Source organism: Rhinoraja longicauda, chromosome 10, assembly GCF_053455715.1.
Source record: "Rhinoraja longicauda isolate Sanriku21f chromosome 10, sRhiLon1.1, whole genome shotgun sequence".
NCBI classification, from domain to species: Eukaryota; Metazoa; Chordata; class Chondrichthyes; order Rajiformes; family Arhynchobatidae; genus Rhinoraja; species Rhinoraja longicauda.
The window spans coordinates 45,462,795-45,513,798 of NC_135962.1; the positions used below are offsets into that span (position 1 = coordinate 45,462,795).

Below are 51,004 nucleotides of genomic sequence, written 5' to 3' on the forward strand. Positions count from 1 at the left end.
TTCAGTTAGACTTTTCACTTGCCTGGGTGAGTACAGAACTTCAAACACTCATTAAGGTTGACACCATCCATGATAAAGCAGCCTTGCCAAGCCATCGTTCATTTTACGCATTCCTTCCCTCCACCATCAGCAGAACGTTTGTGCAATTTACAAAATGCATTAGTGACTTGACAAGTCAACTCTGTTCGTACCTTTTGGACTCACAACCTCTATAAGCAAGACAAATAAGGGTACCAGGTGGATGGAAACGGCGGCATCTGCTGATTCTCAGCGAAGTTGCACAGCATCTTGTCACAGAAATAAATTGCCAAAACATCATTATCACTGGCTGTAAATCCAGGAACGTGATACCCAAGATAGGCACAGAAAGCTGGAGTAACAGCGGGTCAGGCAGCATCTCTGGAGAGAAGGAATGGGTGACGTTTCGGGTCGAGACCCTTCTTCAGTCTTCAGTCACAGTGTGGGAATATCTTCACTAGAAGGTCTTGTGGTTCAATTAAGTGGTTCACCACCACCTTCTCAAGCTCATTTAGGTTTGAGCCCTAAATGCTGGTCTTGCAAAAGATGCCCAGATCCCGAGAAATGAAGAAGTTAAATGAAGTTTAAAATATTCATCCAGCTCCTTGGAGCTAATGAGATTACTTCTCCAAAACTCAACTTCAGTAACTCCGCAAATGAGTTTCTTTAAAAAAAAATCTCTTTTCATTCCTGGGAACTTAAGCTTAACATATTCCTCAACACCGAAAGGAAAATGGATGGTTACTTGAAAAAAATAGGAATTATTAACTTGCAGTAAACAAGAACGATGATGAGATTACACTACGTGTAGACCAGCGAAGAAACTAACGGCCTGGTTTTGACCTGTAACAATCTCTATTTTTGAAGATATCCCTTATAAAGAGATTAAATTTGGTTTCTTTGAAAACAAAAAGGATGTGAAGTAACACGTTTTTTTAAAAAAAGAACCCTACAACGGCAAACAGTTCTACATCAGTCACACATACTTTGTGATCGATAATTACGACCATGACATAAACTTAGTTCAAATACATATTCTTTATTATAATCACTGTCAGAAAATTATAATATTCCTGTTAAATTTGGAGTAAAAAACAGGTCCACAAAAACATTCCAGTGCATAAAACTACAACATAGTACCTTAACTCTGCAATATGCTTGCAGTTCCAAACACTGTTTTTAAAGTAATATCAATTGTCACTGGATCCCAGTGCTCAAAACAATTAAACAGAATGGATGAAAAAGGGTTTCCTTCTAATAGATGCCCTACTCTAATCAGCCTAATGTTGCTCCAAATATGTTTGACGAGTCCAGAACTGTCTAAAATACAGCCAATAGCCTGCAGATGGTGTACAGAAAATGACTCACAGCAAACCATGTCAATTTACTGAGAAAATAAGACCTATCCTACAAGCATCGAAGTCAGAAACCACAGCAACTTCTCCCAATAAAAGCAGGGCAATATTTCCAGTAAAATACAAAGAAGAAGGTTGTTATATGAAGGTTAGGTGGCATTCACAATTGGAATTGCTTTATTATCGTCACGTGTACTGCGAAACAGTGAGAAACATTGTTCACATGTCAACCAGACACATCATACCATTCATAATTACATCAAGGTAGTGCAAAAGAGGGGAAAAAAGAACCAAATACAGAATCAGTGTTTATAGCTATGGAGAAAGTGTTGGTAAAAAGTGTGAGGGCTGCAACCAGGGTTGTTTGGGAGATGGATTCATCCTTACTATATGAGAGGTCTGTTCAAGAGTCTGATAACAACTTGAAACAAGTTGTTCTTGAATATGGTGCATTCAGAGTTTTGTAACTTCTGTCTGACGAAGAGTGGGGAGAAGAGAAGGATGGGAGTAGTCCTTGATTATGTTGATTGCTTTTCTGAAGCATCGGGAAATGTAGATGAAGTAAATCAATGGCTGGGCTGGTTTGTGCGTTCACAACTCTGCAACTTATTTTGGTCTTGGGAAGAGAAGTGGCCAAACCAATACTTGATGCATTGGGACATGATTCTTTCTGTGGTGTATCTATAGAAATTGGTAAGATTAATCGGAAGCATGCCAAATCTCCTCAGTCTTCTGTGGAAATAAAGGTGTTGTTATGGTTTCTTGGCTGTGGTGTCAATGTGGCTGGGGGAAGTCAAATTGTTGGTGATATTCAACCTAAGAACTTGAAATTCTTGACCATCTCCACCCCCATCAACATTGATGCACTCAATGGGGTTGTACTTCACCCCACTTCCTGAAGTCAGCAGAGGGAATGGACAATTGATATTTCAGGTTGCGACCTTTCATCTGGACTGGAACAGTAAACGAACTGATAGAGGAACTCTGATCCAGGTGAGAGGCCTTGACCCAAAACAATGACTAGCCATTTCCATTCACAGATGCTGCCTGACCCACTGAATTCTTCAAACAGTTTGTTTTTTTGCTCTTGATTCCAGCGTATGCATTCTCTTGAGTCTCTAATTACTTAAAGCAATCCGGTTGCAAAGTTTGAATGAATGATCCAAACACACATATCAGCTCTGTTGGCTGTAGGACTGACATTCTATTTAGTCTTTAGTTTTCCTTTTTGTCCTTGTGTTGAAGAGTCATTAATCTTACAGTCCTCAGGTTTATGAATATTCCTTAAATAATCGAATTAGTTCAAAAGCCGAATGGAACTCTTGAAATTGCCATTAAAATACTAAATGTGTACAATACAGATTAAATTTCAAAGGACATTTTTCCAATCTGCTCATTTTTACCAAATGTTCTCCTATTATCTGTTTAGCAACATCTTTATGTAAATATCTCTCCAGAACTTCACCCATAAAATCCTTCTTCATCTATTGCTCTTTATAATTGACTTCTGTGTTGACATTTGACTATTAGGCATGATCATAACCTGATATAATGCCGATGTGCAATTATTGGCAAGTAGATTCAGAGAAACAATTTTCGCCAGTGGAGTCACCCAATGAAAAAGAAGCACAGTGATGTAATTAGAACTAGGAGTGTGATTGGGGAAACACTTTTCACCAGAAGGTTGGCTAAATCTAAAATTGCCTACTTCGACGGCTTAGGTTGGGTCAAAGGAAAATTTCACAACATTAATCATAATATTTCAGACAAGGGTATTAAGAGATGTGGAGCAAAGACTAGCAAATCAACTATAATTTAATTGGTTCTCCACATCCCCCATGATCAAATTCAGTGACACCACAGGCTCCAGGCTTCCTGTTTCAGAATTCCAACTGTAGGCTAGAGTAAGATTCAGTAACTTAGCAAAAGCATGACAGGAAATTAGGGCTTGTCATTTCTGGCTTGGTTGATCTTGCAATGTGCATTTAACAGTGAGAGAGTTCAGAAGCAAAAGGTTGCAAAGATTTTTCAAGAACTATTTACTATCAGTGAATAAAAATAAAAATAAATAAATTGCTCTTCAGTTGCTGTGATATTCCATTTAACACAGAGCACTTATCAAATATCAAAAGTAAATAGTAATGTTTTTCTGTAGAACAACATCTTACAGATTTGTGTTTATAATTTCAATATATAAAGCATAAAAATTAAGTGTTGTATTGAACTTCCAATAATAGTCTGACTTTAAGTAGCTTTGAATTTTTCATGCAAAAAAAATACAAAGTGCTGGAGTAACTCAGCGGGTCAGGCTGCATCTCTGGAGAACATGAATAGGTGACTTCCGAGTTGGGAGAAGGATCCTGGCCAAAAATGTCACCTTTCCGTGTTCTCCAGAGTTGTTGCCTTGACCACTGAGTTACTCCAGTATCTTTTGTCATTTTCTGTAAACCTGCACCTGCGGTTCCTGTGTCTCCCTCCATTGAACTTTTCATCGATTGATTTCAGGACGAGGTCCAAACTGAAACTAAGTTCCATATGTAAAATGTGTCTGAGTTGCACGATGCCAATTAATCAATTATTCTTTGCTATTCCTTCACAAACAAAAAAATGCTTGCCAAATCTTTATCTTACACATTGATGCAGCAGGCTACTTCTCCATGGATCTTGGTACATTTTCTATATTGCGTATATACAGATTAAAATGCTGCAATCTGTTAGAAAGCTGGTTTGAAAATACAAAATGTTGGACATGCACAGTATTTCCAGCAACACTGGAAAAAGAGAGGCGGGTTCTTCTGGGGAACCTTCCATTAGAACGTGTGAAAGGGATGTTGCCAAATTGAACTCTACCTTGTCTCATTCACACATTGATTGGCAATGATATGCATTATTAGAATGCTTCCATTTCAGGTTTCGTTTCCTTTGCTAAGAACCTTTTAAATCCAAAGATCTTGAATTATTTCCAGTTTCCTGGTGCTCACTCAATCAATCATAGACCACTTAGTTAGTTGGTGGATCATATCTTATGTGTTATTATCCCACAAAACATTATTTCCTTTTGCTCCATTACACAGTCACATATCCAAAAATCATTTGTCGCTGTTGCTAATCTGATTATGGACTGACTTCTTTCTCTGCACCCTCTAATGCACAAGTCCGTTTATTATCCATTATCCTTCCGTTCCTTGCCAAAGCCTCTGCTATGCCAACTCGTTTGTAAGGTCGTAGTTCAAGTATTTTCTCAGCCTGCCAGGGAGAGGCAGCATTTCGATAAGTCTTAGTCTCTCACAGCCCAAAATCTTTCGAATTTTAATTCTACAAAGATGAAGAAGAGGTCTTGGAAGTTCTAAACAAAGAATAAAATCATCATATGATAGGCAATGTACAAAAAAATCTACCAATAAATAGAAAATGACATATGTCATTAAACAAATATATGTTCAGCAGTTTGATTCTCGATAGTTTGCACCGTGAATATGGTGTGATTGATGTTACGCCAAGTTCTTCATTAATCCATTTGGGGCAGCACAGTGGCACAGCGGTATTATTGCTGCCTTACAGTGCGTGAGACCCATGTTCGATCTTGACTTTGGATGCTGTCTGTACAGAATTTGTACATTCTCCAGGTGCTCCGGTTTCCTCCCACACTCCAAAGACATACAGGTATGTAGGTTTGTAGGCTTTGGTAAAATTGTAAATTGTCCCTAGTAAGTGGGGTAGTGCTGGTGTACGGGATGATCGCCGGTCGGCGCGGACTAGTTGGACCAAAGGGACTGTTTCCATGCTGCATCTCTAAAAGCCCATTCACATTATTATGACAATATTTTGTTTGGAGCCATCTCATTAATTAATTAAATAACTAACACTAACAAATTTAAAGAGCTGTCAATCCCTGAAAGCCCACCAACAATACATTAACGCTCACCAAATCCACCCAAAACTTCATCCTCAATATTGATGGTCTCCCAGTATCCACCTCCCCTCACATCCGGAATCTTGGAATCATCTTTGATCAAACCCTCTCCTTCGACAAACACATCAAACACATCACAAAGACAGCCTTCTTCCACCTCAAAAACATTGCCCGTCTCCGTCCATCCCTCTCCTTCACAGCTGCAGAAACCCTCATCCACGCCTTCATCACCTCCCGTCTGGACTACTGCAACAGCCTCCTCTATGGCTCACCCTCAAAAATCATCAGTAAACTTCAATACATTCAAAACTCCGCTGCCCGTCTACTCACCCACTCCCCGATCCATGACCATATCACCCCCGTCCTTTACAAACTCCACTGGCTCCCCATCCCCCAGAGAATCCAATACAAAATCCTCCTCATGACCTACAAAGCCCTCCATAACCTGGCCCCATCCTACCTGACTGACCTCCTCCACAGGCACACTCCCACCTGCACCCTCCGCTCTGCTGCTGCCAATCTCCTGTCCCCTCCCCATCCGGACCAAACTCAGATCCTGGGGGGACAGGGCTTTCTCCATCGCTGCTCCCACCCTATGGAACTCACTACCCCAAACCGTCAGAGACTCCTCCTCACTCACCACATTCAAAACATCACTGAAGTCTCACCTCTTCAGCACTGCCTTCAACCACTGAAGGTCACCTCACCTTCTGTCTCCTTTCTCTGTTTGTTTACTTATTTATCTATTTATTCACTTCTCTATGTTCTAGAAATCCCTGTAAAGCGTCTTTGAGTGTTTGAAAAGCGCTATATAAATATAATGCATTATTATTATTATTATTATTATTATTATCAGATTAATATTTACAGAAACTACATGGATCTTTCTAATTAACGTTTGCCCCTGTAAGTGTGTTCTTTTTTATAATTGATTTGTTCCATATGTTTCAAATAACCTACTGATTAGAAGTTCAGCACAATATCTTTGGATTCCTTAGGAATCCGATTCAAAAACTGCATGTTATGTACTTTGTAATCTTATCATGTCCTGGAAACTGTGATGATAATGTTGCTAACAGTATCAGCATTCACTGGAACAAGGTGGTAAATACGACAAGAACTTGTTGTCAGCATGTGCTGTTAAATGCACACATCAAGAGGTCCTAGGCATTGATTCCCTTATCCACCACACCAAGTGCTGTTATGCAGCCTTCTCTAGCACCATCATTTGAATTCTCCAGCTATTTGCACACTAATCCTACGTGAAGGACAATTAAGGGTTAACTCTGGTTTGGGGTTGGGGAGAGGGATCAGTCCTTAAGCAAGCTTCCAGTAACCAGAAGCTTAATATCTCGTCCCACTTGCACTCTGACCTCTCTGGCACTAGGCCCACAAACAATTCTCAGCCCAAGCCTAACAAGTTATTTTTATTCATTAAACTTTGGGATGCCAGTGGTAAAATCAGTATTTCTTGTGGCTGTTAACCGCTGTGCTCGTTCTGTTAAATTCCACTCTAATAGTACTGTTGGGAATAGTTTTACTGTCATCGTCATTGAACATTCAGAATCAAAACTGAGCTCTGAAATAAAACCAGTAAATGCTGGAAACAACAGATCAGGCAGCATCTGTGGAAAGAAGCAGTTAATGTTTCAGCTCGAAGACAAAATCAGAGCTCAAAGGTGACTTTAATGGATTCTGGCAATGATTCTGTGCTTCAAATTTCCATTCTCTCTCAACCCATTTGCACTTTCTTTACTTGTGTCCTTGCACCCACTTTGACTTTACTCCATCACCTCTTCTATCATATAATTTATTTGCTTTCCACCTTATCATCGATATTTCCTATTGCTCTCCCCGCCTCTCCATTCGGGACCTACATTTTAAGACAATTTTAATGTTGCAGTTTTGCAGTCCCCATGAAAGGTCATTGACCCGATCTGCTTCTGCATGGATGCTGTCTGACAAACTAGGTATTTCCGATATTCACTATTTTTATTTCAGTCACCTCAAAGGCTGTGTGGCTCTAGTGTGTTCTTCAGCTGGTCCACGCTGATATATTTGAGATCTCCTACTGATTAAACCATACGGCAAAAGGGTGTAGCTTTATCTGACTTGGGTCTAGCCATAAGATAGTAAATTAAGCCACTGATTGCTGAGGCTGCTGTTCTTTTTAAGACTGCTCTCACTTTTATTTGGACCATGGTTCAGGGAATAGGTTTCATATCACAGATATATCGATCAGCCAAAATATCATGACCACTAGCAGGTGAAGTGAATAACATTGATTACCTTGTTACAGTGGCACCTGTCAAGGGGTGGGATATATTAGGCAGCAAGTGAACAGTCAGTTCTTGAGGTTGATGTGTTGGATGCACGAGAAATGGGCAGGAGTAAAGACCTGAGCGACTTTGACAAGGGCCAAATTATTATGGCCAGACGACTGGGTCAGAGCATCTCTGAAACGGCAAGGATCGTGGGGTGCTCCCAGTCAGCAGTGGTTAGTACCTACCGACAGTGGTCCGAGGAGGGACAAACCACAAACTGGCGACAAGGTGTTGGGTGCCCAAGGCTCATCGATGCGCAAGGGCAATGAAGGCTATCCCGTCTGGTCTGAACCGACAGAAGGTCTACTGTGGCACAAGTCACAGAAATTTTTAATGGTGGTCACAGGAGGAATTGTCACAATACACAGTGCATTGCTCCCAGCTGCGTACGGGGCTGCACACGGAGGACCAACAGCATATTAGGCAGGTGGTCATAATGTTTTGGCTCATCAGGTCATAATGTTTTGGCTGATCGGTGTAAATCATTGCATTGCATGTGCTGTTGCATTTTTGAGAAAAACCTGTACATCTTTTGGAATTATTTATACATGGCCTCTATTCTTTTCTTGTTTTCCTGGCCTGAGCCATCTTGTATTCCTTGACAGTGAGTAAGGAAGTACTTTGTGATATTGCTCAGGACGTTCGCAACAGGTAGGACATGAAGAACGACTTTGAGCTGAAATGCTACCTTGTTTGCTCTTTCCCACTGGAAAACCATTTATAGTACCAGAGAATGTTTCCACTGGTGAGAGTGTCTAGGTCAGAGGTCATAGCCATAAAAGGACGTACCTTTTGAAAGGAGATGAGGAGGAATTTCTTTAGTCAGAGGGTGGTGCAACTGTGGAATTAATTGCCATAGAAGGCTGTGGAGTATGGGTATTTTTAAGGTGGAGATTGATAGGTCCTTGATTGGTAGGAATGTCGAGGGTAATGGGGAGAAGGCAGGAGAATGGATTGAGAGAGAAAGATAGATCAGCCATGATTAAATGGCAGAGCAGACTTGATGAGCTGAATGGCTTAATTCTGCTCCTACAACAAATGAACATGAACCATAGGACAATTTATGACAAAGACTTCGGTCCTAAAGATTACCTCTTTGATAGAAACAATCTGTATCAATGCTAAAAGTTAAGTAAATGCCAAATGTTACCATTTAGACTGTTTCCATGTTAGGATATAACAGGCCAATAAAGCAATTTACTGTGGTTTTGTGTGCAAATGGATATACTTGCCTGATTTGGCTTTGATAGGTGCCCAGTCTTCATAACTATCCAGATGTTCCTTCAATTTACTGCAGAGATTTACATTACCAACATAGTCAAGTAGCACATCAATAATTGGCCCAGCCCATCTGCAGATTCTAGCTGTAGACACAATCTCGCAAAACTGAAAAGCAGATTAGAAGATAAATGGCACATCGATAAATAATTTGAGAAATATTAACATTACAATTTCAAGGTTTCAAGGTCAGTTTATTGTCACATGTACCAATTACGATACGGCATGGTGGCACAGTGGTAGACTTGCTGCCTTACAGCGCGGGAGACCCTGGTTCGATCCTGACTATGGGTGCTGTCTGTACAAGAGTTTGTATGTACTCCTCGTGACCTGCGTGGGTTTTCTCCATGATCTCCGGTTTCCTCCCACACTCCAAAGATGTGGAGATTTGTAGGCTAATTGGCTTGGTGTAATTGCAAATTGTCCCGAGTGTGTGTAGGATAGTGTTAGTGTGCGGGGATTGTTGGTCGGCGTGGACTCGGTGGACCGAAGGGCCTGTTTCCGCACTATATCTCTAAGCTAAAACTAAACTCCAACAAATTGATTTATATTGTGAAGATGCATTCCCTAAAATAACATAAAACTAGTGTGAGATCGATGATCGATGTGGACGGTGGGCTGAAGGGCCCGTTTCCATGCTGTATCTGTAATAAAAAATAAACTAGTGGATTTCACTACCAACAATTAACCTTTTTCAACATGTTTCTAACAGGAACTTAGAAACATAGAAACGTAGAAAAATAGGTGCAGTAGGCCATTCGGCCCTTCAAGCAAGCAATTCAATATGATCATGGCTAATCATCTAAAATCAGTGTCGATTCCTGCTTTTTCCCCATATCCCTTGATTCCTTTAGCCCTAAGAGCTAAATCTAACTCTCTCTTGAAAACATCCAGTGAATTGGCTTCCACTGCCTTCTGTGGCAGAGAATTCCACAGATTCACGACTCTCCGGGTGAAAAAGTTTTTCCTCATCTCAGTCCTACATGGCTTGCCCCTTATTCTTAAACTGTGACCCCTGGTTCTGGACTTGCTAATATTCCAATGAATCAAACTGGATACTCAACTGTCCTCAGTAAACCCTAGGCAGCAGGGCAAATTGTGGTAATAAAGGAAGAAATATCTGTTTAACGAAGCATACCTAATGGTACCAAAAGCCTTTGTAATCACTTAATTTTAAGGAACTGTACAAATTGAACCTCAATAGCAGTTTGTAATGTAAATGTCTGACAGTTAAATCTGGGTTGGATTTGCAAAAATTACCATGAGGCTATTTGATTTCCTCTGTGTATGGGAAAATATGCTCCATTTGTTTTACCCCCCAAGTGGATGAATGATGTTTATTGAGGACAGGGCAAATTAAGGGACTCTGGAGAGTTCTTAGTTGAACCAAACGGTTATGGGTCATTTCTTTACCCAATAATCAGTTTATAATGGTCGACGTGTAAATGTTGATTTAAAGAAAATTGCAGATGTTGTTTTATTTGAGTTAACTGTAGTGCCTCAGCCCAGCCAGCAGTGCTGAATGCTGGGACACTCAATCCCTCTCACACTGACTCATGACGTGAACACAGAATCCAGAAAGGACGAGGAGGGAGGAATGTGGCACAGAGACTATGATGATGATGGTTACGTGAGGGGGGAAGGAACGTGTGGGCGGATTCGTTTAGGGCAGAGGTCAGCGACCTTCAAAAAGCAGGAAAGTAGTGGCCCTGGTGAACTGCCGGCCGAGGTTTTATCGGCCTGGCCAACCGTGGGAAGGAATCGGAGGCGAGACCCTTCCTGTGGCTGGATTGAGCTGAGTATTGGGCAACCTCTCCCAAGACTGGGTCTGAGATGTAATGAAGTAGCTCCACACTCTGGGCCTGCATTGCCTAGTGATGTCGTGAACACACCCAGTTCTCATGGAAGAGTGATAAGAGTCATAGTCTTACAGTGTGGAAACAGGCCTCTCGGCCCAACTTCCCAAAGCCAACATCTACACCAGTCCCACCTGCCTGCATTTGGCCCATATCCTTCTAAACCAATCCTACCCATGTACCTATCCAAATGTTTCTTAAACGTTGTATGTGCCTGCCTCAACGATCTCCTCCAGCAACTCGTTCCATATACCCATATCTACCACCCTTTGTGTGAAAATGTTACCTCTCAGGTATCTATCAAATCTATCCCACCTCATGTTAAACCTTTGGTTCTTGATTCTAGTCTTGACACCTGGTTACCAACAGGAATCACAAACAATAAGGTATAACATGTCTAAAGAGTGCTTCTGTAGTTTAATTGAAACTGAAAATGCTGGAGAGATTCAGCAGACCAGGAAACACATATGGAGAAAGAAAGACTTAACGGTTCAGGTTAATAACCTTTCAATTGAATTCTAATGAAGAAGGACACAAAGTGCTGCAGTAACTCAGCGGTTCAAGCTGCATCTCTGGATAGCATGGATAAGTGACGTTTTGGATCAGGACCCTTCTTCTCACTGATTGCAATGAAGTGGGGATGGGTAGAAAGTGAAGAGGCAGGACAAACGTTGCAAGTAATAGGTGGACACAGGTGAGGGAGGTTTTTGATAGGCAGATGGTTGGAACAAATGCCAGAGATAAGAACAGAAGGTGTGAAACGAACGGATTGAAGACTTGAGCATTGTGAAGCCTGGAATGGAGGGGGAGAGGGTTATCATATCATATCATATCATATATATACAGCCGGAAACAGGCCTTTTCGGCCCTCCAAGTCCGTGCCGCCCAGTGATCCCCGTACATTAACACTATCCTACACCCACTAGGGACAATTTAATTATTTTTTTTTTTAAACATTTACCCAGCCAATTAACCTACATACCTGTACGTCTTTGGAGTGTGGGAGATCTCGGAGAAAACCCACGCAGGTCACGGGGAGAACGTACAAACTCCTTACAGTGCAGCACCCGTAGTCAGGATCGAACCTGAGTCTCGGGCGCTGCATTCGCTGTAAAGCAGCAACTCTACCGCTGCGCTACTGTTAGAAATAGGTGCAAGTCCAGGTGGGGTACAGGAGAGGGGGGGAGAAGGAGGGAGAGATAGGAGTGGCCTGGGGGAGAAAGGGGTCGGGAAGGGGTGTTAAAGATGTTCCGACAATGGGTCACACTGACCTGAAACATTAACCCTGTTCCTCCGCAGATGGTGTCTGAATTGCTGAGTTCCTCCATTGTACCTGTATCTCACCACACTTGTGCATAGGAGAAAATAAACTCAATTTTCTGATTTAGTTTCAGATTTCCAGCATCCAAAGTTTTTTGCTTCATCGGTTTCAAATTATTTCACTCCTCCAAAAAAACAAATATTCTGACTGGCACTTTGCAAACGACCCACTATTGACGAAGAGTCGATTTTGTTCATCTTGTGTGCAACTGAGCAATTCATTTTTGAAGTTTGTCCTGCAATCTATATAGGGTCAGGTCCATCTGGAGCTTAAAACAATATTTGCTGCAATTCTATGTGCATATCCAGAAATTAAGCTTGCTCCCAGAGACGCCAGATACATTTTTGACTGCTGATGTAATGCAGTTTGAATGTGTGTGCTGAGCAAAGAAACTGTGAACAATGTTATTAGTAATCATTTGGAATATCACTTTAAAGATAAATTTCAGTTATAAACATACTTGGCTGTCATTTGGGAAGCAGTTCAGAGCAGCAACTGAGTTGGGGAATCATGAGTTGAATGAATTAGTTGGAATTTGCCTGAGAAAACTTTTGTTTCCATTGGTTCATGCGAGACTAGACATTCCTTTTAGAGAAGGTTTACATATTTAAAACCAATGGGCATTCTACAACTGAGGTATTCATGCATAGTCCCAGGCAACTGTTCCAAAGAAGAACAAACCTGAAAAAGAAAATGTGCACTCAGTGGACTCAACTGGTCAGGCAGTGTCTCTGGGAAACATGGATAGATGACGTTTCAGGTCAGGACCCTTCTTTGGACTGAAGAAGTATCCCAACCCGAAACACCACTTATCCATGTTCTCCAGAGATGCCATCTGACCCGCTGAGTTTGTCTCTAGCACTTTGTGTCTTTTTTTTTTAATAACAGCTTCTGCGGTTCCTTGTTTCTACAGACCGAATCTGAATGCTGCCCAACCAGAGTAACATTCCTACAAAAGTCTAGACTAAACTTCACAGAGTTCTCATGGACTTCCTCTGAGCGAGACCAGTGGGTTCGTCTGAAAGCAACCAAATTCAGGACTTTCCTTCATGTGTCTTTTAAGAGAAGAAATACTACTCGCATGTTACAAAGTTGACCCTATCAGACTTGGGTTCAGAGATTCCCTACACTGGGAGCTATGATTCAGTGGGACCTAGTGTAGGGAGATGCATGCAAAGATGAAAGGGTTGCGTATGGGCTAGCAGTGAGCCTAATTATGGACTAGTGGTGAAGGAGTTGTAGTACCCCATAATTTGGTGACCTGACTCACTAAAAGAATGTCCAGAGTCATAGAGTGATGCAGTGTGGAACAGGCCCTTCGGCCCAACTTGCTCACACTGGCCAACATGTCCCAGCTACACTAGTCCCATCTGCCCACATTTGGCCCATATCCCTCCATATAAATAATATTTTAAAAGAAATATAGATTGGCTTTCTAGCACAGGTGTCTTAGCTTGCCCAGTCAAAATACAGTAGAGAAGAATTTCAATTGTCAAGGTATTTGGTCAATTCTCCACAATGTTTCACGATGTAATACTACGGTTTTCTGGCAATGGATTTCAAACAATCAAATGCACAATTCTCGAGTATAAGACCAATTTAGGATTAGTACAGATTGTACATGATTGCTGATACTTAGAGAAATAGTGTAGAATCAGGCCATCGGCCCACCGACTCCATGCCCAACATCGATCACGGGTTCACACGAGTTTTAGGTTATCCCACTTTTGTATCCACTCCCTGCACACTGGGGGCAATTTACAGAGGCCAATAAATCTATAAACCTGCACATGTTTGTGATGTGGGAGGAAACTGGAGCACCAGAAGGAAATCCACATGGTCACAGGGAGAACGTGCAAACTCCACACAAACAGTACCCGAGGTCAGGATTGAACTGGGGCATCTGGCGGTGTGAGGCAGCAGCTCTATCTGCTGCACCACAGTGCCGCCCAAGAATTTGGTTTTGAATTTGAGAGCCTGAAGGATCCTGGTAACTCATAAAAGGATAGAAAAAGTATGTGAAACAGATCGATTGGACCTCATTTCTAGGAAAGGCCGTTGGAGGCTTTGAGAGGCAGTGACTTAAAAGAATCTTCTTTAAAGAATTTGTGAGCAGTGGGGCAGTTCCGATGAGTAACATTAAAGGAATTCTCTGTTTTGGCCAAACTTTAAAGGGCTTCAAGAGAAGAAACATATGACTATCTTGAAATACTGTGTATATTTAAACTCTGCATGAAATTAGATTAAATTCACTCTCATAGTTACGGCCCTGAAATTATTGAACCAAAGGGAGTGAAGGGAGGCAGAGTCACCACAGCTGGGAAAGAAAGGAATGGGTAGAATTTGAGATGAACTTGGAACTTTTAGTACATTTCTGTCACATTTAAAAGTTCAAATTTCATTTGAGTAGTGCAGAGGCATGGTCTCTCCACAGCATGGATGTGTATTAGGCGGGTTACCAAGCCTCAAGAGGAATTCCATCATGATCACCCAACTGACCACCACTGTTATTGAGGGCCTTAAAAAAGGCTTCAAAACTGCACCGCGCAAAGGTAATCAAGACTGATTGCTTAAGACAATGGAAATTTGGTTCAGTTCATTTTAAAACTGTTTTATCTCCCATTCTTTCAGTATTTATGGGCCTTCACATCACCTAGGAATTGTAACCGGTCCTTTGAACTTGGAACCACTCAAGTAACCTTAAGACATTGAGAAGATACAAAGTGGTGGAGGAACTCAACGGGTCAGGCAGCATCTGTGGAGAGAATGGACAGGTGACATTTCGGATCAGGACCCTTCTTCCTGTATCGTTTTGTAGCTTTGTCGGCGCCAGAAATGTGGCAACATTTGTGTGCTGCCTAGGTGAGGTCTCCTGTATTATTTTAAAGCATTGTATGCTAAACAAAGCATTTCACTGCACCTAGGTACATGTGACAATAAAGTGTCATTGAATTGAAACATTGAATTGAATCATTGAATTGAATCATTGAATTGAATCATTGAATTGAAACATTGAATTGAAACATTGAATTGAAACATTGAATTGAAACATTGAATTGAAACATTGAATTCAGACAGCAGAAGTTTGAAGACTGAAGAAGTCTGAAGTTAGGTCCTGACCTGAAACGTCACCTGTCCATTCCCTCCTCTCATATCATATCATATCATATATATACAGCCGGAAACAGGCCTTTTCGGCCCACCAAGTCCGTGCCGCCCAGTGATCCCCGTACACCAACACTATCCTACACCCACTAGGGACAATTTTTTATTTTTTTTTTACATTTACCCAGCCAATTAACCTACATACCTGTACGTCTTTGGAGCCTATTGCTGCCTGACCCACTCGGATCCTCCAGCACTTTGTGTTTTTCTCAAGATTCCAGTATCTGCAGTCTCTTGTGCCTCCCTTCAAGGCATTATGTTGTGCAGTTTAGTAATGGGTGGTTTTCCCCAGTATTATTAGTTATCAAAAAGATAGATACAAGAAGCTGAAATAACTCAGTGGGACAGGCAGCACCTCTGGAGAGAAGGAATGGCTGACGTTTTGGGTCGAGACCCTTCCTCACACTGGAATTAGTCCGGAATTATTCGTCCAGAATTATCAATCTGCACTAAGCTATACAGAATAATTAGCTTTTTAATTTTTCATTAATTTTGCAATTATGCTCAATTCACCTCGTAAATGATAGAATCTCTCATTATTGCATGAATAACATTTTTAAAACGTGAAGGTGTTAGAACAACTTACTTGGACAACACTCGGATATTTATGCTCTGGCTCTCTTTCAGGGTTTCTCTGCACTTGCTCTGGATGTAGACAGCTGCCGTAGTCACACTTAAAGCACGATTCTCCGTCACCACCATAGTCCATGATTAACTTTAGCAAACTGAGGTACTTCATAGAAAACATAATTGTTGCCGGGAAGGAAGTGGGGTGTGTGGGAATATAAGCATTGATGTTAGCCCCATAGTCCAGGAGGATCTGGATAATTTTGATGGAGCCATGTCGGATAGCAATGAGGAGGGGGGTTATCAAATCCACATTGGGATTTGCTCCGGCCTTCAGCAGTATTTCTATTGCATCTATATTGTTGTTGTAAACAGCAAAGTACAAAATAGAAGTACGCTTATCTTCAAAAAGTCGGGATCTTTCAGGTGATAGGAGAGCACTGATGCTGTAGCCGGCTTCCATTAGCTCTTCCATAACATCCACGTGGTTATGCTGAGCAGCAAGATGAAGAGGACTAATCCCACTGCGTCTCACGCGGACCTTACTGGTAACTGGAATCAATAACTGAACTAGGCTAAATTAAGATCAAAATTAAAATAAGGTAAGAACAAGGTAAGAATAAATTAAAATAAGGTAAGAACAAAACGTTGATAATGATCTGTCAGGCATAAATCACTTTCAATAGCAACACTATTGGGGGGGGGGGAAAGAAGAATGGAGGACCCTGCATGGGGGGACCGCCGTGAGGAGGGGGAAGAACAATGGGGGAACCACCGTCAGGGAGGTGGGGGGGAGAACAATGGACAATGGGGGGGACGGGACACAGGACAATGGGAACCCGGTGTGGGGGAACTGCTGTGGGGGGAGGGGAAGAAAAGGAGGAGCCGGCGTGCTTTGTAACTTTGTCAGCACCGTAGGTGGCCACTATTTGTATGCAATTGGGTATACAGCAAATAATTTCACTGTGTCTTGTCACATGTGACAATAAAGTATTCCATTCCATTCCACTAGCAACATAATGAAATGTGATCAACTTGTGACTGCATTCAGTCACATCAATTAATCTCAGACTTCCTTGCTTAGTGAATTTACAGTCTTGAAGTTACTTGCACAAGAGGAAGACTGGATGTGTAAAATGAGCCCTTTGTCACCTGAACCTAATCTTGACCCTTTTGTGGCGAGGCTTGATAAGCAAAATAATTGATGAGATGGATTGTGAGACTATTTTTCATGGTAAGATAACGCACTGTTTAACAGGTTTGGACAGATTTGCTTCATTCAATCAACATGACATACCTTTGTACAATCCAAAGAAAGAACACACCACTGCTGAGAAAGGTAAATGGATGATCAGGGCTGCATGAACTACTCCATTTCCAAAATGCAATGTGATATCATCTCCGAAATGGAACATAAAGCACTTTATGTTCATCGTATGAGAACAAAGACAATTTTAGGCTAATCTTTCCCTGTATCAGTTTAATTTTAGTTCAGTTTAGTTCATTGTCACGGGTACCAAGGTACAGTGAAAAGCTTTTGTTGCATGCTATACAGTCAGCAGAAAGACAATACATGATTATAATTGAGCCATTTACAGTGTATAGATACGTGATAAGGGAGTAACATTTAGTGCAAGGTAAAGCCAGCAAAGTCCGATCAAGGATAGTCTGAGGGTCACCAGGGAGGTAGATAGTAGTTCCACACTGCTCTCTGGTTGTGGTAGGATGATTCAGTTGCCTGATAACAGCTGGGAAGAAACTGTCCCTGAATCTGGAGGTGTGCGTTTTCACACTTCTATACCTATTGCCTGATGGGAGAGGGGAGAAGAGGGAGTGGCCAGGGTGTAACTTGCCGAGGCAGCGTGAGGTATAAATGGAGTCAATGGAAGTGAGGTTGGTTTGTGTGATGGTCTGGGCTGCGTCCACAATTTGCTGCAATTTCTTACGGTCTTGGATGGAGCTGATCCCAAACCAAGCTGTGATGCATTCTGATAAAATACTTCCTATGGTGCATCTGTAGAGGTTGGTGAGAGTTGTAGAGTACATGCCGAACCTCCTAAGCAGTTGATTACGCCTTGACTCTTTTAATAGCATGAGTATTTCTTAGTCTAGAAGCTGTTCTGGGTGTTTAACTGGCCAATGGTGGTGAGGGGGGAAGGAAGGCTGACTGATGCCTGCTGTGCGCTGCCTCTGCCACAACACTGCTTTACTGAATGAAGCTCAAAGCATCTTGTGCTGCAGAGTTGACTCCACACAAGCTGTGGACAAGACAGGTTTTTTTCACTGGGAGCTCTACCATTGGCAGGCTGGCAGATGACCTTCAGATCATGTGAAGCCATGGTGGAGAGAGGCCAGGGGTTAGCAAAGGTAGATTAGAGTTTCAGCTGGGGAGGAGTTGCAGAGAAACCAGGAACTCAAAGGTTAGATCCTGGTGTCGGTTGGATGGGAAAGATGTTGCTAAGCTGGAAAGGGTGTAGAGACGATTTACTGGGATGTTGCCAGGACGTGATGGCCCGAGCTACTGGGAGAGATTGAGCAGGCTAGGACTTTATCCCTTGGAGCGCAGGAGGATGAGCGGTGATCTTATAGATCATGAGAGAAATAGATAGGGCAAATGCAGTCTTTTACCCAGAATGGGTACTCAAGAACCAGGAGACATGGGATTCAGGTGAGAGGGGAAAGATTTAATAAGAACCTGGGGGACAATTTTTTCACACAAATGGTGGTGGGTATATGGAACGAGCTGCCGGAGGAGGTATTTGAGGCAGGTAATATCACAACGCTTAAAAGACATTTGGACAGGTACATGGATAGGATAGGTTTAGACGGATATGGACAGGCAGGTGGGACTAGTGTAGATGGGCCATCTAGGTCGGCGTGGGCAAGTTGGGTGGAAGGACCTTTTTCTATGTTGAATTACTCTATGGCTAGATGAGAATGCAATCTGCTGCAGGTGATTGTGTTTCTGGTCGTAATCTGGAGTATGATAGTGAGGAGCTTGAAGGAGATTTGCAGTGAAGGAGGGAAGAGTAATGAACATTAAAATCTTAAAGGGGACTCAACAAAAACTGCTCACTGTACCTGTACGTGACAATAAACTAAATTAAACTAAACATACCGATAAGAGGATCAAGGCCCCAAATGCTATGGTGATGGACCAAATCCTCTTAATTAGTTTAGATTTTTAGTTTAGAGATACAGCACAGAAACAGGCCCTTCAGCCCACTGAGTCCATGCTGACCTGCGATCCCTGTACACTATCCCTATCCTACACACTAGGGACAAATTTTACCAAAGCCAATTAACCTACAAACCTGTACGTCTTTGGAGTGTGGGAGGAAACTGGAGCACCGAGGGAAAACCCACGCTTTCACAGGGAGAACATACAAACTCAGTACAGACAGAACCCGTAGTCAGGATCGCATCAGGGTCTCTGGCACTGTAGGGCAGCAACTCTACTGCTGTGCCACCATGCTGCCCAATTCCACTTAACTGATGCTGAAGGAGGCCTTATAATTGTCTCCGTATGCTCAAAAGAATTTTTAATTAATGGTATCCAAATTAAATGCCATTTGATGTCTGTGCACAATGGGGTATCTCTGCAGAAGCCAAAGGCAATTCAGCATCTTGTGAGAATTCATTTTGGGGGGTTTTAATTGAATTCCTAAACTTAGCACACAAAACTATTGTACTGTGTGAAAATACTTCTGGGCTCCTCTTTCAAAAAACACAAAATGAGTACATGGTGGCGGAGGCAGCTGATGAATTACTCCGGGAGCTACCATTTCTTGCACTTCTGCACTGATGCTCACCAACTACCGAGGTGGAGGGAACAGTGAGGAGGAAGGTTTAATCCTAGGTTGGCAAAAATAAGATCCCTTAACTGTGTGTAGGAAAGAACTGCAGATGCTGCTTTAAATCGAAGGTAGACGTAAAATGCTGGAGTAACTCAGCGGGACAGGCAACATCTCTGGAGAGAAGGAATGGGTCACCCATTCCTTCTCTCCAGAGATGCTGCCTGTCCCGCTGAGATTCCCTAACTATGCAGTTGATCTATTTTCCAGGTATTAAACAAGCAGCTGGCGTGCACAATGTAAATAGGTAAGCATTTGGCTTTTTTTAACATCTGGAAGTCTTTACTATAAGGCATTTTGCATTGATGAGGTGGTAATTCTTTGGATTGGTACAGTTTGTGCTCCAGTGCCCACTCTAACATAGATGCCTCCAGGATTGAGTAATAACGCTGCATGAGAATTTATTTTGTAGTTTAATTGCATAAGCATCATATACACAATTAATATACCTGACCCAGTTCACCATCTTATAAAATAGTGCCTTTATATATATTGGGTGTTCTTAAAGGCCATTGCAAATATTTTTATATCAAAATATTTAATTAGGGGTGGTACAGTGGTGCAGCTGGTGGAGCTGCTGCATCACAGTGTCACAGACCTCGGGTGCTATCTGTGTGGAGTTTGCAAGTTTTCCCTGTGAATGTGTGGGTTTCCTCTGGGTGTTCTGCTTTCCTCCCACATTCCAAAGACTTTAAGGATTGTAGATGAATTGGCCTATAAGTTATCCCCAGAGTGTAGAGAGGTAGATGCGAAAGCAGGGATAACGGAACTATTGTTGGGGTATGGGGAGAAGGCAGGAACGGGGTACTGATTGAGAATGATCAGCCATGATCACATTGAATGGCGGTGCTGGCTCGAAGGGCCGAATGGCCTCCTCCTGCACCTATTGTCTATTGTCTATTGTGAATGGGTGATCGATAGTCAGTGTAGACTCGACGGGCTGACGGGACTGTTTCCATGTTGTATCTCTAAAACTAAAAAAACTAAAACTAAATTCTTAAATTATTGCAAGAAGTTATGTTCATAAATGTGCACTGTTGCTAAACAGATCCACAGTGAGTCTCCCCCCCCCCCACCCATCTTATTTCTCCTTTCAATTTTAGATGTTCAACTCAAATTTCAGAGCGCAAGACCACAATAATTAAATCCTTCACATTATTTTCAACTCAGCATGTCGTGTCCGCCACAAACTTACTCCATGTTGCCTTTTGCAGCTGCGATGTGAAGGGGCAGCCAGCCATCCTTGTTTCCCTTGTTTGCATCAGCGTTTTGTGACAAGAGGAACTCCACAATGTCTGCATGCTCATTTTTACTGGCTTCATATAATGCTGAGGCATTATCACTGGCCTGGGTGTTGATGTTGGCACCTGAGGATAGTAAGCACAGTTTGACTACCTTCAATACACCTTTCATGGACCAATATTACTTTGAAAAATTGACCGTAGACATTGACGGCCCATCGTGTGGACAGTGGCCGGAATGTAAAGGGTTTGATCCATATCATGGGTGGTGTTTGTCTGGGGTTGTCTTGTTCCACCTGTGACTAAGTGGTATCCTTCAAGTACTCCAATTTCCTCACACATGCCAAAGACATAACAGTTTTAGATTTAGATTTAGATTTAGAGATACAGCGCGGAAACAGGCCCTTCGGCCCACCGAGTCCTCACCGCCCAGCGATCCCCGCACATTAACACTATCCTACACACACTAGGGACAATTTTTACATTTACCCAGTCAATTAACCTACATACCTGTACGTCTTTGGAGTGTGGGAGGAAACCGAAGATCTCGAAGAAAACCCACGCAGGTCACGTGGAGAACGTACAAACTCCGTACAGACGGCGCCCATAGTCAGGATCGAACCTGAGTCTCCGGCAGCAACTCTACCGCTGCGCCACCGTGCTGCCCAGTTAATAGACTAGTTGGAACTGTAAGTTGCCCTGATATAGTAACAGAAGTAGGTGGGGCCACAGTTGATGAGAAAGCGTGAGAAAAAATGGAGTCAAGGTAGACGGTCTTTAGTTTCGTTTAGAGATAGAGTGCAGAAATAGGCCCTTTGGCCCACAACCAGCAATTCCCGCATACTAACACTATCCTGCACACACCAGGGACAATATACAATTATACTAAGCCAATTAGCCTACAAACCTGTATGTCTTTGTAGTATGGGAGAAAAATGGAGATCCCAAGGAAAACCCACGCAGGTCACGGGGGAACGTACAAGCTCTGTACAGACAGCACCCATAGTCAGGATCGAACCAGGGTCTCTGGCGCTGATAGGCAGCAACTCAATCGCTGCGATAGTGTAGATGTGTTGGCCAAAGTGGCTGCATGACTCCGTGCCTCAGGTTCTCTGGTTCCAGAACTCTGGAATTCTTTCTCCAAACCTCCACGTCCCACCTCTTTCCTCTCTAATATCATCCCTCTAAATCTGCTGCTTGGCTGGAATTTGATCATCTGTCCTAATATCTTCTGAGGTGACTTGGTATCAAATTATATTTAAAAAACGCTTGTTACTATATTAGATGCTCGCTATAAGTGTATTTTGCCGTCTGACCAGGTGTAGTTGGTCCTTACCCTTCTCTCTTCTGTAGTCCTGTTCCAAAAAATGAGGCCTAATATGAGGGAAATCTTGCAATTGTGAGTAAGAGATTGTGGAGAGAAGGTCCTCATCGAATTCCACCAGCCCCAGACATTATCGGCATATAGGATGTGTCCAGACTGATGTGAGATCACGTCAAAAAAATGCATACCATTTCAACCCCCTCCTATCCCCTGTGCTCCTGCATGGTCCCATGTTTACAGAAGGAAGCATGATGAAGGTCTCCCTTGACCACAATATTTTCCTGTGCAATTCTTCTAATTTCCTCTTACACCAGATGATGTAAAAATATCAACGCATTGGAGAGCATGGATCCGTTGGTCAATATGCACAGAACGTTCTCAGGTCATGAACAGCCAACTTTGTATAGCCTGTGTGTACAAGCGACTGTTTGGGAGACCGATGGAATGTATTTGCTGGCTGCTGTGGGGCCACAGACATCTTCTGCCACCTGGGAACTTGGTTGGTGGCCAGATTACCAACTTGTCAGCTGCTCGGGTTATGAAGAGTTCACAAGAATATAACCCTGCTGTAACTTGGGAAGAACTTGTGGAATCTTTCATCTGCACCAGCTCCAATTAATCCCACTTGCTCGTGTAATTTTCCAAAGCAGTGGATGCTCTTACTTCTCCAGTATTTACCTAATTCCCTTCTAAATCTGCGTCCACCACCTTTTCAGGCAATACATCGCTGATTATAAAAACTCTCTTCTCATTTCACCTCTGGTTCTTTCATCAACTTTAGTCTTCAGGCTTTAGAGATACAGCGTGGAAACAGGCCCTTCAGCCTAACGAGTCCACCTGACCAGCTGTCACCCTGTACACTAGCACTATCCTACACACTAGGGACAATATACAATTTTATACCGAAGCCAATTAACCTACAAACCTGTGCAACTTTGGAGTGTGGTAGGAAACTGGAGCACCCGGAGAAAACCCACACAGTCACGAGGAGAACAGACAAACTCCGTACAGACAGCACCCGTGGTCAGGATCGAACGCGAGTCTCTGCCGCTGTAAGGCAGCATCTCAACTGCACTGCCTCCCAACTGTGCCCTGTGAATGCCAAATCAAGAGAAAGACCTCATAATCCAGCAGCACTCCACCACTTCCAAATAACCAGTATCGAGAGATAGTTCGGCTTACCACACTTTACAAGAAAACGTGCAGCCTCCATTTGTCCACTCTGAGATGCAACAAAGAACGGAGTGACTCCGTAAGTGTTTGTGGACTCGATCTTGGCGCCGGCAGTGATAAGAGCTTCAATGATGTCCAGATCATTTCGTACGACGGCCTCGTGGAGTGCAGTCCATCCGCGGTTGCAGCGGTGATTAACATTGGCATTGAATTTTACGAGAAGCTTCACAACCTCTGCGCTTTTATTTTCACATGCTGTTAAAGAAAAGACATTGAAAAATGTTAAATTGGTATTTACCGAGAAAATCTGGAGTATTGTTTTGGTGGTTCGTGAGCAAATTATGCTGTCATCTAGATTCCATGTTAAAATCCTGCTTAGTTTAGTTTAGTTTATAGTCACATGTACCGAGGTACGGTACAAAAGCTTTTGTTGCGTGCAAACCAGTCAGTGGAAAGGCAATACATGATTACAATCAAGCCATCCACAGTGTACAGATACGTGATGAAGGGAATAACGTTTTGTGCAAGACAAAGTCCAGTAAAGTCCGATTAAATATAGTCTTCAGTGATACACATTATAAATTTGTATGTCAAGAGAATCAAGTGTTTTAATGTCATATGTTCCAAAACAAATACTTGCTGCAGCACAACAGATATGTAAACATAGTACAGAGTAGACACCAATAAAAAGAAGTTTAATATACAAACATAATCTAGATCGTGCAAAGACAAAATCAAAGCCCCACGTCCCTGTGCAATCAAGTTTGGAGTTGTGGAGAGGCACACGCGATAAACCAACTGAAACAGATCCACCTCATCGGTGTTGCTTACCTTTGTAGAGTGCGGTTTCTTTGGCCTTATTAGTGATGTCACATTCTGCTCCTGCTTCCAGCAGACAATGCATACACTCCAGGTATCCTCTGGCTGTTGCTAAATACAAAGCAGTTTCCTCTGCCAGTGTCCGACAGTCCACAGTTCCAGGGTAAGCTATTTAAGGGCAATGAGATCATCGTTTCACTTTGAGTTTCGTAACTGTTCCTCATTTTCCACTTGGTCATTCTGTGTTCAATCAATGAAGAATTTACCTCAAATCCTTCTCCCATCACCCTATTTCCAATGTCTTCCCTGCTATTCTTTGAGAGATGTATGACTCATTGCTCTGCTTCCCAAAGGTTCGTAACCCTGACCTTGATTAGTACATTCTTGATGAATGATTCTTGATTAGTACAGGTATCAGAGGTTATGTGGAGAAGGCAGGAGAATGGGGTTAGGAGGGAGAGATAGACCAGCCATGATTGAATCACGGAGTAGGCTTGATGGACCGAATGGCCTAATTCTACTCCTATTACTTATGACCTTGTGACTTTATGACCTCTGAACCCTGGCCAAAGTGACCTTCTGCTCGACAATCTGTTTGGCTATCAGACCATTTAACCGCCGGTCTCTATTCATGATGAATTTTCTCATCTTCTCCAGCCTGATCAATTCTGATGCACTATACTTGGACTTTTAGTAATATAAGTAAATCTTTCATCTCCTTTAGTTGTGCCACCATTTAATTACACCATAATCGCCCTATGCCATAACCCAGTCTACTGATTTTGAGATAGACACAAAAAGCTGGAGTAACTCAGCTGGTCATGCAGCATCTCTGGAGAAACGGAATAGGTGGCGATTCGGGTCAACACCCTTCTTCAGACTGAGCGTCAGGGGAAAGGGAAACGAGAGATTATAGATGGTGATATAGAGGGATATAGAACAAATGATATGGGGAGCGACAAGCAGTATAAGAAAATAACTGCAGATGCTGGTACAAACCGATTTATTCACAAAATGCTGGAGTAACTCAGCAGGTCAGGCAGCATCTCGGGAGAGAAGGAATGGGTGATGTTTCGGGTCTGAAGAAGGGTCTCGACCCGAAACGTCACCCATTCCTTCTCTCCCGAGATGCTGCCTGACCTGCTGAGTTACTCCAGCATTTTGTGAATAAATGATTTGGGGAGTTTGCCCCTTAATTCTTTGACTAAACAAACAAATCTATCACTGATAAATGGCTAGGAGTTTTAGTGAGTTATTATTATTATTTCAGATTTTCACCCAACGTCCCGGCTACATTTTCAATCGCTTCATTCTTTCAAGGCTTGTTTACTTGAAAGAGGACAACTATTGCATGAGAATGTGGACTCCTCTGCTCCAACAGATCTTAAAGCGAGGGCCAACTTTAAATAACCGACAATTATCACACAATATCCCTAAACAAACAATGTGACAAAATAACAAACATCTGTTCTTGTTATAATTTTCAGTTGGTAATGGCATCTCCATGGAAATGTTCCCTCTCTGTCTCCTGGGGATTGCACAGTAAGTTTCCTCCACCAAATAGATGCTCTGTCGGTCAGGGGCTTCAATTATACTCTGCTTTATTTAAAAAAACATTTGGCTGACTTCTTGGAGTGCTAAGAATATTAATTCTGAAACATTCTAGCTATTTGGCCTGTTGATTATTTTCTAACACTGGAGGCACAAACAGAGGTTGAAAGACTAGAGTTCGCATTGTGGTAGCCTTCAAAATTACCCAAATCTCACAATTCCTGCAACCATCTTCCTACCTTTCCACTAATTTTTTTTCTCATCATCTCATTTTTCGATGTAACTCAAGGTTCAATAAAGAGATACGCCAGTCTTTTTAAAAAATAATAATAATTTAAGTGTATAAAGACAAACCATGTTAATCACAATCAATCAGTTTCAAAACATCATAGTATGTATCTGGTTCGAAGATAGACACAAAAAGCTGGAGTAACTCAGCGGGACAGGCAGCATCTCTGGAGAGAAGGAATGGGTGACGTTTCTAGTGAGACCTTTCTGTCTCGACCTGAAACATCACCCATTCCTTCTCTCCAGAGATGCTGCCTGTCCTGCTGCGTTACTCCAGCTTTTTGTGTCTATCTTCAGTTTAAACCAGCATCTGCAATTCCTTCCAACATATAGTATCTGGTTCACACTCTTATTTCACTCATAAATGCACATATAAGACCGAACTAATATAAGTACACTAAATGTTTTGTGTGTGTGTTTGTTTTTGTTTAGGGCACTGATACTGAATATCCATTATCTATTATTTATCCTGAGTAGCTAGAATATTTCCATATTATCGGAATGATAAGGTCACAACCCCTAACCTGCTGTCCATTTTTAAAGCTCTTTCCCACCATCAGAGGACGTGATGAGAATAAGTGCAGGTGTATGTTAGCAAAAGGGGAAGAATAGCGTAATGATTATATTGCTAGATTTGTAATCCTGATAGCTGGTCTAAAACCCTAACACACAAATTCAAGTTCCACCAAGGCAACCAGGAAATCTACATTTAGTTAATTGAACGAATCTGGAATATGAAGCTGGTGTCAGTCGTGGTAACTGCAAACTATCTGGTTTATTCATGTTCATGAGTGAAGGAAGTCTGACGTCCTTATCCAAATGGCTGTATGTAACTCCAGACTTACAACAATGGAATTGAAAGCCCTCTGAAAAGACCCAACAAGTTACTTAATTGGGGATGAACAATGAAACTGGTCTTGCTCGTGACAATCAGGCCCTGTGGCTGAACGAAAAAAGAATACCCAACTTCATACTTTTTCTTCCTCGTGTTTTTGGTTTTGAATTGATATGAAATGAATATTTTCGTGGACTCATGATCTCAGTATGTACCTTAAAAGTTGGGAAACTTTTGAGTTCCTCACCCATGTCAAAGATTAATGCTTGTAAACTATATGAAGGGACATGTTTTGTTTTGTCTTCATTTGTTCGAATTTAGTATGCGCCATTTTGGTTAAATAAAACTGAACCAAGGGTTAAAGATCAAAGTTTCAACTTCAGGCATTGGAATGTTTTCTTTTAACAATGAACTTCTTGACAGCTGTGAAGAATTAAAAACTTTAGAGATAAGGTGTGGCCTTGAAGCCTAAATTCTAAGTTACATTTTCTGGTTTTAATGCAAACAAACTTGAAAACGTATTTTCTTACAATTTGGCTGCAGTTAAGAAAATGATTCTGTTTGAGTAAGCCAAAATGTTATTTTATGTTAATTATTTTATGTTAAAGCACCATTTAATTCCGTTGCTCAAAAAACAAAGTGCTGGAGAAACTCAGCGGTTCAGCCAACATCTGCGGAAGGAATGGATGGGCGATGGTTTGGCCTGGGAACTTTCTTCACACTGATGGAGGAAGGGGGGGGAGGGAGAAAATGGATAAAGAAAGGTGGGGATGGGGCAAAATCTGGCAAGTGATGGGTGGATGCAGGTGAGGAGGAGTGGTTGGCAGATGGATGGAGTAAGTGACAAAGGCTAGAAGTGAAAAGGAGACAAATGGACCCCTTTACTGAAATGTACAGAGGAGAAGGAGTGGAATGTAAAGCCAGACAGAGGGATGTGGGTGGAAGGGGACAGGAGGGAGGGGAAAGTAGGGAAATAAACAGTTCAGATACATTGGTCCCTGGGATCCTTCCAATCCTTTACAGATTCATGTAAAACCAGTTTGAGCACTGTTTGGGCTGTCACCAGAGAACCAAGAGGAGAGGTAGTTTAACTAAAGTTTTATACATTGCAGCATTCCTTCCAATATTGTACCCAATTACCATATAGGATTAAGAATAAAATATAAGAATATGAGTCAGCTACATTTTGTAGTTCATGCAGATTGAAGTCAGTGATCATATGGAAGATAGAACGGTATAGTACAAGAATAGGTTTTTCGGTCCACCATGTCTGTGGTGACCACAATGCCAGTCTAATTGATCCTATCTGCTTCCCTCCATTCCCTACTTGTTCATGTGTCCCTCTAACTGCCTATTAAACATTGCTATAGTACCTGTTTCTACCACCTTCTCAGGCAGCATGTTCCAGGCATGGACCACTGTCAGTGTAAAAACCTGCTTAGCAAATCTGCTTTTAACTTTCCCCCTCTGACGTTAAACTTGTGCACTCTTTGATATTTTCGCCGGGAAAAGGTTCTGACTGTCTACTCTATCTATGCCTTACATCATTTTTTTAATACCTCTATCAGATCGCCCCTTGACCTCCAGTGTTATAGCAAGAAGAATCCATGTTTGTCCAACCCCTCCTAATATCTAATACTCTCCAATCCTGGCAATGTCCAGGTAAATCAGTTCTGCACCCTCTCCAAAATCTCCACAATCCTTCCTGTAGTCTTGCACACAAATGTGCAGAAGAGGTTTAGCAGAACATGGCCAGGATGGAGAGTGTTAGATATTAGGAGAGGTAGTTAACTGAAGTTTTATACATTGCACCATTCTTTTTCGATTTTTGTACACAATGACTATATAGATATGTATGTATGTATGAACTATGAGGAAATCAAAAGGGAAGTGTGTAGTCATTTCATCTTTGACTGCAACCATCAACTGAACAGCATTAGTACTCATCACATGAAAGGCAGTCATATACAAAAGAGCTGAAGGATTGTACCAAAGTGTCCCCTGCGAAGATCACATCTGTAAACCAGATTTGGATAAAATAACACAAAACTAAGCCCCTCCCCCCTGACATCAGTCTGAAGAAGGGTCTCGGCCCGAAACGTCACCCATTCCTTCTCTCCCGAGATGCTGCCTGACCTGCTGAGTTACTCCAGCATTTTGTGAATAAATACCTTCGACCTGTCTATCTCAAATGTATCCAGAGTCCAAAAATAGTGCCAGGCCTGACCCAAGCAGTATTGTGCCATGATGTGCTCTGCAAAATGGGGTCTGCAATGTTAAATTTAATCTAGCTGCAATTACCAGTTTAATGTCAGCCTGGGGGTAGCGCAGCTGTAAGGGTGGAAAATGCAAGAACTAGTTATGAGATTCCAGGAACAATTCTGTGCAACCTTTGCAGAATCAAAGCTCGATTTGTAGTGGCATCGAGATCCAGTAGGGGGTGGGAAAGTATATCATCTTGGTCAAGATAATAATACAGAATCCAATAATAAATTTGGACTGAAGGAAGCCATGTAAGACTGCAATGCGAACTAATACTCTTGGTTTAGCTGGTTTAAATCTCTCTGTAAATATAGTCCTTATATTTGCTCAAGATTCTTGACATGACCCCCTGTATCTGCCTCTGAGATTCCCATTAAAGTCTTTCCACTCTGAATATGCATTGTGCAATTTGCCTTAACAAACAATTTGGCAGAACACAGTTATGGCCAAGTTTCATAAAAAAATACACTCTTGAAATGAATGACTAATTAGTCAATTTTTGAGCTTTGTCGTGGGATAAATACCACCCGGAACATTGACAATGTTCCTGCTTTGCTTTAAACAAAAGTGCCATTTCATCTTTAAAATCTATCTATCTTATCAAATACACAACAAAAAATGGAGCAAGCCCTAACATCTGCCAGGCCAAATGATGCGTTCATTTCCTGAAGTGTGGTTTGTCCCTCGTGTGTAAGATAGTGTCATTGTATCAAGTAGAAAAGCATTGAAGAAAGTTCATATAATTTGTGAAAGTGAGCCTAACAGATTCCACTTAAAAACATTGACTTGATGGATCAAGTGGCCTCCTTTACTGTACTGTTTATGAACCTGTGAATATGACAATATTCTCCGACCTCCATCCCTCTTCTTCACAAGTGGATTGAGATTACAAAAAGTAGACAAACTTTATGAAATACACCAAGAGCATTTGTTATTTTTGTGTGCTTAGGCCAATTGCACATCACGATAGTCGCAAAGTGAATAGGTCAAGGATTGGTATCCATCGGCCTTGGCCCATGAGTTCAAATTCCATAATAGTAGCTGGGGAATATCAAGTCAACTAATTAACTCTAACTGAAATAAGAAGCGAGCATCAGTGATGGCCACTACAGCATTTGTCAGGTTATGGTACCAGCCCATTTAGTTCATCGAGTCAAAGCACGGAAACAGGCCCTTCAGCCCAACTCATCCGTGCCGACCAAGATGCCTTATCTGTTGGTCCCATTTGCCCGGATTTGGTCCATATCCCTCTAAATCCCTCCTATCCATGTACTTGTCCAAATGTTACTGAATGTCCTTTAGAAAAGTAAACCTTCAGTTCTTACCTGATTTATATGTGACTCCAGATTACTCGCAATGTAGTGGTCTGGAATCACAAATAGATTTGGTCCAGTATAAACAGGACAAAACTTCCCTTTAAAACAGCCTGGGAAAAACACTGGGTTCAGGGCAATGAGTGTTTGGGAATAAATGCCCTTGTCACTTGAGCCATTCTGTTCTTACCACTTTAACATCTCATGCCTGCCTAAAATATGCTTCCTCTTTCTTTCACCTAAATTTAAAGATATATTTCAACACATTCTTTCTAATAGGTACTGAATCTGGCAAAGCCTTTTGCTTCCCTGGTCTATCTACACTGTTGTTCTGACTCTCATCAGCTGAACCAAAGCCTAGGGTTTGAACCAGGACTTTCCAACCTGCTAAGCATCCTTGAAGCAATGAGATGAATAATGAATTACCATGACTGTCCACTGTAGGTTCTTCTGAATTTTTCAATAGCAGGAGCAATGGGAAGAGAAAGCCAACTCATGGCAACAACACCTACAATGGTCTACACAAAATGTAAACATTGAAATATTAAATAAGGGAGTATAAAGAGGCCTTTCGACCCTTCGAGCCTGCCCGATTATTTAATATCATCATGGCTGATCATCCAAATTCACTATAAAGCACGAAGAAGGTTCTCGACCCGAAATGTCACCTGCCCTTTTCCATCACAGTTGCTGACCTGCTGAGTTCCCTCTGCACTTTGTTTTTGATCCAAATTTAGTACCTTGTTCCAGCTTACTCCCCATATCCCTTGATCCCTCTATCACTAGGAAAGATATTCAACTCCTTCTTAAATGTATGTGGTGATTTGGCTTCAACTGCTTTCTGTGACAGCGAATTGCACAGGTTCACCACTTTCTGGAAGAAGAATGTTCTCCTCATCTCTGTATTACCCGTTATCCTTAGATAATGAACCTGGATCCTGGTCTCACTGGCTATCAGGAAAATCCTTCCGGCCTCTAATCTGCCCAGTCCTGTTAGCATTTTGTAGGTTACTATGTGATCCCCTCCCAAGTGTTTAAACACTAATGGGTATAAGCCTTACTCTATTGCAAATAAAAAGGAGATGCAACAAACTGCAAATGTTGGAATCTTGAGCAGAACACCAAAGTTCTGGAGGAACTAAGAAGGATCTCGACCCGAAACATCACCTTTATTCCAGAGATGATGCCTGGCCCGCTGAGTTACTCCAGCATTTTGCGTCTACCCTCAGTATAAACCAGCATCTTCAGTTCCTTCCTACACATTTCCTCAACATTATGCCCATTGACCTGTCCACTCCCTCCATTGATGCTGCCTGGCCCGCTGAGTTCCACCAGCATTTTCAGATAAGCCTTTTCAAATTGATTGCTGTCATCTTTAAATTACTAAAGGAACAGCTTGAACTGATGACAAAACTGGCAATAATAAATTCAAAGTGATGTGATTGCAAAGCTATAACAAGATATCAACATTGTCCAATACAAGATTGTCATTTTTGAGGAAAGGTCTGTGCAATTCAATCGTGACAATCGTCAGCTGAAACAAAGTCCAGCATTTACCGGTGGCGCAGCGGTAGAGTTGCTGCCTTACAGCGAATGCAGCGCCGGAGACACAGGTTCGATCCTGACTACGGGCGCCGTCTGTACGGAGTTTGTACGTTCTCCCCGTGACCTGCGTGGGGTTTCTCCGAGATCTTCGGTTTCCTCCCACACTCCAAAGACGTACAGGTATGTTGGTTAATTGGCTGGGCAAATGTAAAAATTGTCCCTAGTGTGTGTAGGATAGTGTTAGTGTGCGGGGATCACTGGGCGGCGCGGATCCGGTGGGCCGAAGGGCCTGTTTCTGCGCTGTATCTCTAAATCTAAAAATCCTTGAAGCAATGAGATACAGAATTAATTATCTTAACTGTCCACTGTAGGTTCGGCGCTGTCGTACAGCTCTTGAACTCTCTGAGCAATTTCCCCCCAAATAGACAATAGACAATAGGTGCAGGAGGAGGCCATTCGGCCCTTCGAGCCAGCACCACCATTCAATGTGATCATGGCTGATCATTCTCAATCAGTACCCCGTTCCTGCCTTCTCCCCATACCCCCTGACTCCGCTATCCTTAAGAGCTCTATCCAGCTCTCTCTTGAATGCATTCAGAGAATTGGCCCCCACTGCCTTCTGAGGCAGAGAATTCCACAGATTCACAACTCTCTGACTGAAAAAGTTTTTCCTCATCTCAGTTCTAATTGGCCTACCCCTTATTCTTAAACTGTGGCCCCTTGTTCTGGACTCCCCCAACATTGGGAACATGTTTCCTGCCTCTAACGTGTCAAACCCCTTAATAACCCCTCATACACCTTTCAATTCCTTGACAAGATTCCATCGCAGACGAGGTGTGCGTGGTTCAGTTTAAACTGCCCAGCCCTGCCTTCCTGCAGTCACCCAGTCACCCACTGACCTCTCAGCAGCAATTTCACACAGCCGGGCTTGTTGTAATAGACAGCGTCGTGCAGGGGTGTCCAACCTTCCAGATTTGGCACGGAAAGTTTCTTCCCCGCCTGCATCATTTTTTTCAAGGATTCTTCGTCGCCGTTACTTATCGCAATGGCGACAGGATCGGGCTCCCTGGAATATAAACCGATTAGATCAAGAGTCAAGAGAGTGTGGTTTATTGTCCTGTGTATTGTCGCTGGAATTTAGAAGATTGAGGGGGGGTCTTATAGAAACTTACAAAATTCTTAAGGGGTTGGACAGGCTAGATGCAGGAAGATTGTTCCCTATGTTGGGGAAGTCCAGAACAAAGGGTCACAGTTTAAGGATAAGGGGGAAGTCTTTTAGGACCGAGATGAGAACGGTTTTTTTTCACACAGAGAGTGGTGAATCTGTGGAATTCTCTGCCACAGAAGGTAGTTGAGGCCAGTTCATTGGCTATATTTAAGAGGGAGTTAGATGTGACCCTTGTGGCTAAAGGGATCAGGGGGTATGGAGAGAAGGCAGTTACGGGATACTGAGTTGGATGATCAGCCATGATCATATTGAATGGCGGTGCAGGCTCGAAGGGCCGAATGGCCTACTCCTGCACCTATTTTCTATGTTTCTATGTTTCTATGTCTCGAAATGAAATTCCTTCTTGCAGCGGCACAACAGATATGTAAACATATGTAAACTCAGTAGACCCCATAATAAACAACAAAGAGAAGTTCAATATATTAAGAACACAAACAAAGACAAAAACAATACCCCCGAGTCCAAAAAGCAATTAAAACAGTTTGTAGTTCGGAGTTTAGTTGGAGTTCGTTGTGTTGAATAACCTGATGGTTGTTGGGGAGAAGCTATTCATTCTTCAGTTGAAAGTGTGCAAACTTCAAACAAAGTGTCGGAAGGATGCGGGGTTATACCGAAGAACGACCCAAAATTGATGGAGTAACTCAGCCGGTCCGGCAGCATCTCTGGAGAATAGATTAGACGTTTCGGGTGGAGACCATTCTTCAGACTGCAGTGTGAAGACCCTTCTGCAGTCTGAAGATGGGTCTCGACCTGAAACGTCACCTATTCCTTTTCTCCACAGATGCTGTCTAACCCGCTCAGTTACTCCAGCGTTATGTGTCCAACTTCAAACCATGTAAGTTTGTCCAAACTTAACCAGCAGCTAAATAATGACGTGAGAAAAGTCTCCAAATTGCAAAGACTGGCCCCTGCAAAGGGGGGAGTTTCACTGGAGCCCGGTTTATCTCTTGGGTTAAACTATAGAAATACCAAGCGGTAACTTCTGAGTGGGTCACGGGCACCCTCTCCGCCCCATCCCCACCCTCCTTCCCCCACCCCCACCCTCCTTCCCCCACCCCCACCCTCCTTCCCCTGCACTCCCGGGAAGGTTGTTACATGTGCAGGGAGAGTGAGCGAACAAAACCCGGGGAAATTCAAACAATTGCCTAACAAATAAAGCCTTTTTTTAAAACCTCTCCAGCAGTCGCTTTGAGCAGTGAAGTCAGGATGTCAGCTTCACATTCCCCCCACCACCCAGATTGGGCTTCACCCAGATGAAGCATCATCCTCCCGCGCCAGTGTTTCCCAGTGTTCCTCGTTTAATGGGATGGACATAGGTCAATTTTAGGAGGTCGAGGGATAATTGTATTCGGTCTCAAGACAAGGTGATCGTGCTGTAAGTAAAGCTGATGCCGACCACAAGACCACATGTATTAACAGACGCAAATGCATTATCATCTACGTTCACAGCGCTTAAACACCAGCTGTTCTATGTTGTCCTCTCCCCCCCCCCCCTTTTCCTTTTTGCAAAACAAAAAGGTGGTGGGGAGAGCTGTTTGTTTTTTTGTCTCTTCAATAAGCCAGATCCCCACCCCAAGCTGGGAACAAAGACACACTTACACTGCCGGCTTGGAGACTGGGAAGAGCCTGCCGTCGTATCTTCTGAAGTAGGCTGTTCTCGGAGGGTTCGCTGTGGGAGCAGCACTGGTCAGAGACGCCCTGAGAGGGGGTCGGGGATGAAAGAGCGAGAAGTAGTGGGAATAAGAGAAGCCCGTCATGTTTGAATCCCCCGGCAGTCTTTTTTATTTTTTTGCCCAGCGCCCGGGCTGCACTCTGCGTTCGCACGTGTTTATTTTTGGCTTGGAAACGCCGGGGGACTGTTTGACCATATAAGACAATGTGCATTGTAAGCTGTGTCAAATGGAAGGTGGACATTGTGGAGCCGAACAACGTCTGGGGCAGGAGCAAGCAACCGGCAAATTATCCCTGACACTTCCAAGCGGATTTGATTTATGGCGGCATCCTTAAGCTATTTGCAACCCACCTAAGGCGTTGCTTATTAGTTTACTGATAACGGATCCGTGATCCCAAACCCAACAAGTAAAAGGCAGAACAACAAAAGGAAATGTTGGACACCCGAAACGGACATTCGGGGCAGCACTGGTGACATCGACAGACGAGGACATACTAAGATCGTAGATGGAGCCGGAGAGTGGAAGGGGAAATTCAAGAGCAATGTGGGTTCTCTTCGTTAAGGGAACCGGGGGTGCTGGTGGTGGTGGGGGGAGTGGGGATGTGGGGGGGGGGGGGGGGGGGTCAGGGATGGGAGTGAGAAGAGTGGATCCAACGACCCGCTTCAAGGACAGACACGATGGAGACACGATGAACTAACTGTTGATGCTGGAATCTTACGCAAAACACAAAGTGCTGGAGGAACCTAAGGGGTCAGGCAGCATTTGTAGAGGGAATGGACGGGCGATGTTTCTAATCGGGACTCTTCTGTACACTATTAGAGGCAGAAACCCGGAAAACCGAGATTGGGGAGTGGGGGGCGCAGACCGTTGGTAAGTGGCAAATAGATACAGTTGGTAAGTTGGTAAGTGGCAAATGGATACAGGTGAGTGGGTTCGACTGGAAGATGGGTGGAACAGGTAAGAGGCCGTTTGAAGATGCCGGATATTATCTCATGAACCCACCAACAGCAACACTGGGGCGGATTAAAGTATGTAAGAAGGAACTGCAGATGCTGGTTTACACAAAACAACACAGTGGATGCAGCGGCGGAGTGGCTGCCGTACAACGCCAAAGACCCGGGTTCGATCCAGACTGCGGGTGCTGTCTGTACGGAGTTTGCACGTTCTCCCTGTGACCGCGTGGGTTTTCTCCGGTTTCCTCCCACCTCCCAAATTTCCCCCACGTTCATGGTTTCGCTAAATCGTCTTTAGTGTGTGCAGCAGAACCAAGTGTTCGGGTGGTCGCTGGTCGGCTCGGACTCGGTGGGTCTCTAAACATAATGATACAAAGTGCTGGAGTAACTCAGAGGGTCAGGCGGCATCTCTGGAGAACATGGACAGGTGACGTTCCGGATCTGGATCCTACCATTCGTGGAAAGAATGTGGGATGATAAACTACTAGACCCTACTACTTGTACGTTTTAGAGAAGGGCCCCGACCCTAAACTTCACCTATCCATGTTCTCCAGAGATGCTGCCTGGCCCGCTGAGTTACTCCAGCACTTTGTGTCCTTTAGCATCTCTGGAGAACACGGATAGGCGATATTGCAGGGGTCGGGACCCTTCTTCAGAGATTGGGTTGAACCTGATGAGTGGTATTAACAATGCTCGCTGGCTCTGAATGTTCAGCCTACTGAGTATGACTTTACTGAGTCTGGTTGCCTTGAAAGAAGGCGCTTGCACTGAGAATGCATCTCTCCCACACATGGACGATCACATGTTCTTTGTTTCTCGCTGTAATTCCCTTCTGAGTTGCTCTCTGGGGGGGTTAGCTAGAGGCGGGCGAGCGTTGAATGAACTGGTGTCTGGGGAGTATATGTGTGCGTGTGTGTGTGTGCGGTGGATCTTTGACCCCGTCAGTCCAACACACTTGCACCCACCCACCTGTTCTTGGGACACGGCTGGGCTGCAGATCCATGTGCTGCTGGCCGGTTCACTTGAGCCTGGGCTCGGCCTCTGGGGTGAGCTTGCACCGTGGGGCTGGGGGGCTGGCTGGAGAAAGTATGCGCCGCCGCCAGGCTCTGCTCCACCGCCATCTGAATGAGCTCATCCTCGCTCAGGCTGCTGTACAGACTGTACTCCTCCTGGCCGAATGTCCGCCCCGAGTCGCGGCTGGCAGTGACTCGTGTCGCCATCCTCCAGGGGCTGCGGGTGAAGAAATGAATAGACTCAGAAAAAAACAAACCAACACCGCTTGCCAACGTTTATGTGTTGTTTTTTCTCTCCATAAGTGATAGGAGCAGCATTTCGTTGCATTCCTTGCCATTTATGAGCAGTTCTGTTTAAAAAGAAAATCTGGGTGGTTCTAGAGGAATGAACGCGATCTAATTTGTCTGATTCGCGCATGTGATTACTTTAGGTTCTCAATTGGGCGGATTTGTACCGTTTGCAGAACTGAGCGGAGACGGGTTACATTTGCCAGGCTCGCCCGGTTGTAACCGCGTTATGATATGTTGCCTCGATTGCTTCAAAAACGTGCCATCTCCACGGAGACCGTGCTGATCGGCTGCCAGACATTAATGAGAAGAGAAAGGGGACGATGGAAGGAGTCCCATTATGTGGCGCGTTGTAATCGCCCACTTACAGCTATGTCATAGAGACGGCGGCGCAGCGGTAGAGTTGCTGCCTTACAGCGCCAGAGACCCGGGTTCGATCCCGACTACGGGCGCTGCCTGAACGGAGTTTGTGTGTTTTCCCTGTGACCGCGTGGGTTTTCTCCGGGTGCACCCAGTTTCCGCCCACACTCCAAAGACGTGCAGGTTTGTCGGTCAATTGCCTTCTGTAAATTGTCCCCGGTAGGATAGAACTAATCGTTAGTTGGCGCGGACTTGGTGGGCCGAAGGGCCAGTTTCAACGCTGTATCTCTACAACTAACCGAACTATGCAGTTTAACCGAACTATGCAGTGATGCAGTTTAAAATGTCTCCCTCCATGCTTGCTGATCATTTTTGCAAATTACCCGCAATTACTAAAAGTAAACGTGGTACTTTTTTTTTGTCTAACTTGTCCACAGACATCCCTGAATTTTTTTTAAAAAGTTCATCCTGCAATAGTTGCAGTTTTAAGTTTAAAAAATACTGTGTGAGAAAGACCAGAAAATTGTTTTCTGTGATGTTGGCTGAGAAATTAAACAAACATGTCCATGAAGGTGCTCTTGGTTATAATGATATGTTGTGATCTTTAATGGCAGAATAACATCTGGTGCAAAGGATGACAGTACTCATGGTACAATATTTCCTCGTGCTAATGCTTCTGACGTGCCTGTAAAGGTGCAGCAAAATAAGAATTTAATTGTCAATGAAACCCACTTGATTTTAATCTGAAATAAGTCTCTGCAGTAAACCTGAACTCACGGCCTTCTGAAATAAGAACAGAAAATGCTGGTAACGCGCAGCATGTCAGGCAGTATCTGAGTCAGTGCTGGCGGTAAACAAGTTGACGTCTCACATGACCTGTCCTGGAACCAGCACACTGATGTAATCATGAAGACCGCATGCCAGCACTTCCAGAAATTTAAAGAGACTCAGCATGTCACCAGATATTCCAGAACTTCTACAGATGCAGTGAAGTATCCTGTCTGGATGTATCATGGCTCGACACAACAGTTCCAATGCACGGGAATGCAAGAGGCTGCAGAGAGTGGTGGACTCAACCCAGTCCATTACAGGCAGAACCCCCCCCCCCCTCCCTCCCCATCATAAAGCATCCACATGGGGCTCTGCCTCGAGAAGACAACATCTATCATCAAGGATCGTCACCACTCACCACTACCATCGGGCAGGAGGTACACACTACCAGGTTCAGAAATCCCACATCAGGAGCAGCTACTTATCTACAACTCTTGAACCAACCAGCACAACCCTGATCTTACCTCAGCAGAGGAACACTACAGACCACCTCTTTGACGATCATGAATTTGTTTTCTATTTGTGTTTTGCACTAACTTTTTGTTTTTTTTGCACAGTCTTTTCCTTTTTATTATCTTGTAGAATTTATGTGTAAATGTTATGAACCGACTGGGTCTATGTGCCTGTGACATTGCTGTAAGGAAGCTTTTCATTTTACCTGTACCTTGATATAGTTGTGTATTAACCTGTCTCAGCTTGACGGTATGAGTTTTGGGCATGAATCTTCCTGGGTCACACACACCCTCTCCTCCAGGTGTGCAAAGTGACCGGGAGACTTGCCAGTTTGCCGAGCAAACACTCTGAAGAAGGATCTCAACCTGAAATGTCACCTATTCCTTTTCTCCAGGGATGCTGCCTGACCCGCTGAGTTACTCCAGCTTTTTGCATCTGTCTTTGGTTTAAACCAGCATCTGCAGTTCCTCCAGAATCACACACACTATCCGGACATAGAAAAAAAAATACATATCAGAATCTGTAATCACTGGATCTGACGTTAATAGTTATGCTGCTTGCCAAACATTATTATAGTTCATTTGGTTTATTGTCACATGTACAGAGGTACAGTGAAAAGCTTTTGTTGCGTGCTATCCAGTCAGCGGAAAGACAATACATTATTACAATCGAGCCATTTACAGTGTATTGATACATGATAAAGGAATATGAGGACGAGGAGAAATTTGCTCCAACAGTATACTGGGAAGATTGGAGCCATTCTCTTTGGCCCTGTCACAAGTTCCCTTCTTTAGCTACCAATACTATCTCTCACCTTTGTTGAGGATGAATTAAACTGCAAACTAGACGTCATACTTGACCCCAAGATTAGCTTTGGGCCACACATATATTTTTAACATTGTCTATTTCTATTTCAGGTATAAAAACCTGACTTCAGCCCGAAACATCAATTATCCTTTTTCTCCGGATGTACTGCCTGACCAGTTACTTTAGCACTTTGTGTCCATCTTGGTATAAACCGACATCTGCAGTCCTTTCATTTCTACATTTCACCTTTCCTTCAGTTCATCTGCTGATGAAACCCTCCAACAAACCTTTTGTTATCTCCAGGGTAGGCTATTCTCAGTCTTCTATATTCCACCCTCTCTGAATTGAAAGTCATCCAAAACTCCGGAGTGCATGATGTTCTAACATTGAACCTGTGCTTGCTGAACTACACGGTCACTATTTAAACAATGCACCAATTTTTAAATCATTATCCAGAAGAAGAGTCTTATCCCAAAATGTGGCCCGTCCATTTTCCTCCACGGATGTTGCTTGAACTGTTAAGTTCCTCCAGCAGTTATCCTCATTTTACTTACAATTATCCTGAAATATGCTTGGAATCCAAGGTCTTGCACATCCCTTTCACTGTATTATCCTGAAACTCTACAGCGCAATGAGGGACCTGCATTCTTATCGTCCTGGTCCCTTAAATATCCCCAACTTTCATCATTCCACTGCTAACAAGCATGCTTCCACCGATTACATTTCTAAGCTTTGGAAATTTATCACTAATGTATCTGGCTCTTGACTTTTCCTTCCTTCATTCAAGATCTGATTCTTGAACTGGGCTGCAGCCATGTCCTTTACTATATCCTTAAGCAGTTTGTATTCTGATTGGGGTTTGTTATTGGTTTGATAACTTCACAACAAACCACTTTGGGACATTTTACTACCTTATAAGCACTGCATTAATGCAAGCGCTCGTTGGTGATGAGAATCTTCATAGTAAATTATACTTGTTTTTAGTTTGCGATAAGGGAGAGGAGATGTAGAAGGTATCAGAGGACAATTGTTTTCACCCACAGATGACTGGTGGATGGAATGAACTGCCTGCAGGAGATGATGCCTGTTTATGTGTTATGTGATTCTGTGACACCATATCTTTCCTGCTATGTCTATTGCCATTGCCAATACAACACCCGTTCCTTCCTACAACATTACTCCAGCATTTTGTGTCCAACCCTATAAGTCCCTAGCATTCCAATTGTTACAACGTGACCCATGGAATTTGCCACCGATCATATTGCTAAATGCATGGCTTTAAAGATATTTTCAATGTACATTACCCCCTTTTTCTATACACATCACAAAATAAGCAGTATGCAGACATTTGAAACCAAATTTGAAGGTTATGATGAAGCAGGAAATTGAGAAGTGATGATTTGCATTATAAAAAACAAGCACCTCAACTATCACAATGGAAGTTGCTTTGTTTCTCCTTATTGGTTTATAATGAGGGCCTCAGCATCATCTTTCACTTCACTGTTTGGCAATTGGCCTGGTTGACTGTTGAGCATTTTGTAACTAAAAAAAAACATTGGCAATACGAGGAAATTCAATGCAGTCTGATAGTTGAGAAAGCATATCTCAGTGACTTCATGAATCATATGCTTAGGGTAAAATGAGGTCAGTGTATTTTTATATGTTTATCACTTTGTAACAGTACATGAATTCATTGGTTGCTGCTGGATGTCAGGGTAAATTATTTTGTCTGTATGTGGAAGAGTTGCACATTTAAATAGCTGTCTCCATCCTTCGGATGACTCAAAGCATTTTACTTCAATAAATTAGTTTCTAAATGCACTTAATGTTGTTAAAATATACTACAGCTAGTAAGGTCTTCAAAAGGTACCGTAATCTGCAGTGAATTAAGTTACCAGATAATATGCTTTACGTGTAATGGTTGAAGGATGGAGACATCCACCTGTGATTCCCAACACGTTAGACAGTAACAAGAGATTGCTTACACCCATCTAGACAAGGGACAAAGGCACAATTTAACACATCATGCACATTTGAACACCCCCGACAATGCTGCCATACTCCATAAAACTGTCAGACCATGTTATTTACTCGGGATCTGGAAGAACACTTGAGATCATGACTATCCAACTGGTGAAAATGGCAACACCGAGACAAGATAACAGAAAGTGGTACCAACAGTTGGAACTTATTCAATCAGATTTTAATACTAAAATAAAGCTAGTTTGCTTTAAGCATAGTCAAATGTGGAAGGTTTTTTTGAGATAGTGAACTTGCAGGTGAATGGGGTTAGTGGTTTTGATAATGACTGCAAAAGTTTCAATTTTCTTAACATATACTGTGCATTCTGTACATTATTTTGGCAGTCATTCATCTGGCCTTGATTTGACAGTGAAACTAGTATGGAGAGGAAAGCCTAACCATCACTAGTGTTTTGTGTACTCCCACATCATTAACTACACTGTGATATTTGGCTAAATCAAGCTTCCTGTAGCAGCATCACCCACCATCCTCCAATGTTCTTTATTCACAAAATGCTGGTATCCACCTCACCTCACATCCGGAATCTTGGAATCATCTTTGATCAAGCCCTCTCCTTCGACAAACACATCAAACACATCACAAAGACAGCCTTCTTCCACCTCAAAAACATTGCCCGTCTCCGTCCATCCCTCTCCTCCACAGCTGCAGAAACCCTCATCCACGCCTACATCACCTCCCTTCTGGACTACTGCAACAGCCTCCTCTATGGCGCACCCTCAAAAATCATCAGTAAACTTCAATACATTCAAAACTCCGCTGCCCGTCTACTCACCCACACCCCGATCCGTGACCATATCACCCCCGTCCTTTATAAACTCCACTGGCTCCCCATCCCCCAGAGAATCCAGTACAAAATCCTCCTCATAACCTACAAAGCCCTCCATAACCTGGCCCCATCCTACCTGACCGACCTCCTCCACAGGCACACTCCCACCTGCACCCTCCGCTCTGCTGCTGCCAATCTCCTATCCCCCCACATCCGGACCAAACTCAGATCCTGGGGGGACAGGGCTTTCTCCATCGCTGCTCCCACCCTATGGAACTCACTACCCCAAAACGTTAGAGACTCCTCCACACTCACCACATTCAAAACTTCGCTGAAGTCTCACCTGTTCAGTACTGCCTTCAACCACTGAAGGTCACCTCACCTTCTGTCTCCTTTGTTCGTTTATTTATTTACTTATTTATCTATTTATTAATTTCCCTATGTTCTCTAAATCTCTGTAAAGCGTCTTTGAGTATATGAAAAGCGCTATATAAATAAAATACATTATTATTATTAATTCTCTGAATGCTTTCAAGAGAGAGCTAGATAGAGCTCTTAAGGATAGCGGAGTCAGGGGGTATGGGGAGAAGGCAGGAACGGGGTACTGATTGAGAATGTTCAGCCATGATCACGTTGAATGGTGGTGCTGGCTCGAAGGGCCGAATGGCCGCCTCCTGCACCTATTGTCTATTGTGGGTAGCCTTTTCACTGAGTGGTTAGCACGCAATAAAAAGCTTTTCACTGTACCTCGGTACACGTGACAATAAACTAGACTCAAATAAAAGAAAGTTCTTATAGTGATTCTTAATAGGAAGCTCTGATTTCAATTACTGCATTTTTTTAAACTTTCAGAGTGAGATATACTTAAAAGGTTGTTAGCAGTCAAATTGGAACAGCCACCCTACCAACATGGAACTTTGCTCCATGTTGCTTTGTGAAGGGTTGAGCCACGACTCTCATGTACTTATTAGCGGCAGGGATGGGGCAGGAGTCCTGGAAGATTACCTGGTAAAAAAGGGGAGGAAAGACATATCCCAAGGAAATACAGTCCGACACAAATGCCACGTGGCTCTCCCTTAAACCAGAAGTTTAGCACGCTGCATTTCTGTGAGCACTTCACATCTTGTCTCGGGTTTCAAGATGTAAACAGTGCTTGTCTCACGTGGTGGGGACGCGCGTAAACAAGGTCGATGAAGCGAAAAATAAGTCTATCCCAGCAGGGAGATTGTACATGAAATAGTTCAATGACCGTTCACGTCGCCGGATGAAGGCAGAGGGCAGCGCGGGTTCCCATGAAACTCAACCAGATTGCTTCAGATGTATATTTTCGCTGAAATATTCCCTCTGGGCTATCCTGTGACCAATTTGGCTTTCCAAAGTGATGATGGAAACAGAAGCTGATGGAAACCTACAGCTGCGACGCGCTGGCTCTGACCCCTCCGAACAAGTCCATGTAAACAGGGCGGTAGAGCCAGCGAGCTCCAGTCTGTTTACATGGTGTCGGAAAAATACTGAAGATGCTGGTCTAAATCGAAGGTCGACACAAGATGCTGGAGTAACTCAGCGGGTCAGGCAGCATCTCGGGAGAGAAGGAATTGGTGATGTTCTCAGTCTGAAGAAGGGTCTCGACCCGAACCGTCACCCATTCAATAGACAATAGACAATAAGTGCAGGACTAGGCCATTCGGCCCTTCGAGCCAGCACCACCATTCACCGTGATCATGGCTGATCATCCACAATCAGTACCCTGTTACTGCCTTCTCCCCATATCCACTGACTCCGATGTCATTAAAAGCTCCATCTAACTCTCTTGGAAAACATCCATAGAAACATAAACATAGAAAATAGGTGCAGGAGTAAGCCATTCGGCCCTTCGAGCCTGCACCGCCATTCAATATGACCATGGCTAATCATCCAACTCAGTATCCCGTACCTGCCTTCTCTCCATACCCCCTGATCCCTTTAGCCACAAGGGCCACATCTAACTCCCTCTTAAATATAGCCAATGAACTGGCCTCAACTACCTTCTGTGGCAGAGAATTCCACAGATTCACCACTCTCTGTGTGAAAAAAAACGTTCTCATCTCGGTCCTAAAAGACTTTCCCCTTATCCTTAAACTGTGACCTCTTGTTCTGGACTTCCCCAACACCGGGAACAATCTTCCTGCATCTAGCCTGTCCAACCCCTTAAGAATTTTGTAAGTTTCTATAAGATCCCCCCTCAATCTTCTAAATTCCAGCGAGTACAAGCCGAGTCTATCCAGTCTTTCTTCATATGAAAGTCCTGCCATCCCAGGAATCAATCTGGTGAACCTTCTCTGTACTCCCTCTGTGGCAAAAATGTCTTTCCTCAGATTAGGAGACCAAAACTGTATGCAATACTCCAGGTGTGGTCTCACCAATGCCCTGTACAGGCTAGAGAATTGGCCTCCACTGCCTTCTGAGGCAGAGAATCCCAGCGCTTCACAACTCTCTCCCGAGATGCTGCCTGCCCCGCTGAGTTACTCCAGCATTTTGTGCCAGTTTACATGGCTTAGCCTCTTCCAGTAGACTAGACAAACTCGCCCTGTTATTGCGGTGAATCGCACTCGAGTTGGACCGGTCTGAAATGATAGCCGGTGCTAAAATGAGGGCCATTTGCCGTGTCTCGAAATGCTGCTTACTTTTTTTTTGTATGCACATGTCTAAATAGTCATCTTTGCCTCCTCGCCTTGTTTTCTCTTTGTTTAGCACAGTTACCTTTGTAGTTTAGTTTCATTACAAGCATGCAATGCAATGTTTGCAAGCAACTTCACCCCAGCCCGAATCCTGACCTTACCGGCTGTCAGGGCCACGACGCTTCTCACAACCAACACTTCAAAGTCCCCCTTTGACGTTCAGCGCCGGAGCCTTTTTTTTTCTGGAGCTCGCGTGGGTGGTGGGTCCTGTCTTGTCCGCTTGTCCCCTCTCTCTGTCCTCTGTGTAAGGTTAGAGGGCGATAAACAGAAAGGAAAAAAAAGCTGCTCTATTTCGGGAACAAGTGCGTGTCCAATCGTGAAAAGGGAAATAAGTAGGCGCTTCAGCCAGCTGGTGTGGAGTGGGATGTATATTTAACCATAGGAGCCGCAACAAGAGCATCCTCGCCAGGTCCGGGGGACCCCACCGACTGCGTGTGTTTTTTGTTTTCTGGCCGCGTTTAGCTATTTGGACCCCAGTCCGGGAATCTCATGCAGTGGATGCGATCTGGCTACTTGCACTCTTTTTGAACAAGGGTGTAAAATTTGCAATTCTCCAGACCTCCGGAAGCTACTATCTACCTCTCTGATGACCCTAAGAGTTATTCCATCATGTACCTATACACTGTAAATGAATCTATTGTAACGTCTGCTGACTGCTTTACACGCAACAAAACCTTTGCACGTACATGTGACAAAAAATAAGTAAACTAAACTGAACTGAACTGAAGCATCCCGAGATGAAGGAGCATTGGAAGGCTGTGGTCAGTATCTCTACCCTCATTTCTTGAAGTAGCCTTTGATATGGTGATCTTACTGGAGCATTAAGTTTCTGAGGGTAGATGTTGAGATGTTTCCATTACAATAGACAATAGGTGCAGATGTAGGCCATTCGCCCCTTCGAGCCAGCACCACCATTCAATATGATCATGGCTGATCATTCTCAATCAGTACCCCATTCCTGCCTTTCTTCCCATACCCCCTGACTCCGCTATCCTTAAGAGCTCTATCTAGCTCTCTCTTGAAAGCATTCAGAGAATTGGCCTCCACTGCCTTCTGAGGCAGAGAATTCCACAGATTTACAACTCGCTGACTGAAAATGGTTCTCCTCATTTCCATTCTAAATGGCCTACCCCTTATTCTTAAACTGTGGCCCCTGGTTCTGGACTCCCCCAACATTGGGAACATGTTTCCTGCCTCTAATGTGTCCAACCCCTTAATAATCTTATATGTTTCAATAAGATCCCCTCTCATCCTTCTGAATTCCAGTGTATACAAGTCAAGTCGCTCCAGTCTTTCAACATACGACAGTCCCGCCATTCCGGGAATTAACCTAGTAAACCTACGCTGCACGCCCTCAATAGCAAGTTTTGCCTCAGAAGACTCAGAAATTCAGCATTTCTGCAAAGGAGCTTACCAATTTCTACAGACACACCAAGAGGAAATTAGATTTAGCTCTTAGGGCTAAAGGAATCAAGGGATATGGGAAAAAAGCCAGAACGGGGTACTGATTTTAGATGATCAGCCTTGATCATATTGAATGGCGTTGCTAGCTCGAAGGGCCGAATGGACTACTCCTGCCTGTATTTTTCTATGTTTCTATGTTTCTTTTCTATGTTTCTATATGGATAAATCATAGCTTTAACTTAGTTTCGTTTATTGTCCCGTGTACCAAGGTAGAGTGAAAACTTTTCTGTTGTATGCTATCCAGTCAGCGGGAAGACTGTACATGGTTACAATCAAGCCTGCCCACAGTTTACAGATACATGATAAAGGGAATTTCATTTAGTGCAAGATAAAGTCAAGTAAAGTCTGATTAAAGATAGTTCAAAGGTGTCCAGTGAGGAAGATAGTAGCGCAGGACTGCTCTCTAGCTGGCGTTAGGATGGTCCAGTTACCTGATAACAGCTGGCAAGAAACTGTCCCTGAATCTGGTGGTCTGTATTTTCATATTTCTGTACCTCCTGCCTGATGGGAGAGAGGAGAAGAGGGTGTGAACAGGGTGAGATTCATCCTTGATTATGCTGGTGGACTTGCTGAGGCAGCATGAAGTGTAGATGACGTCAATGGAAGGGAGGTTGGTTTGTGTGATGATCTACGGCAGCGGCAGCATCTTCGCCCGCCACGAATCGCAGGGCTTGGGTCGGCCTGCTTCGGACCTTTCACCATCTGGCACAGCCTGAAATAGGCCGAGAGATTTTTCTCTGCCCGGCGGGGGCTTCAATGTCGGGAGCCCCGACCGCCCCGACGTGCAATGGCAGCGTCTTCGCCGGCCCCGAATCGTGGGGCTTGGGTCGGCCCGCTGCGGACCTTTCACAGTCCGGCACGGCCTGGAACGTGGCAACTTCAACAGCCTGACCGCGGGAGAAGACGGCAGGGGAAGAGAAAATACATTCTGGCCTTCCATCACAGTGAGGAGGTGACTGGAGGAGACTCACTGTGATGGATGTTTCTTTTTTTTTTCGTGTTGGTTTGTGATTGTGTGTGTTATTGCTTATTTTTTAATTGTTCTTATTGTTGGACTGTCCGTGACGAAATCTTGTCCAAAAGACTTGTTTTTTTGGATGACAATAAAGGTTTTTCTGATTCTGATTCTGGTCTGCATCCACCATTCTCTGCAATTTCTCACGGTCTTGGGTGAAGCTGTTCCCAAACCATGTTGTGCTGCATCCTGATAAATGGCAGAGCAACGAGTCTGCCCAAGACCATGTGAATTTGCACAAAGTTATGGATGAACCCCAGCCCATCAGGCAAACCACCTTCCCCCCATTTCAATTCCATCTACATTTCATGCTGCCTCGGGAAAGTAGCCAACATAATCAAGTATGATTCACCAATCTTCTCTTCTCCCTCTCCCTTCAGGCAGGAGATACAAAAGCTTCCATGCATGTATTATCAGATTCTTTCTTATATTCCATCCGGGCTGAGTGCCTGTTCCATTCCACCACCAATTTACCATAAAGCTTTATCTCCAACGACCACCCAGATTTTATACTTGACGCTTGATTCTTATCTACCTTCTTTCCCCAGATTACATCATTTAAAAATATTATGTGCCGTAAAATTCCTTGCAGCTCACACCTTCAGCAGAAGATCCGGCAAAGTGTTCAACAAAGCTTGTGCAGTGCAGGGTTATCAGCGACATGTAGTCAGAACAAGCCTCAATAGACAATAGACAATAGACAATAGGTGCAGGAGTAGGCCATTCAGCCCTTCGAGCCAGCACCGCCATTCAATGCGATCATGGCTGATCACTCTCAATCAGTACCCCGTTCCTGCCTTCTCCCCATACCCCCTCACTCCGCTATCCTTAAGAGCTCTATCCAGCTCTCTCTTGAAAGCATCCAACGAACTGGCCTCCACTGCCTTCTGAGGCAGAGAATTCCACACCTTCACCACTCTCTGACTGAAAAAGTTCTTCCTCATCTCCGTTCTAAATGGCCTACCCCTTATTCTTAAACTGTGGCCCCTTGTTCTGGACTCCCCCAACATTGGGAACATGTTTCCTGCCTCTAATGTGTCCAATCCCCTAATTATCTTATATGTTTCAATAAGATCCCCCCTCATCCTTCTAAATTCCAGTGTATACAAGCCCAATCGCTCCAGCCTTTCAACATACGACAGTCCCGCCATTCCGGGAATTAACCTAGTGAACCTACGCTGCACGCCCTCCATAGCAAGAATATCCTTCCTCAAATTTGGAGACCAAAACTGCACACAGTACTCCAGGTGCGGTCTCACCAGGGCCCGGTACAACTGTAGAAGGACCTCTTTGCTCCTATACTCAACTCCTCTTGTTATGAAGGCCAACATTCCATTGGCTTTCTTCACTGCCTGCTGTACCTGCATGCTTCCTTTCAGTGACTGATGCACTAGGACACCCAGATCTCGTTGAACATCCCCTCTTCCTAACTTGACACCATTCAGATAATAATCTGCCTTTCTATTCTTACTTCCAAAGTGAATAACCTCACACTTATCTACATTAAACTGCATCTGCCATGTATCCGCCCACTCACACAACCTGTCCAAGTCACCCTGCAGCCTTATTGCATCTTCCTCACAATTCACACTACCCCCCAGCTTAGTATCATCTGCAAATTTGCTAATGGTACTTTTAATCCCTTCATCTAAGTCATTAATGTATATCGTAAATAGCTGGGATCCCAGCACCGAACCTTGCGGTACCCCACTGGTCACTGCCTGCCATTCCGAAAGGGACCCATTTATCCCCACTCTTTGCTTTCTGTCTGTCAACCAATTTTCTATCCATGTCAGTACCCTACCCCCAATACCATGTGCTCTAATTTTGCCCACTAATCTCCTATGTGGGACCATGTCGAAGGCTTTCTGAAAGTCGAGGTACACCACATCCACTGACTCTCCCCTGTCAATTTTCCTAGTTACATCCTCAAAAAATTCCAGTAGATTTGTCAAGCATGATTTCCCCTTCGTAAATCCATGCTGACTCGGAATGATCCTGTTACTGCTATCCAAATGCTCAGCAATTTCGTCTTTTATAATTGACTCCAGCATCTTCCCCACCACTGATGTCAGACTAACTGGTCTATAATTACCCGTTTTCTCTCTCCCTCCTTTCTTAAAAAGTGGGATAGCATTTGCAATCCTCCAATCCACAGGAACTGATCCTGAATCTATAGAACATTGAAAAATGATCTCCAATGCTTCCACTATTTCTAGAGCTATCTCCTTAAGTACCCTGGGATGCAGGCCTCAACTCGAGAAATGGTTTGACAACTTGTTAAGCCATGTTTAGAGTTTGAAGTTGAGAGTTTAGGGTTTAGAGATACAGCATGGATCTTTGGCCCACCAGGTCCACGTCGACCATTCATACAAGTCCTATGTTATTCCACTTACCCATCCACCCAATTTACAGAGGCCAATTAACCTACAATCCCACATGATCGTAGGGAGAACGTGCAAACTCCACACTGAGATGAAGATTGAACCCGGGTCTCTGGCACTGTGAGACAGCAGATCTATCAGCTTTACCACTGCACCATGTCTCCAAGCTGAACTGACTATCAAACTGGTAAAAGGATTTGAATGTTTCTGAATATTTCTAAGATAGAAAACAAAGAAAACAAATTAAATATATATATTTTTACAAAAAAAAATAATGAAAAATCTTAGCACCAGAAACACTGAACACTAACTGAATACCTTGAAGTTAACCTCAATTAATTCAAAATGATGCGGATTATATACAACAAACCACTGTCCTCACAGCTGCTCTTCTCCATTGAAATGGTTGCAGTTGCTGAACACATGCCAGGTCTAAGTGGCACAAGTTCAGAGGACTGATTTTCCAGCAAAACTATTTGGGAATTGCAGCTGGCTCTACCTCGACTCTCAGAGGCATTCAGTGTCAGAACACAAGGGTTTAGAACTGATTGCATTTCTCTGGAAAATCTCGGTCAGTATTGTAAGGGGTTTCTGCGCCGAGCTTTCGCCCGACCTAAAGTCCCCTTGCCTTGCTCTGATCCCTTGACCAGGCCGCGCACACTGGTTCCCCGTGAGTGGTTCAACCCACTCATCCCCTACGGTTCTAGACACTGGACTTCGATGCAGGAGCGTTGATAGTGCAGAAAAACTCAACCAGACCAGATTTGAAGACCAGGGTTTAAATGGAAAAGGCTTTTATTGAGCGCTTGGGACTATTGTCCATGAATACTTATACACAGTTCTATTAGACATATGCATAACTACACGAATACTTAGACACAGTTCTGAACGACATATGCATAACTACACGAATACTTAGACACAGTTCTACTAGACGTATGCACACTTACACGAACACTTTTGGCGCAGTTCTAAAAGACATATGCATAACTACACGAATACTTAGA

General features: G+C 43.4%; 1 protein-coding gene across 1 annotated transcript; it reads right to left on the minus strand.

The window, feature by feature from the left end:
* Nucleotides 1–1,072: 1,072 nt before the first annotated feature.
* Nucleotides 1,073–37,098, minus strand: asb2a.1 (ankyrin repeat and SOCS box containing 2a, tandem duplicate 1). Its single transcript, XM_078407213.1, has 9 exons — nt 36,826–37,098; nt 34,830–34,928; nt 32,902–33,068; nt 24,221–24,376; nt 23,399–23,644; nt 20,847–21,018; nt 15,817–16,372; nt 8,843–8,996; nt 1,073–4,719 (listed from the first exon to the last, which is right to left on the minus strand). Exons 1-9 carry the CDS (start codon nt 37,074–37,076, stop codon nt 4,574–4,576), a joined length of 1,947 nt encoding a protein of 648 aa, XP_078263339.1. The 5' UTR covers nt 37,077–37,098; the 3' UTR covers nt 1,073–4,573.
* Between the last annotated feature and the right edge of the window lie 13,906 nt (nt 37,099–51,004).

Coding starts and splice junctions, on each gene's coding strand:
- asb2a.1 (XM_078407213.1), bottom strand. CDS start 37,076: ATGGCGACACGAGTCACTGCCAGCCGCGACTCGGGGCGGACATTCGGC. Junction 21,019..23,398: donor ACGTTTTCTTGTAAAGTGTG/GTAAGCCGAACT, acceptor TACTATCCTCAG/GTGCCAACATCAACACCCAG. Junction 8,997..15,816: donor AATATCCGAGTGTTGTCCAA/GTAAGTTGTTCT, acceptor TCTGCTTTTCAG/TTTTGCGAGATTGTGTCTAC.